The following is a 72,089-nucleotide window of genomic DNA, read 5'->3' on the forward strand; positions in this document are numbered from 1 at the left end:
TGAAGGATGAGGCAAGGATAGCAAATAACTTAGTTTTAATAACTCACGTTCTCAACAACATACATGTGTCTGTATGCAGTCTTGCTCAACCACCTTAAATAGCACGGTAAGCTGAATAACAACCAGTTCTGCCCCGTAGCGGTCATCCATGTAATAACGTCTGAATATAACATCCCCTTTTTTTCTAAGACAAATTGTATTGACATGACTTATCACATTGGCTAGGTCAGTTATTTTAACAACTTCTCATTCAGTCTAACTATTTATTATGACACTTTCACAACAATCAATATACATATTGTTCAACATATTTACCTTGCATATTGACTTTTCTTTTTTTTTTCTTTACAAGTTCAGTCTATGAGGCCTTCTGGTTCCTCTTGTGGACCTTCTTAACTCCGGTTCATTTGGAGTAGGTGTGTTACAGTCAGCGTTACAGTCCACAACAGGTTTGGGTATTACCTGAGTTTCACCAACAGTCCCTTGAGGAGTCTTGAACAGACTGCGACGATTGCGTCTGAGAATTTGTTCATCATCAGTTCTCACCGTGTACGATCGTGGAGCAACTTCTTGTATGACCGTTACTTTTGTACTGGATCTATCAGTATCCCTCAATCCTGACTGGTGTTGTTGGTAGTCAGTGGAGGAAGACGCTTTGTTGTTTTGTCGTAGAATGACTTTTGCATCATCTTCAGTAGTCGTAGTTTATGTTCAATCTTTGAGGGATTATTTTGCTTTATTTTGTTGTTTGAATGACTCTGCAAAGTTGTTCGTAGCTTCCTCTTCATCAGCAGTTCAGCTGGTGATAGACCGCACTGAAGAGGTGATGCTCTTTAGCTCATTAAAGACAGATACGGATACGAGTCACTGTCAGCTGCTTTATTTAGGAGTTGCTTGAGAATGTGAACTCCTTTTTCCGCTTGCCCGTTTGATTGTGCATAATGTGGGCTTGACGTCACATGCTGGAAATCATATTGCACTGCAATCTTCTGCCATTTTTTGCTGCTGAAGCATGGACTGTTGTCACTCACTAGTGTGCAATGCTATGCCTGGCGAAGATGGATTTAGAATGTGTTATTACACAAGTTGACATTAAGCTTGCTGGTAGCACCATCTCATGGAAGTTTGAGTAGTAATCTACTATCACTAAATAGTCTTTACCTCTGAGTAGAAACAAGTCCATTCCTACTTTGTGCCATGGTGCAGTTGGAACCTCCGCAACTACCATAGGCTCTTTGCTCTGCTTGTTCCTGTGTTTCTGGCATGTTTCACATTCATTTATGAGTGTTTCAATGTCTTTGTTCAGTCCGGGCCAGAAAACCGACTATCTCGCCCCCTTTTACATTTTTCGATGCCGAGATGGCCTTCATGTATCCTGTGCGAAATGTCCATTCTCAAAGCCTGTGGAATAACATTCCATGCACTCTCAAGGACCCTGCCGAGAGCATAGAGTTTGTCCACAGTTCCACGACCAGGACGAAAACCACACTGTTCCTCCTGAATCCGAGGTTCGACTATCCGGCGTAGCCTCCTCTCCAGTACACCTGAATAGACCTTACCAGGAAGGCTGAGGAGTGTGATCCCACGATAATTGGAACACACCCTCCGGTTCCCCTTCTTAAAGAGAGGCACCACCACCCCGGTCTGCCAATCCAGAGGTATCGCCCCCGATGTCCATGCGATGTTGCAGAGTGTTGTCAACCAAGACAGCCCCACAGCATCCAGAGCCTTAAGGTCTCATCCACCCCCGGGGCCTTGTCACAGATGAGCTTTTTAACTACCTCGGCAACCTCAGCCCCAGAAATAGGAGCGCCCACCACAGATTCCCCAGACACTGCTTCTTCACAGGAAGACGTGCTGGTAGGATTGAGGGGGTCTTCGAAGAACCCGATAGGACTCCTTCTTCAGCTTTAGCCATCCCCCACAGCTGGTGTCCACCAGCGGGTTCTAGGATTACTGCTACAACAGGCACCAACTACCTTGTGGCCACAGCTCCAATTGGCCGCCTCGACAATAGAGGTACGGAACATTGTCCACTCGGACTCAATGTCCAGCACCTCCCTCGTGACATGTTCAAAGTTCTTCCGCGGATGGGGATTGAAACTCTCTTTGACAGGAGACTCTACCAGGCGTTCCCAGCAAACCTTCACAATGCGTTTGGCCCTGCCAGGTCCGTCCGGCATCCTCCCTCACCATCACAACCAACTCACCACTAGGTGGTGATCGGTAGAAAGCTCCGCCCCTCTCTTCACCCGAGTGTCCAAAACATGAGACCGCAAATCCGATGACACAATTATAAAGTCGATCATGGAACTGCGGCCTAGGGTGTCCTGGTGCCAAGTGCACTTATGGACACCCTTATGTCCATAAGTGCACTAGGGCACAGATGATGTCTTTGTCCTCCGCTTCTGATGGTACCTCCCACGTTGGCGCCACTGTGACGGGTTTCCTACCCGGATCGTGTGGGTTGTAGTGCCGATTGACACAAGACGCATCATAGCAGGTTTGACTCGTGTTTGTTCTTTCAATAATCATCATTTCTTGCCAGTCTGTCGCGCCAATTTCTGGCTCGCTGGCTCTTCCTGCTTGTCGCGGCACACCTTTTGGTGTCCGGGGGCTGCGTCTGCTGCGGAGTCTCATCTGGATCTGTGTCTCGCTCGTCGTGCTCGTGGTCGTTGTTGTCGTGTGTTTCCTCTCTTACTTCTGCCACAAGTGTTTCTCCTTCACCCCTTTTATGCTGCAGCATAAAAGGAAGTAATGATTGAGCGCAGGTGTGTTGGGTACGCATCTGACGCTGATTGCTGCAGTGTCTCCAGGCGTGCCCCGCCTCTCCGCTCTGATGCATGCCCCGCCTCCTGGCCGCCATCTTGGTCAGGACAACCAATTGCCCTGTCCCGCTGTCGTCTCGTCAGCTCCGTCTCTCCACAATTCCAACAGAAAAAAATATATAAAGATAGAACAATAAGATCATATGGACTGCCATAAGTGTTTACATTTTGCTTTTTATTTATTATTTCACTTATTTTTTTGTCTGGTTTGTATTTGCTTTGTATCATTTCGTGAGGTGTATATTATTATTATTATTTCCTCTGTTTGGTTTATACTTTATGAAGTTTTGCACTTGTTGTGTTTCTCTTGTGTTTTTTGATTGTTTCATTACATTTGGATGTATTTGTTGGCTTAAATTATATCCATGACGTAAGACTATGTATTATGTCAAAGGGAGCAGGAAACTATAAGATTTTTCTTTATCCTGCTCCTTCCCAGGCATTGTTGTGTGAATTTAAAATTGTATAATTGAGGTATAATTGTCTATCGATCAAAGATGCACATCAAAGAAGGAGATAAATAAAAATGAAGAGAAGTGAATTATATAGCGCTTTTTTTCTCTAGTGACTCAAAGCACTTTATATAGTGAAACCCAATATCTAAGTTACATTCAAACCAGTGTGGGTGGCACTGGGAGCAGGTGGGTAAAGTGTCTTGCCCAAGAACTTATCGGCAGTGACTAGGATGGCGGAAGCGGGAATCGAACCCGCAACCCTCAAGTTGCTGGCACGGCCGCTCTACCATCCGAGCTAAACCACCCCCAAATGAAATGAAAATGAAATTAAAGTTATTACGGTGTTTCCTGGTCTCGTGAGTTTGCGCACAGGCCAAAATCTTCGCTTCTTGTCTGTGTGGACATCTTGTGTGCCGCTGTGGTATTAATATGAGTGTGTATTATTTCTTTCTTTATTCTTTAGTGGAGAAAGATCCTGTTGACTGTTGACTGTGTGTGACGTATTGTTATGAGTTTTTTGACATAGTTAATTGTAGAAAAAAATATAAAATGAGTTGATGTGAGTGGGAAAAATTAGGTATATTGCTGCACTTTTTAAGGATCCTTTTTCTTAATATATATACATTTGTTATTTGCTGATGTATATATTTTATTAATTGTTTTTATTAAATTAATTAGAGACTATTGTATGTTTTATTTACCTTTTATTATTATTATTATTATTATTATTATTGTTTCCACATGAAAGCATAAATAATTGAGTTGAGTGCACTGAGGCTCAGATGTGGAGAGAGATCTTGTTTACTGTGGACTGTGTGTGAGACGCCCTGGTTTGTTTCCATTCAAAATTTAAAAAAAAGGTGAATAAATCCTCCACGTTAACTCCTGTGTGTGCATCACTATAAAGACACAAGGCAGAACAGTGACTGTTACATATATAATGTATAATGTAAAGTGTCTATCTGCAATCTTTATAATTAAAATGAATGAATTATAAATTAATTATTTTAATCACTGTTTACATCGGTTCAGACAACTAATGTATTTTGCTCCTGTTCATAATTTCTTATGCTACTGTATGGAACTTGGTCACATCTTCTATTTTGTGTGTTTTGCAGCATCATCTATTGCCTGGATTTTTGCCTACAATTGCTCCTACTGCGTTCGCTTAATCAATAAAAGACTGAAATAAAGTAATACAAAATCACACAAGGTAGTGAAAACATTCCTGTTAACTATCTGAATAATGAAAATAACAAAAATCCTACCTTTCTGACAACATGCACTTTGCTGTGAGACTCCCTCCTTTTGATTCCTTTTGTCGCTGGCACTGTAAACGGCAATGACGATGGCTGCGATTCTCTCCGCCTCTAATTGAGTAGTTAATCGGACTTGTTCACGTCGCCTCGTGCGCTGCAACTGGCTACCTAACGTGATACGTTCGGAGCTGAAAAATTGTGTCCGACTTCTAAGCCGACGTCAGTGTCGCCACCATATCACGTGACCCATAACATCGCAGGAGCAAGTTTTCAGGAGGCGTTCCTTGTCTATGGTTCCTTTGTAGTGTGAGACAGCGCAGTCTGTGACTGCAACCGGCTTGCCAACTTCCCTTCACAGCGGCATGGTTCCTATTGGTTATAAGTTCAGTGACGTGTGTTTAGGTCCGCACTGGGCTTTTTATATGATGTGAGGTCTTGTTAATAGGCCTACACGAATACAAACATAGAATGATAGTACAAATATAATAAAAAAACAATGTCAACTTCCCAAAGTTGGGTTATGGATATTTATTAATTTTGAAAATAAGATAAACGGGTCCAAAATGCACCCGGGCCAGATGAGCCAGGGTTTTTATGAGTCTGTTGCTAGGCCGCAGCGGATGTATGTGCGGGTCCCAAGCGCACCCAACGCGGAGGTAAGGTTTTGATCATGGATGCGGAGCAGATCCAGCTCGGAGCCACGGCGGTTCCGCGACCCGCCTCCGTGGCGGATCCGTTCCTGAGGACCGGTGGACCCCGATACGGGTCTGTTTCGTGGGTCTGTTCCGGAAAGCGCGATACTTTTGCTGTGTGGGTAGCACCTACACAACTCACTGTTACGCTTCCTCACCTCTCTCGCCCACTCACTCACTGAAGTCACTCTCCTCACATGCTGTCATATCATAAAGGGCCATACACACACACACACACATACGCTCCTCACATAACAGAGTTAACCACGCAGTTTGATAGTTTATACATCAATGATGAAATCTTAACATTGCAACACATGGCAATACGGCCGGTTTAGTTTACTAAATTGCAATTTTAAATTTCCCGCGAGGTATTATGTTGAAAACATTGCGGAATGATGACGCTTATGTTGACCCGTCCTTGTGACGTTATTGGTTGGAGCGGACATTTTAGCCCAGCACCACTCACGGCTAAAAGTCGTCTGCTTTAATCGCATAATTACACAGTATTTTGGACATCTGTGTTGCTGAATGTTTTTCAACTTGTTCAATTAATAATGGAGACTATAAAGAAGAATGCTGTTGGAGGAAAGCGGTGGATTGCAGCTGCCTTTAGCAACCAAAACACAGCCGGTGTTTCTTTGTTGGTTGTGAAGCTTTAATATGAAACAGAGCGGTCAAGCAAACATATTTCTCTACCACATGTCAACCAGCAAGTTTTTGGATGAGAAAATTGTGATATTAAGTCTGCTCTTACCGGAGACTTGAGCGGAGTTTGCGTCCTCCTGCAGCAGTTGTCAAAAAGGCAGCTGTGACTTTCTTGGCTCCTCCATATGGCTTCCATCAGAGACACTGGTGGTCACAGCAGCCGTCCGACTTTCAGGTATGACTTTATAATCTCACTAAAACACTAGTAACACAATAAGCAGATAAGCGATTTTAGAGAATTATCCTAGTAAATGTGTCTAATAACATCTGAATCGCTCCCACCGCCGTCGCCTTTTTTTCTTCTTCTTCTTTCTAGTGCTTAACTCTAACTTTCCTCATCCAAAAATCGTTCATCCTTGCTCAAATTAATGGGGAAATCGTCGCTTTCTCGGTCCGAATCGCTCTTGCTGCTGGTGGCTATGATTATAAACAATGTGAGGATGTGGAGCCCTACAACCCGTGATGTCACGCGCACATCGTCTGCTACTTCCGGTACAGGCAAGGCTTTTTTATTAGCAACCAAAAGTTGCAAACTTTATTGTCGATGTTTTCTACTAAATCCTTTCTGCAAAAATATGGCAATATCGCGAAATGGTCAAGTACGACACATAGAATGGACCTGCTATTTAAATAAAAAAAGCTAATTTCAGTAGGCCTTTAAGAGCTGCATGAAACCAGCCAAAGAGCCGCGAGGATCGCGAGCTGCGGGTTGTCCAGATATGTTCTGGATAGGTGTTGGGTCAAGTAATGGATCTTTTAGGTTGTATTTCTCTTCATGTCAAGTCAGCAAAGTAGCAATTATAAAAAATAACCCCCAGCACCTGGCATTTCTAGAAGCCATGCCTTCCCTCTTGAGTTATGTATCCCCCGCATCCGCATCTGCATCTGTCAGGAAACCTGTTTTAAATGCTTTAACCGTTGTTTAACTGTTTCATTTATTTGTGCTTTCTTTGTGCACAGTTCTGATCGGTTGTTTTAAAAATAAGATTGAACATTTTTTTCAGAATAATTATATTTGTTGTACTTAATATAAGGTTGCTGTGACTTTGACGATCATGCCACAACATTAGTATTTTTTGCATTTCCTGTTTAATCATACAAAACTGAAATCATGACCAATCATGGCGATTTCAAAATGTTTCTTACTGTCATAATTGTTGTTTATTTTAATTCCGCTTGTACTGTACTTTTATATTTTGTTCAGGCACATGTTAGCCACCACTCGCGCGTCATTAAGGACCCTTAACAGCATAATGGCGGCCTCAGGCACAAAATCTGTTCTGTTTGTCTGTCTGGGTAAGATACGTAGTTTTTATTTCAACAAAGCAAAAAATGTTGACATTACTAGACAGTGGATGTCATGTATTAGTGTTTGATTAAATGGTACGGTCATTGTTCGCTAACGTGTTAACTAAAATTTGGTCAACTGAATGACTATTAGACCTGAGGGGAACTTTTGCTAGTATCAATATCTACTTTAATGTGTATACTCTTCTATTTAGTAATGGTGTAATTGGAGTATATATATATTTTTAAACAAGCGTAGCTACGTTTTATTGATTCATAATACGACCTGGAACCTGATAATGTCTGTAAAAGTTCAACGTCCACGATAGCAGCAGCAAGATAAGCCTTAAAAAGACGGCTATACCTTAAAAAACAGTGCAGTTTTGTGATGCACCAACAACACTGCATGACAATGTTGTAAGCACAATACCAATGGCGCGAATTTAATGTCAAATCAAATCAAATTATTATATTCATCACTATACAGTGTACATCCACAACTAAACTACTACCAAGTGTGGATTCAGGCCGGGTGGCCTATTTCAAGTTCCAGGTAAACCCACATTATTATATTTTATAAATAGTAAACCAAGTTGTGGTAGTAGTTTGGTCAGTAGTTTAGTCGTGGATTCACATTGTATAGTGATGAATCCAATAAATATTTTATTTTATTTTACTTTATTTGACATTACATTTGCAAAATGAGGTTGCGCATTTTGCAAATTGCGCGCCATTGGTATTGTGCTTACAACAATTCAACGTGTTGACAATGGGATTTTGGAAAGTGGTGTGTTTTGCTTTTGCTTTACAGTGACAGTGAGTGACATATGTTCAACTGTTTTCTTTTAATAGGGAACATTTGTAGATCGCCCATTGCAGAGGCCGTGTTCAGGAAGATGGCAACCGATGCAGGTGTTGTTGATAAGGTATGGTACTTAAATGTGTGATATGGTGCAGAATTACTGTAAAGGACACATTTAGGATACATTTCTGCTGTTAAAGTAAGTTAGCGCAGTGTTGGTGCTAGGAATTTTCAAAATGGGGTCCTGGGGACCCCATCAAGTCATTTAAAACGGCGTCTCACAGTAAATTTTTGGGGTCCCACTTTTTTGTAACAGTTATGAAAAACAATTATAAATGTATTCATTATCCTGTTATATCTTTATTTCATTTTATTCATTTTTTTCAGGCAATGACATAAAAAAATTACAAGGTAGACAACACTTAATTACATAAATTCCTCAACATCAGAGCTATCTGTCTAATCTGTTTTTTTAAATGTTGTTTTTTTGTTTATTTTCTGCCTTTTTCGTCAAAAAAACTGTGTTTTTATGGCCAACACCAAATATGCTAAATCTTCCACGAAAAAAATATTTTTCAAAGTGGAAAAAGTTGATGTGAAGTAATCGGTGCCTTGTATAGGTCAATAATTCAAAAGAACATTGATTTTGATTCAATATTATGTTTTGGGCAATGACAGTTTTAAAGTGAAAAACAGCTTTTTTTATTAGTAAACATTGCAGCTTTTTCTAAATTACTTTTCACCTGTAAGGTTTTTTATTCCACATTTGTTATTGTATTGTTTATTTTAGTAGTATTTTTACAATGTGCCGTGGGCAATTAAAACAATAGTTTCAATCAGCAAATGGCCTCCGGACCACACTTTTGACACCCCTGCCATAGATAATAAAATATTTAATCGGATAAGTCTGTAACGATAAAAAGCAGAGCCTGGCAAAGTGAAGTGTCCATGGACTCACAAAGACTGAAACAACTCATTTCCATATGAGTTGGTAAATTGTGTTAGATGTAAATATAAACGTAATACAATGATTTGTAAATCATTTTCAAACCATATTGAGTTGAATATGCTACAAAGTCAATATATTTGATGTTCAAACTGATAAACATTTTTTTTTTTACAAATAATCATTAACTTTAGAATTTGATGCCAGCAACAAGTGACGAAGAAGTTGGGAAAGGTGGCAATAAATACTGATAAAGTTGAGGAATGCTCATCAAACACTTATATGGAACATCCCACAGGTGTGCAGGCTAATTGGGAACAGGTGGGTGCCATGATTGGGTATAAAAGCAGCTTCCATGAAATGTTAAGTAATTCACAAACAAGGATGGGGCGAGGGTCACCATTTTGTAAGCAAATTGTCGAACAGTTTTAGAACATTTCTCAACAAGCTATTGCAAGGAATTTAGGGATTTTACCATTTACGGTCCGTAAAATCATCAAAAGGTTCAGAGAATCTGGAGAAATCACTGCACGTAAGCGAAGATATTACGGACCTTTGACCCCTCAGGCGGTACTGCATCAAAAACCGACATCAGTGTGTAAAGGATATCACCACATGGGCTCAGGAACACTTCATAAAACCACGGAATGCACTACAAAGACAAGATATTTGATGTTCAAACTCATAAACTTTATTTTATTTTTGCAAATATTATTTAACTTAGAATTTCATGTCTGCAACACGTGCCAAAGTTGTTGGGAAAGGACACTTTTCCACTTTGCATTAGTCCATCTTAGATGATCTCTGGCACAGAGAAGCCGGCGGCGTTTTTGGATGTTGTTGATAAATGGCTTTTGCTTTGCATTGTAGAGCTTTAACTTGTAGTTACAGATGTAGCGACAAACTGTATTTAGTGACAGGGGTTTTCTGAAGTGTTCCTGAGCCCACGTGGTGATATCCTTTAGAGATTGATGTCTGTTTTTGATACAGTGCCGTCTGAGGGATCGAAGGTCACGGTCATTCAATGTTAGTTTCCGGCCATGCCGCCGACGTGGAGTAGGGCTGGGCGATATTGCCTTTTTTTAATATTGCAATATTTTTAGGCCATATCGCGATATACGATATATATTACGATATTTTGCCTTGGCCTTGAATGAACACTTGATGCATATAATCACAGCAGTATGATGAATTTATGTATCTACATTAAAACATTCTTTTTCATACTGCATTCATATATGCTACTTTTAAACTAACATGCAGAGAGGGAAATCACAACTAAGTCAATTGAACAAAAGTGTATTTATTAAAGTTATGAAGCAATGGCACAAACATTCAAGTCATTTCCAAAACATAAATTGCTAGCTTGTCAGAGACATTTCAAGTGTCAAATAAAAATGAGTTGCATAACAGGAAATCAAATACGTCCTTCACTATGTGGTATATTACTAAGGTTATGAAATTCTCTTCATTCTCCAGCGAGTGACTTTACAAACGATGCTACATATTAGCAGTAATGCTACTTCTTATAGCAACGCTCCCCCCCCCCCCCCCCAACCCCCCACCCCACACACACACTTGACAAATTACGGTTGTCTGTTCGACATATTCCCACTTGAAACCGAAACACTGCCAGACGATGAAAACCCTGCTGTTGTTATTGGGAATTAAGTCTTCCTTCATTTGTTACCAGATCCGCACCATCTTTCTCTCGTACGGCTACGTTAGCAGCTAAAATTAGCCACATTGCTACCTCTCTGCCCTTTTTTTTTTTTTTACCTCTCTGCCCTGCGAGGGCGTGTATGTGACGTGTGACCTATGTAAGCCTGCTTGTCTGCAAGAAGGAGAGACAGGAAAGAGCGAAGAGAGCCTGAAGTGTACGCCCGCAGCTTAAAGTCCTGCGTGAGAACGTATATTCGAATATTACGATATAGTCATTTTCTATATCGCACAGACACAAACCCGCGATATATCGTATATATCGATATATCGCCCAGCCCTAACGTGGAGTGATTTCTCCAGATTCTCTGAACCTTTTGATGATATTATGGACCGTAGATGTTGAAATCCCAAAATTTCTTGCAATTGCACTTTGAGAAACGTTTCTAAACTGTTTGACTATTTGCTCATGCAGTTGTGGACAAAGGGGTGTACCTCGTCCCATCCTTTCTTGTGAAAGACTGAGCATTTTTTTTGGGAAGCTGTTTTTATACCCAATCATGGCACCCACCGGTTCCTAATTAGCCTGCACACCTGCGGGATGTTCCAAATAAGTATTTGATGAGCATTCCTCAACTTTATCGGTATGTATTGCCACCTTTTCCAACTTCTTTGTCACGTGTTGCTGGCATCAAATTCTAAAGATAATGATTATTTGCAAAAAAAAAATGTTTATCAGTTTGAACATCAAATATGTTGTCTTTGTAGCATATTCAATTGAATATGTGTTGAAAATTATTTGCAAATCATTGTATTCCGTTTATATTTACATCTAACACAATTTCCAAACTCATATGTAAACAGGGTTTGTAGAATGTAGCCAAACTCAGAAGTGTTTATGCGGCATGGGCACCATGTCGCTGTTTTACGTCCCAACACGCATTGCGTAATGACATTATTCCTGCCCATAGGAATTATTAAGGGAACCGTTTGAAAAAATGGCAAGCAAATCCAAGGAATTGATACAGTGGGAGCCAGTTCTGAACAAGAACCGGTTTTTCGATTTCCATCCTTAGTAATCGTACAGAAATATGTTAATTACAATAATCAACACATTGACTTAAAAGATGGTTCTCGAAGGGTTGTTGTAAGGTTAATATATTAAGTAAACAAATTTGTGTCATTTAATCAGATAAAGTATAGGTGTGTCTACTGAAGGGGTGGTGAATCAGAGCATCAGCAAAATGTTTGTCCAACTTTAGATAATTCAAAAGCTAATACATGGGTTTGAGCTATAAACAAAAACAAAAAAGGCTGCCCTATGTATCTTGATAAAATGTGTCTTTTGGAGTTATCAAACGAGAAAATATTATGAGAGAAGTCATCATTTGTTGTGTTGTTATTCTCCGTGCTTTACTCTGCCCAGTGGAGAATAGACAGTGCCGCCACCTCCACCTATGAGATAGGAAACCCCCCCGACGATCGCGGTCTGGCCTGCATGAAGAGGCACGGCGTGCCCATGAGGCATGTGGCCAGGCAGGTATGATCATCCACCTTTGTTCTGTGTTGTTTCAGTGGCTCATAGACAGTGGCGCCACATCCGACTGGAATATAGGCTGCTCGCCAGATGGCCGTGGGGTAGCCTGCCTAAAGGGGCATGGCATTGAGAGCAGTCATAGGGCCCGACAGGTACAACCACATGTTGTGTACATTGCCATTTGGTGTGTATGTGTTGGACACTAGTGCGAGGTCTTGTATGTAACATTTTGAGGATGCTCATCTCTACAACTTGCTTTTCTCCAGTTACTTTTATGTTCTCAATAAGTAAGAATTAATGACAGGTACACACTAAAAAATGTTGGGTTAAAAAATTAACCCAATTTTAACCCAATTGCTGGTTCAAAAAAGGACAAACCCCTATCCATATATATTTTAACTCAACATTTTGGGTTAATTTATTGAACCTCACTTTTGCCTTAAATTATTTAACCCAAAAGTTGAGTTATGCTAACTCAATGTTGGGTTATTAACAACCCATTTATTGGGTTTAATTTATTTAACACTAAAGCTGAGTTATGCTCACTACAATGTTGGGTTATTCCCAACACAACTATTGAGTTGCGCAATCTAGTGCTCCTTGACCCTCGTTGGTTAAAAATGACAAATGTTACTGCTGGTTTGTGTTACTCCTTCCTAAATACTGATCACAATAATTTTTATTCCATTAAAATATACTCAAAAGCAAGATATAAATGACATTTGTGTACAAGAATTGCCATGTATGGCCATAGCAGTCCGATACAGTATGCTCAAATATGTTCATGTACATAAAATGTGAGATTGTAAATAATGTTAATGAGATTAATCCAGAATAAAATTCCCTTCAAGAAAAATAAAATATTTGTAATAAAAAAAGCCCATTACCCCAAAATGCGTTACTCATTGAAAAACACCCCAAAAATGGTTCATAATTTTAAAAACCCAGAAATGTAGTTCAAATAATATTCTTATTACCGAAAAAATGGATTGCTCTTCATAAAAATTAATCCAATAGTCAACCCAACACTCCCAACTCATAAATTGCGTTATTAAAATATCCCAGCATTTTTTAGTGTGTACCGTATTGCCTCATAGTGGCCTTCAACCTGTGGATGCTGTGCACAAGTTTATAGCCAGGTATGCTGTCCAATCAAATTACTTTAAATAGAGGATTTATTTAAAAAAATGCTGTCTATAATGACCTTAACAATGTATACTGGCAGATATCTTTACCTAAGTACATATATGACAATTGTATAGTGCACATTTAAAAAAGCATTAGCTGCCAGATAGAGGAGAAACCATTAGATGATAGATAGATAGATAGATAGATAGATAGATAGTACTTTATTGATTCCTTCAGGAGAGTTCCTTCAGGAAAATTAAAATTCCAGCAGCAGTGTACAGAGTTGAGATCAATTTAAAAAAATAAAAAAAAGGTAAATAATGGGGGTTTAAATGGAAACAAAATAGAGAAATATTACAATAAGAATAAAAAAATGGAAAGCAAAAATGGGAATAAAAATATGACTGTAAAATAAGAATATAACAAGAGAAAGTAGGCAGTAGTGACCATGTTATGAAAACGTATTGCACTGTTATTTTTAAATAAATAAATAAATAAATAAAGTACTATCTAATCTAATTTTTTTGCATCGCCTGTCATCCTTGTACCCCCCGCCCCAGAGAGGACTTGTACAGTCTAATGGCGTATGGGACAAAGGAGTTTTTGAGTCTATTAGTCCTGCACTTGAGAAGAAGCAGTCTAATACTGAACAGGCTCTTCTGGCTACTGATAACTGTACGCAGAGGGTGACTGGCATCATCCAGGATGCTCACTAGTTTGTCAACAGTCCTCTTCTCTGCCACCGTTACCAGTGAGTCCAGTTTCATTCCGATTTCATTTTCATGCAACACATCTGCTAGACTCGAATCTTTTTTTTTAATTATGCATTGGAAAATTACAGAAAAATTTATATGGAATTAATATGTAAATGCATTTGTACATACACGGTTCTTCCCCTACAAATTGGTTGATGCCTGGTTCTCTCTGCAGTTGAGTAGATAAACAACTTGTGCCACCATTAGAGGAAATTCTGTATTTTGTGTCTTTAGTATGTCTCTAAATAATGATAATTCAATAAAGAACATGTCATCCTCCATTTCAAATACTTACACATTTTATTTTCAATATCCTGGTAAAGTAAATTATATTTTTTATGTGTCAGTCATAATTTAATGCCAGTACGTTAAGTTGACACATCCTTAATGCCATTTGATAATAACTTTCCGTTGACTCTAATCTATTTCCATCAGAAATGTCCTACTTGAACCGATAAATCAGTGTCTGGTGACTTTATTTTTGTATTTATAGGCTTATCAAAGTGGGAAACTGTTACAGGGAAGTCTTTGTTGAGCTTTAGGTTCCACTTGGCAGGATTTAGCTTCCTAAGGTAAATAGTGGTCCCTCATGATCCTGCTTATTCTGCTGCATAAAATGTGTGCCAAACAAAAGCATTGTCAGAGCAAATTATTATAAACAACCTGAAACAAGATTTCTGGCATGGTTTTCTATTTTTCCAAAACCTTTAAAAATGTATCAAATATTTTCGAGCAGTCAACCACTTTATCCCTTGGCTGCAGGCGATGAATCACAAGGCAGCAAAAAGGAACCGTCCATAATTTTGTATCCTCGTTGGGGTTGCAAAGGGGTTGAAAGTTTCCGGTAAATTTCCAGAAACGTTTTGGAAATTTACCAGGGGAAGTTAAGCAAGGGAAGTTTGGAAATATTGACAATTTTTAGATTATTCAAAGTTGGATACCGTCCATGGAAATTAATGGGAGTATATGGGAATTAACGGGGAATTACAATTATTACATATTATAGGGCACTTGTCTATATGCTGCTGCATCTCTGTGGCATTTTTGACGTAGCTCTTTGCACAGTATTTGCAAATGTACACAGCCTTTACACCTACATTGGTTGGGGTGAAATGTAGGGATGATGTTCGAAAATCGGTTCTCCCGATTGTTCGATAAGAAAAGAACCGATTCCATGGATTAGAATCCCTTTTTGAGAAATGTTTCCCGTTATCAAAGCCACTATAGCAAAGAAAAAGATTTGGTTCTTTATTCGAATCCCTGGGAACAAATCCCGTGTCACAAGAAATGACATAGCTCAGTCATTTGGAGGCAGATACAGAAGCAGCAATGACAATGGACCGGAATGATGACGCATATGATGACGCGTGTTTGTGACGTTTTTTGGTTGGAGGGGACATATTAGCCCAGCACCACTTGCAGCTAAAAGTGGTCTCTTTTCATCGCGCAATTACACAGTATTTTGGATCTCTGTGTTGCTGAATCTTTTGCAAGTTGTTCAATTAATAATGGAGAAGTCAAAGTAGAAAGATGGAGGTGGAAAGCTTTAGCCTTTAACCACACATACGCACTGTGTTGTTTCCTTGTTTAAAATTCCCGGAGGTGAAGCTTTACTATGGATCAGAGCGGTCAAGCGAACATGGTTCCCGACCACTTGTCAACCGGCAGGTTTCGGTGAGAAAATTGTGGTAAAAAGTCGCCTCTCACCGTAGATCAGCGGAGCTTCTGTCCTGCTGCAGCATCGTGACTTCCCTCAGAGACTTGCGTCAACACACCCGTGGACACACCCCTCCGACTAGCAACACAATAGAAAGATAAGGGATTTCCCAGAATTATCCTAGTAAATGTGTCTAAAAACATCTAAATCGCTCCGAATGGAATCGCCTTTTTTTTTTTAACTTTGTTTTTTTCCTTTTTTTTTTGTAGTCCTTTCTTCATCCACAAATCTTTCATCCTCGATCAAATTAATGGGGAAATTGTCGCTTTCTCGGTCCGAATAGATCTTGCTGCTGGAGGCTCACATTATAAACAATGTGAGGATGTGAGGAGCCCTCACACCGGTGAGGTCAGGCGCACATCGTCTGTTACTTCCGGTACAGGCAAGGCTTTTTTATTAGCGACCAAAAGTTGCAAACTTTATCTTTAATGTTCTCTACTAAATCCTTTCAGCAAAAATATGGCAATATCGCGAAATGATCAAGTATGACACATAGAATGGACCTGCTATCCCCGTTTGAATAAGAAAATCTCATTTCAGTAGGCCTTTAAATAGTTAGCTAAACAATTGGAGTTGTTTTGAAAAATATTTTACTAATGGACAAATGAATAGAAGTAGCCTAGATGAATAAATGAACGCTCAATCAGCATGCTAAATCAAACGTGGACCCTGATTAAAAACAAATTGAAAAGCTTATTTGGGTGGTCAATTGTACAGAATATGTACTGTACTGTGCAATCTACTTACAAAAGTCTCAATCAATCTATAACATACATTCTTGTATGACAACATAATGGCTAGCAGAACAGAAGGCAGAGGAAACTACATGTTTTGATTTAGTACTTGCTAGTTGAACTTTACAGATCACAAAAAAGATCAATTCGGATTGCTAACATTGTTAGCATAAATGAATGGGAGTTAACATGAGATCGGTAGGTCGTGAGTTCAAACCCCAGTCATACCAAAGACTGTAAAAATGGGACCCATTACCTCCCTTGCTTGACACTCGGCATCAAGGGTTGGAATTGGGGGTTAAATCACCAAAAATGATTACTGGGCGCGGCCACCGCTGCTGATCACTGCTCCTCTCACCTCAAAAAGAGTGATCAAGGGTGATGGGTCAAATGCAGACAATAGTTTTGCCACACCTCGTGTGTGCGTGTGACAATCATTGGTACTTTAACTTTAAATAGAGAAAATTAGCATCACAGCTAACAGAAATATTTTCGGTTCATTATGAGACTGGTAGTGGTACATAAACCTAGCTAGCTGGAGATATTGTCCCCAAAATCATTTAACAAGTACAGGAACAGCTCGCTTGCTTGCTCGAGTGGAATTCTGCTGGAGTAGCCTACAGTCATACGGTAACAAGCAATTACATCTCTATTAAACTTAAGTACCATAGATCAAATATATTTTCCACAGTAATATCATCAAAACTTGCCTGACTGGATGAAGTCCTTGGGCTCAAATACTAGTGTGGCCTCAATAGCCCTGCTGTAGTGTGTAGCATGTTGGGAATTAACTTTGCATGTGATAGAAGAATGCACTGGATATGTGCTGGAAAAATGCACAGTGATGGGATTCAATTCTCCTGAATTTGCAATAAATCAGGTTGTTTTAACTAATAATCATGCTGCAAGATCTAGCATGTTGCATTCAATGTTAATTCCCATGAAATTCCCGTTAATTCCAAAATATTCCAGTTAATTCCCATGGAAAGTTTCCAACTCTGAATATTCCCTGAATTTTGAAAACCTAATCCTCGTTATGTTCAAAATGCTCAAGCTAGCCTCTTAAATTTCAGAGTTGTTTGTCCATGTACGGTATTTTGTTCTCAGTTCAACTCATGCTTCCATGTGCCCTCAATTCCTCCCGCCCCCTACCCCACCTCCTAAAAGGGCATGGATTTTTCCCGGTTTCTCAGATCTTTGTCTTGCTACTTTGTCCCTCTGCAAACCTGTCCAGCTAGATTTTGGTCTAATCTCCTCAAAGCAGAACAGCAGAGTCTCAGTCTTTACCCCCAAAATGAGCTTTGACAAGCTTTTGAATTTTTAACGTTCCCTTTATAGCATCCTTCATTAACCATTACCACCTTTACCCTCTTGTCCCTTCTTTTTCTCTCCAGTCACTTTTTCCCCTCTCTCTTTTCTGCACACTGGTTGAATTGACACCACATTTATCAGAAAAAATAACCAACACTCTTGATTTGTTAATCTGTTTTGGATTATATTTGTAGCCTGTTTTCCCTTCATCAAAAATCAACCAACATTTTACAACTTGCTTTTCGGGAGTTGGCGTTTTTTTTTTTTTTTTGTACTTGAGCATGACATTGGGCCAAAACTTATCATCCTCAAAATTTGGCCTTTTATCATTTAGCTTTTGACAAATGCATGTTTCCAACTCTAGCAAAGCACCTTTTGCCCTCAAAAACATTAAAATAAATAATACAACTCCTATTTATTATTCTTAAGGCATGGTTAGAGAAAAAAAAGTTGAGATAAATCGGATTACTTGTCATTCCTCTTAAACTGACAAAGTTTGACAAGAGTTTGGTATATGCTTTTACTATGCACACAAGAAGGTATTATCAAACTTTGCCAAGCCGTTCATTTTTGACAAAAGTGGTAATGGGGAGGGACTGTTAGGCAAAAACTTTTTCCTCATGCTACCACTGCACTTTTCATCAGTGATCCTGGCAGGACCAAAACAAATGGCAAAATTGGTAAGGATGGGTCCCTTCCCCATCTCATTATGGGGCAAAAAGGTTTCTCTCAATTATTTTGAATTAATTAATAAATTTCCCCACTTGGATATTATCAATCTTTTGCTTGTTTAACATGCACAAATCAAAGTGAATATATGATAGGAAGTTAAGTATATTTATTTAAAGACATAACTGCTCTGTGTTTTATAGGTGAAAAAGCAACTAATTATTAGTAAGCATTAGTGTGACCTTTTGTAACATTCGGCATTTTAACTTTTTCTCATAAATTGTTTGTACTTTTATTTCTTTTTCACTTCTCTGTGCGGCCGTAATTGTTCTTCTGATGTGGCACATTAAAAAGTATGTTTTTATTTGATTTTATAAATATTATATCTATTTTTACATAAATTAATTAGTGCTGTCCAGTGATACATTTCTTAAATTAGATTAATTACACTCAATTTTGTATAATCATGCTTAATCACAGGTTCTTACCGTCATGCATGATTTAAATCAACTTACAGATCCCAATATTTGGACACAAAATATCATAGAATGTCATCCTAAAGCATGTTTAAAATGTTTCACTTAAATACTCATCATGTATTTGTTCAAAACTTGGTAATAGTTTTATCAAAAGTTCTGTTAGGGTACCAAGTATTTATCAAGCATAAAAAAAAGTTGATGACCTTCAAAATACGGATTTTAAGATTATGAAAACCCTAGAGACATGAATTAATATAACATATAACAACAGAATATCACATTTACGTTCTTTTAATGCAATATAATAATGCTGCCTTTGGCTAAGCCAATCAGTTCCCTCTGATTGGTTTGGTCTCATCAAGTGACCAATATTACTGTAGTACTGATCTTTCTCATTTTAGTTAGTCATCTCTATGCTTGAAAATTGTTAATTTAGACCAAAAAAAAAACAGAATATTCCCTAAAAAATAAAAATCTACAATAGAGCAAACTTTGAAACACGGTGTGGTGAGGGACGATTTCAATTGTGGAGCCAAAAATCCAATTGAATTGGAGTCAAAATAAAAAATATGTTCAGCGGGAAAAGTTATCTATCTCAGGGTGGACACTCTAACCGCCCTGAGATCGGTAGTTTTTGAGTTGTATATCCGGCCGAGTCATACCAAAGACTATAAAAAATGGGACCCATTACCTCCCTGCTTGGCACTCAGCATCAAGGGTTGGAATTGGTGGTTGAATCACCAAAAATTATTGCCGGGCGCGGCCACTGGTGCTGCTCACTGCTCCCCTCACCTCCCAGGGTGTGATCAAGTGTGATGGGTCAAAAGCAGAGAATAATTTTGCCACACCTAGTGTGTGTGTGACAATCATTGGTACGTTAACTTTTTTTAAACACATGATGTCCTTTTAAAGGTATAGTTTAAGTAGTTTTACTTTGTCCTTTGTACTTTTTCCGTGATATAGTGTTAACAGGCCTGTAGGCCGTATCTTCCTAATCCTTGGAATGACATTATTCTATTAGCTTTTCATTGGTGTCCTATTCATTTTGATTCAAAATACATATTTACTTTTCAAGCATTTCGGGGTCCTCTCTTTGACTTGGCAAAATGTTGACTTCAAATGTATTATATTTTCTCATAATGCTATATCATCTACGTAGGAAGAAACATAAATGTAGTTGATACGTCCCTTAATAATTTGTTTAGCACTGATGAAGGTAAGGCAGTATGCTTGCCCTTTCCAACTTTACTCTGGGTCAAATATTTCCCAAACCAAGTTTTCTGTCCGCCTCTTCTGGTTTAACTTGAGGGATTACCGGTGTTTCATGAGTGTGAGAATGAAGGGTAGCGAGGAACATCCAAGTTCAAACCAGGATTACCATCAATGTGGGAGTCAGGTTGTGCTCAGGTAGGGACTACTTGACAATGGGCAGCCTGGGGGAAAAATTGTATTATCTTTCTTTCTGTGTGGTTTGCATGTTCTCCCCGTGACTGTGTGGGTTCTCCCCGGGTACTCTGGCTTCCTCACACCTCCAAAGACATGCACCTGGGGATAGGTTGATAGGCAACACTAAATTGGCCCTAATGTGTGAATGTGAGTGTGAATGTTGTCTATCTGTTTTGGCCCTGTGATGAGGTGGTGACTTGTCCACCCGCCCGAATGCAGCTGAGATAAACTCCAGCACCCCCCCAACCCCAAAAGGGACAAGCGGTAGAAAATGGATGGATGGCATGGATAACTTACACAGCTGTGAAGGCGCCATTAATCCTGAAAGGTACATAAACGTTTTGGAGCAACATATGTTGCCATCCAAACAATGTCTTTTTCATGGACACTGTTGGTTATTTCAGCAAGACAATGCCAAGCGACATTCTGCATGTGATGCAACAGCGTGGTTTTGTTGTAAAAGAGTGCGGGTACTAGACTGGCCTGGCTATAGTCCAGACCTGTCTCCCATTGAAAATGTGTGGCGCATTATGAAGCGTAAAATATGACGGAGACCCCGGACTGTTGAATGACTTAAGCTGTAAATCAAGCAAGAATGGGAAATAATTCCACCTGAAAAGCTTTAAAAATGTGTCTCCTCAGTTCCCAAACGTTTACTGAGTGTTTTTAAAAGGAAAGGCTGTATAACACAGTGATAAAAATTCCCCTGTGCCAACTTTTTAGCAATATGTTGCTGCCATTAAATTTCTAAGTAAAGATTATTTGCTAAAAACAATAGGTTAGTTAGTTTGAACATTAAATATCTTGTTTTTGCAGTCTATTCAATTGAATTCAAGTTAAAAAGGATTTGTAAATCTGTGTATTCTGTTTATATTTACCATTACCAACTTCCATGGTTTTCGGTTTTGTAATCTGTATCGTAAAAATTGTGCAGACTTAATTTTGCTATCAGTGCCAGACCTTTATGCTTGCATTCCTGTTTTTTATTTATCTAAATATTGTTTCACTCTTTCTTCTTGTCTCACCTTTTTGGAATTGTTGCAAATAGATTTTCTGACTTCTTTAAAATTACTCAAGGTACTTAACAATTCCATGAAATTATCAACAAACACAAGGCATAAACACTGTGTAAATCAGCTGTCTTTAGCTGTGCTAATTGTATGAGCGTTTTCCCGAATTGTTTATAAAGTTCTAATCCTTAACATCTATCCGTCCATTTTCTACTGCTTATTCCCTTTGGAGCAGTGTTTGTGGTTACTTGTGGTCTTTACCACAAACCATCTGGCAGCCATCATAGGAGGTAACATCTGAACGACGTCTGCATTTAAATATTTAAAACAGACTTGTCCAAGGTTATATTCAACAGGGACTGATTGGTTTTAAGTTTTATCCCCTTGCAATTATAGTAACAGTCCAGACTTTTAATGGAAGGTTTACTGTGTTCAAGAGAGACAGAATGTAAAAGAACATCCAGAAAACATAATGGTTAATAAAGGTTACATGATCATTTTTGTACAGCTGGGATAGGCCCCAGCACCCCAGTGAACACAAAAGGGACGAGCTATAGAAAATGGATGGATGGATCCATTTGTGTTTTGTTGAGGGAAGTAGACATTTGATCCCAAACAAAATGTGGCTGGCTTGGTGGTAGGATCCATGTTAGAAAACACAATGGTCAAATGTATCGTGGTTGGTCACAAAAGTTGCACACATCTCAGGAGACATTTTGGTCAGAGAAACAGCCTCAAAGCAGATATTTTTCCATCTCCAAGTTAGAAAGAAGGGGTGGTGGTGTTGGGGTCATAGTCAGCATTTGTCCGCCTCCAAACATGCCAATTAGATGACAGAGAGCTCAATTTTGACGTTACCTGACCACTTCTCAATCTCCCAAAACTTGTTGGCGTTATTCGGGTGTTCTATTACAATATTTCCACGGGACTGTACATGTTCCTTCTTGAGTAGGGTGACCAGTTGTGTGCTGCACGATTACAAATAATTGGGTTATCTAATCTAACAAATGGTGTTATTTGTGACTCCAGTCACGTCAACTTCCTTCTCCGTTGTTATTCTCTTAAGGTCCTTTACCTTTCTCAGAATCATTTTTAACCCAAGAGGTGATATATTAGGTGGAGGTTCAGAGCAAGGGTAGTTGATTATCTTGCATTTCATCAATATTGTTCAAATGTTGGTGAAGATACGTAACTGGTAAGTGGCGTTTAGAATGGCTACTCTTCCAGCCCTCCCAATCAAATAGAAATTAAAGTATAATCTTTTATTTAATGTTTTTCTCTGAATATTTTTACAGGACAAAGTCAGAAAGGGATTAAATACCAATCACCGTGTGCTTTACATTTTCCTTATTACATTATACAAACCCAGATAAATCCATGGTGCATTTTAAATCATATTATTTTTCCCTATTGGGCTGTATGAAAGCAACTACTATGATCCCAAGTTATGTATCAGTTATGCATTTTAGACAGATTTCAGGTGTGGAGACAAAACTATGTATTGTGATTTGAAGTCTGTAAGTCAGCTGGTTCTGTATCTTGGGGTCTTCAGTGGTATCGGGGATGGAATGACTTTCGGCATTGGTAGAAGTTTGACCCAATCCCAAGGATGGAATGACTTTTTGCATTGGTAGAAGTTTGACCAAATCCCAAGTGTAGCTTGGGTGAGTTCGGCGCTTAGTCAGTTTCCCTGCATGTCTTCATGTTTGGTTTTCTGTTAAGTGGCGCTGTTTAGCGTGGGAATGATGGCATCAGCCACAAAGGTTTTCAACGACATCAGGGTTAAAAGCTTTTGCATACAGATCCAAAATTTAAACTCTTCTTTTGCGTTTGCCTTCCACTTGCAGGTGACTAAGGACGATTTCATGAGCTTTGAATTCATTCTCTGCATGGACGAGAGCAATCTGAGGTGAGTGTTCCTTTTCATGCGAATTTGAATAATGCTTTCCGGTGTTGAGTGTCCTTGACCTCCTTATTAATAATTACTTCAGGTTAAAAAGAATAATGGGATCAGACTAGGGCATCCACATAAAATTAATAACAATTATAATGTGTCACAGGTTGACAAATGCTTCTCCAACACAAATTCCCAGTAACATTTAGCTCTAACTAACATGTAGATGAATGCCTCCTTTTAATGGGCAATATCTTTCCTTAAGCTCTTTCGAAAGGTCGGGGGAGGGATATTTCTTGCTACTTTGAACGTTTAGGGATCATTTTGAGATCACATGCCCACGGCAGATCTGATCTGTAAGCAGCTTACTGAGTTCTTTGGATGCCTCGACTATGCTCTTTGGGCACTTTCCCCCACCCTTTCTATCCCACATATTTTTCTCAGCAAATGTTAATCTGACCAGACTGAAAATAGAGCAATTTATATTGGAGCAAAAGGTGTAGTTTTTAAGGCTGCGAATCTTTGGGTGTCCCACGATTTGATTCTATATCGATTCTTGATGTCACGATTCGATTCAAAATCTTTTTTTTTTTTTTTCAACACGGTTCTCGATTCAAAAAAGATTTTTTCCCGATTTAAAAGTATTCTCTATACATTCCATACATAGGATTTCAGCAGGATCTACCCCAGTCTGCTGACATGCAAGCAGAGTAGTAGATTTTTGTAAAAAGCTTTTATAATTGTAAAGGACAATGTTTTATCAACTGATTGCAGTAATGTAAATTTGTTCTAACTATTAAAGGCCTACTGAAATGAGATGTTCTTATTTAAACGGGAATAGCAGGTCCATTCTATGTGTCATACTTGATCATTTCGCGATATTGCCATATTTTTGCTGAAAGGATTTAGTAGAGAAAATCAACGATAAAGTTCGCCACTTTTGGTACTTCCTGAAAAAGCCTCGCCTTTACTGGAAGTTGCAGACGATGACGTCGCAAGTGTGGGGGCTCCTCACACATTGATTTTAATGGGAGCCTCCAACAAAAACAGTGATTCAGACCGAGAAAACAACAATTTCCCCATTAATTTGAGCGAGGATGAAAGATTCGTGTTTGAGGATATTGATAGCGACGGACTAGAAGAAAAAAAAAAAAAAGTTTAAAAAAAAAAAAAACGCAATAGCATTGGGACGTATTCCGATGTTTTTAAACACATTTACTAGAATAATTCTGGGAAATCCCATATCTTTCTATTGCTAGTGTTTTAGTGAGTTTAATATTACCTGATAGTCAAAGGGGTTTGTCCACGGGTGTCTTAACGCCAATGTCTCACGGGTGTCGACGGCAGCTGTACGGACGACACAAGCTCAGCTGATATCCGGAAAGTGGCGACTTTTTAACCACAATTTTCTCACCGAAACCTGCTGTTTGACATTTGGTAGGATCCATGTTGGCTTGACCGCGCTCTGATCCATAGTAAAGTTTCAGCTCCGGGAAGTTTAAACAAGGAATCACCGTGTGTTTGTGTGGCTAAAGGCTAAAGCTTCCCAACTCCATCTTTCTACTGTGACTTTTCCAATATTAATTGAACAAATTGCAAAAGATTCAGCAGCACAGATCTCCAAAATACTGTGTAATTATGCCGTTAAAGCAGACGACTTTTACCTGTGTGTGTGCGTAGCTCTCATACTTCCTAAAAACCCGTGACGTCCTGCGTATACGTCATCATTACACAACGTTTCCAAAACGAAACTCCCGGGAAATTTAAAATTGTAATTTAGTAAACTAAAAAAGTCGTATTGGCATGTGTTGCGATGTTAATATTTCATCATTGATGTATAAACTATCCGACTGCGTGGTGGGTAGTAGTGGGTTTCAGTAGGCCTTTAAATTAACTGAAAAATATGACCTATTTTATCTTTGTGAAAATATTGGACCCAGTGTATTGTCAAGCTTATGAGATGCGATGCAAGTGTAAGCCACTGGGACACTATTGTTCTTTATTTTTATTTTTATTTTTATAAATGTCTAATGATAATGTCAATGAGGGATTTTTAATCAGTACTATGCAGAAATTATAACTAATATTGATACTGTTGTTGATAATATTCATTTTTGTTTCACTACTTTTGGTTTGTTCTGTGTTGGTTTGTGTCTTCTCTCAATTGCTCTTATTTCAGTTCTGAGTGTTGGTTTTGGAATTGGATTGCATTGTTATGGTATTTCTGTGTATTGTTTTGTTGGATTGATAAAAAAATAAAAAATAGATAAAAATGAGAATCGATTCTGAAACTCACAATGTGAGAATTGCGATTTAAAATCGAATAGATTTTTTCCCACACTCCTAGTAGTTTTCCTTCAAAAAAATCACTATATGGCAGGGGTGCCCACACTGTATGGCAGGGGTGCCCACACCTTTTCTGCAGGTGAGCTACTTTTCAATTGACCAAATCAAGGGGGATCTACCTCATTCATATATGATTTATATTTATTAATTTATGAAAGAGACGTTTTTGTTAACAAGTTAAATGTGTTTAATGATAATAAAAGCATGTGTAACACATATAGATGTTTCTTTCACGAAGACAAGAATAGAAGTTGGTGTATTACCTGATTCTGATGACTTGCATTGATTGGAATCAGATAGTAGTGATGATAACGCCCACACTTCTGAATGGAGGAGAAAAAAAGTCCTCCTTTCTCTAAAATACCACATGAAAGTGGTTGGGTTTTGTCACCTTATTTATCCAGCTTCCATACACTTTACAAGAAAAACATTGGCGGCAAATTCCGTAGCTTGCTTGCTTGTGCACGCCAGCTTTCCGAGACTCTTATTTTGTTAGCGGGCAGCATAAATCAGGGCTTTTATTGTGAAGATAGCAAATGTGCAGTTGGCCTTTAGAGTTTTGACGGAAGGTATGGCGCGAGACTCTGTTGAAATAAAAAGTGTTTTTCGCTTTTCTGTCGGTCATTTTTTCTTAGTAATGATCTCGCAGCAGCCAGCGTCATCTCACAAGACCTTCGGAAGCCGTGAATTTCAATTAAGTGACGTCTTGGTGAAGATTGATGATCACTAATTCTTAGGTCTATTTTTTTTTAAAGATCGACTGACACACCCTCCGCGGTAGACCGGTAGCTCGCGATCGACGTAATGGGCACCCCTGCTGTATGGTATTTATTAAAAATAAAGGTTACTTGTGGCGATCATAAATACTACCGCTGAAAAAAAAAGATAAAATAACCACATTTTCAAAAAAGTTACTAGAATCTTTAGAAATAAATTGTGCACAATCTTGTTTAAAAAAATTGCCATCATATTTACAAATTTTCATCAATTGTAGTTAAAAATGTGTTTATAAATGTATGTATTTAAAAATACTCCAAAAATATATCAATACAGGGACCATAATTGTTCAATCTCTATAAATGACAAAAAAGTTACAAAAATAAAGTATTATTAGCAGATAATAGGACCACATTTTGCTCAGGAAAGAACATACCTAATACAAGTAATAAAAGAAGAAATTAATAAAGAGATGGTTTGACAAAAAACAACTATCCTCGAATGCTATACAGTAATAGTAGAAAAAATGGTCAAACACAAATGTAGACGGTGTAGACATTGACATGATAAAATAAATCACATTTTTATGTGTAATATCCATCCATTTCTACCGTTTATTCCCTTTTGGGGTCGCGCGGGGCGCTGGCGCTAGCGCCTATCTCCGCTAGTGGCAACTTGTCCAGGGTGTACCTCGCCTTCCGCCCGATTTATGTGTAATAATGAATGATAAATCAACTGTAAATCTCATATGAATATACAACAAATTGTACTTCAATAATGGACAAGGCTACTTATTGATGTATAATATAATAAGGCCACTTGTCAAATAAGGTGATAAATGTATTTATCTCTTTAAGTGAATTACAGCTATAAATTAAAGAGAAATGTATTTATTTTTATATTTGTATCAAAGATTGAGAACAGAAAGTGAACAAATCCATGTGTTAGCAATTGCTATGAAACGGAAAATGGGTAGGATTAATTAAGCTCTTCTTCTTCCTACTCCTTTTCGGACGTTTTGTGAAGAGAAACTGGTTATACTTGATGTACCATATTGTAATCGTATGCATGTTTGAAATAAACTACTACCAATACCAATAAACCATGTTTTCTACTCTTGTCTCTACAGCGAGTTGAACCGGAAAGCAAATTTGGTTAAAAATCACAAAGCAAAGATTGAACTTCTTGGTTCGTATGACCCACAGAAGCAGCTGATCATTAAAGACCCGTATTACGTAAGTGGCATAGGATTTTGCTTATTAATTGTGTAAATATACCTGAAACTGTTAAGTGTTTGGGTTTACTGGTTATAGCCTAAGTGTGGATGGATCCACTCAAAACTATTATGAACACAACAGGTGAAACTTCAAAATGGGTTGGCAGTTCAAAAAGCAGTACCTTATCAATCAATCAATCAATGTTTACTTATATAGCCCTAAATCACAAGTGTCTCAAAGGGCTGCACAAACCACTACGACATCCTCGGTAGGCCCACATAAGGGCAAGGAAAACTCACACCCAGTGGGACATCGGTGACAATAATGACCCAGTGGGACGTCGGTGACAATGATGACTATGAGAACATGATACTGTGATACTGATGATACTGATGACTATGAGAACATATGAGAACATGATACTGTGAAAGATCAATCCATAATGGATCCAACACAGTCGCGAGAGTCCAGTCCATAATGGATCCAACACAGTCGCTAGAGTCCAGTCCAAAGCGGATCCAACACAGCAGCGAGAGTCCCGTTCACAGCGGAGCCAGTAGGAAACCATCCCAAGCGGAGGCTGATCAGCAGCGCAGAGATGTCCCCAGCCGATACAAAGGCGAGCAGTACATGGCCACCGGATCGGACCGGACTCCCTCCACAAAGGAGAGTGGGACATAGAAGAAAAAGAAGAGAAACGGCAGATCAACTGGTCTAAAAAGGGAGTCTATTTAAAGGCTAGAGTATACAAATGAGTTTTAAGGTGAGACTTAAATGCTTCTACTGAGGTGGCATCTCGAACTGTTACCGGGAGGGCATTCCAGAGTACTGGAGCCTGAAATGAAAAAGCTCTACAGCCTGCAGACTTTTTTTGGGCTTTGGGGATCACTAATAAGCCGGAGTCCTTTGAACGCAGATTTCTTGCCGGGACATATGGTACAATACAATCGGCAAGATAGGATGGAGCTAGACCGTGTAGTATTTTATACGTAAGTAGTAAAACCTTAAAGTCACATCTTAAGTGCACAGGAAGCCAGTGCACGTGAGCCAGTACAGGCGTAATGTGATCAAACTTTCTTGTTCTTGTCAAAAGTCTAGCAGCCGCATTTTGTACCAACTGTAATCTTTTAATGCTAGACATGGGGAGACCCGAAAATAATACGTTACAGTAGTCGAGGCGAGACGTAACAAACGCATGGATAATGATCTCAGCGTCTCTAGTGGACAGAATGGAGCGAATTTTAGCGATATTGCGGAGATGAAAGAAGGCCGTTTTAGTAACGCTTTTAATGTGTGCCTCAAAGGAGAGAGTTGGGTCGAAGATAATACCCAGATTCTTTACCGTGTCGCCTTGTTTAATTGTTTGGTTGTCAAATGTTAGAGTTGTATTATTAAATAGAGTTCGGTGTCTAGCAGGACCGATAATCAGCATTTCCGTTTTTTTGGCGTTGAGTTGCAAAAAGTTAGCGGACATCCATTGTTTAATTTCATTAAGACACGCCTCTAGCTGACTACAATCCGGCATGTTGGTCAGCTTTAGGGGCATGTAGAGTTGGGTGTCATCAGCATAACAGTGAAAGCTAACACCGTATTTGCGTATGATGTCACCTAGCGGCAGCATGTAGATGCTGAAGAGTGCAGGGCCAAGGACCGAACCCTGGGGAACTCCACACGTTACCTTAACGTAGTCCGAGGTCACATTGTTATGGGAGACACACTGCATCCTATCAGTAAGATAAGAGTTAAACCAAGACAGGGCTAAGTCTGACATACCAATTCGTGTTTTGATACGTTCTAATAAAATATTATGATCGACAGTATCGAAAGCAGCGCTAAGATCAAGGAGCAGCAACATAGATGACGCATCAGAATCCATCGTTAGCAATAGATCATTAGTCATTTTTGCGAGGGCTGTCTCCGTGGAGTGATTTGCCCTGAAACCGGATTGAAAGGTTTCACATAGATTGTTAGACGCTAAGTGTTCATTTAACTGCTCCGCAACAATTTTTTCGAGGATTTTTGAAATAAAGGGAAGGTGAGACACCGGTCGGTAGTTTACCATGAGGTCAGGATCGAGGTTAGGTCTTTTAAGAAGAGGATGAATAACCGCTTTTTTGAATGCTAGGGGAACAGTGCCCGAGGAAAGTGATAAGTTTATAATATTTAGCACTGATGGACCTAATAATACAAAGAGCTCCTTGATCAGTTTCCCAGGAAGAGGGTCAAGTAAACATGTTGTTTGTTTTATTCCATTTACACGTTGTAACAATTCCTCTAATGTTATTTCCTCAAAACGAGAGAAACTATTTTGGAGGGCAGTATCCGCCGTATATACAATCGTGTCAGTGTTAATAGAACCCCGTTGTAGCTGGGACGCATTGTCTTTAATCTCCTTTCTAATGACTTCAATTTTCTTACTAAAGAATTGCATAAAGTCATCAGCTGAGTGGGTGGAGCTACTGGAAGGAGTCCCTTGTTGGGTCAGCGATGCTACCGTACTAAACAAAAATTTAGGATCGTTTTTATTACGGTGGATGAGATTTGAGTAATAATTAGCTTTAGCTAAGGTAAGCATGCGTTTATAAGTTATTAAACCATCACTCCATGCTTGATGGTGCACCTCAAGTTTAGTCGTGCGCCATTTGCGTTCCAGCTTTCTGCATAATAATTTCTGAGCTCTAGTTTCTTCTGTAAACCACGGGGTGCGCTTTTTTGGAGCCTTTTTTAACTTTAGCGGTGCTATGTTATCAATGGTTTCGCGCAGGGCGTCGTTAAAGTTGCTAGTGAGGTTATCAATAGAGCCCACATATTTTGGGAATGGTGCCATTACCGAGGGCAGTAGGTCAGCAAGAGTTGTCGTTGTGGCCGTATTAATGTTGCGGCTGCTATAGCAGTTATTATTATTATTAGTTTGACGAACATGCGTCTGAACCTCGAATTTTATAAGGTAATGATCGGACAATACTTTAGTACACGGGAGTATCGTAACTTTGGAAGCGGTGATACCCCTGACAAGCACTAGGTCTATCGTATTACCGTTGCGATGCGTGGGTTCATTTATTATTTGTGTGAGACCACAGCTATCAATTATAGTCTGGAGCGCTACGCACGGTGGGTCCGATGGGGTATTCATATGGATATTCAAGTCCCCCATTATGATTATATTATCGGCGTGTGTCACTAGATCAGCAACGAACTCTGAGAATTCATTGATAAAGTCCGAATAGGGCCCTGGGGGGCGGTAGATAACAGCCAGGTGTAGAGGCAGCGGTGTGACAGACCTCATAGTAAGCACCTCAAACGATTTATATTTATTATTTATGTTAGGACTAAGGTTAAAGTTTTCGTTGTATATTAGTGCGACCCCCCCACCCCTTTTAAGCGGACGGGCAATATGCGCATGTGTAAAGTTAGGAGGACATGCCTCGTTTAGCGCAAAAAAGTCGTTTGGTTCAAGCCAGGTTTCACTGAGACCGATGACGTTAAGATTGTTGTCTCTGATGATATCATTAACTAACAACGTTTTGGGAGACAATGATCTTATGTTTAAAAAACCTATATTATAGGTAGTGGGCTGTTTTAGAGAATTTTTGATCAAATTATCCGTAGTAGCAATATTAATAATGTTGTGTTTATTATGCCCAGTGCATTCAGTATAATTACGACCATATCTAGGAATTGATACGACGGGAATGTTCCGATTGTTTGATTGTTGCTTTGATAAACTGCACGCATCATGGTTAGCCTCCTCAGTAACGGGGATTTTCCGATTGTTTGTTTGTTGCTTTGATAAACTGCACGCATCATAGTTAGCCACCTCAGTAACGGGGATTTTTCGATTGTTTGTTTGTTGCTTTGATAAACTGCACGCATCATAGTTAGCCACCTCGGTAAAACACATGTCCAACTCTGAAACACTCAAAGCAGAAAAAACTTGTACTAATTTAACAGACTCCTTACCCAGACCAGTAGTCTCGCATCTTTCATCTAAATCCGTCTTCGGGATGGAGGGAAGTGGTGTTCTGTGGGGATTAGCCTTCTGCTTTGTTTTTAGCCCCGCTCGGCATCCGCGTTTCCGATCACACCGCTGGCGTCTGCTCCGTAGACGGCCCCCGCTGCTAATAGACTCCCCTGCTTCCCAGGCCGCTGGATGTAGCCGCCGACGTATTCCCATGCTAGTTAGCATGTTTAGCACGCACGTGTCTATCAGTCCAAAACGGCCCGATATGTCCATATCCAGAAGTGTCTGGTGGTCGTACGTGATCACGGAGTGACCACGATGCGAGCCAGCCATGAAGTCTGCAGAACTGTCCGGCATTTCCGCCAAATGCTCCATCTTTAGCAAGAGCACCGCAGTGTCGCAGCCCGTCCGGGCGCCGCCATCTTGCTAATTATTATCTTGGATCCAAGTCTTTAACATTTTTACACTACACTTTTAGTTCATTAGACTTTCTCTAAAGTTTTGAATTACCAACTGTTTAATTTTTCTGTACTTTTTGCAAAAAATGCTGTTCTCTAACAAGAAGTGGAACGACAAAATTCACAACATGCGTAGGATCCATGGCTCAACCAATTTTTCACAATTTGGTACAGCCTGGTTATCAATCAACTATTTATTTATTCCACTGGGACTGGACTGACGGTGTCGCATAGTCCTTCTTAAGTTGGTTTTTCTATTGCCTAAGAGCAACACTAACATTAAATATTGTTTTTGTATTGTCCGTAGAGAGGATAAGAGGGACGGAGCAACACACCTATATATACATGTTGATGTAAAAACAATAACTGGAGAATTAAATTGTTATCAACTGGTCTCTGATTCAATCATTCAGATGTGTTTTGTGGTTTAACAAAAATAACTATTCATCATGAAAAATGAATGCTTCACTTGCACGGTATTCTGTAAAAACATTTTTGATCCTGTGAATAATGAAGACATGATTGATTTACCACATGCTCTTAATTTCTACAATTTGACTCTCATCCTCTTCACATCTTTTTTCATACTAATCTCAGAGCGTGCGAAATCAACAGAATAAAAGGAACATTGTATTCTATTCATTTATGGAAACAAATTGGTTTCTGTCATTAGAAGTGTTGCTTTTGGGTGAAGATTGCTAAATTTGTATAAACCGAAATAGTGTTGACTTTTGAAATGAAAGCCAGTTGGCATCTGGAAGCTGTTTCCTCCTAGGGCAACTCGACAATGACCTAAAAGTATTGAAACTCCCATTAAACATTTGTTTGGGTCCTTGCTTTATCGGCACTTAGTTTGAAACCTCTTTTCACTTGTTATGTTGTTTGAATATGTTTGCCACTTCACTGCAGCGTGACATTTCTCATTCTTTTTTGTTTGCTGCAGGGCAGCGATGCAGACTTTGAAAAGGTGTACGAGCAGTGCCAACGATGCTGCAAAGCATTTCTGGAGGTGAACTTCTAAAATTGTAATAACAAGCCTGTCATCATGTAACTAATTGTGGTCAATGTCATGACTGGACCACCACACGTTTCTTTGTCGCATTTTAAACAACGTTGAGGAGCGTAGCAATACATGTGTTGTAATAAAATATACAACTCCCTCAAGTCATGTCAGTTTTTGTGGAGGTTTTGAGAGAGTTTAGTAAAATTTCAACCATCAATCAATCAATCAAAATTTAGTTTGTATTCAGTCACATGACTTTTGAACAGAAGTAAACAAAGTGGTGAATCACCAAACCAATATGGCTACTTCGCAGCAAACAGAGTGCAAATTATTGGAGTACGCAAGGGGCCGAGATCTTACGACTAAAAGCAGATACGAGCAAAAAAATCTACCTATGCAATGGGATAAATTCATATACGTTATCAAAAAACGATTTGTCAAATGATCTCAAGGATCATCCATCGGTTGAGTTACCAGACATGTCGAACTATCTGGTGCTCCAAATGTCATTCTACATGACGAAAAAGATTACAACCTGGAAAAGCATTGAGGGCTACAACTTGTTTTTGTGTGGCTCGATCAAGGAAATTGGTATCAAGACTCCCTGATAAATAATCGTTTTTACTTAAATAAGTTTGCATTTCCTAATTTACCGCGGCGTTAACAAGTATGCACGTCACTGGACTCTCAAGCAGTGGAGACATTCTATGGAGTGATGAATCACGCTTTTCCATCTGGCAATCTGATGGAATAGTCTGTGGTTTGAAGGTTGCCAGGACAATGTTAAATTTCGGACTGCATTGTGCCCAGTGTGAAATTTGGTGGAGGAGGAATTATGGTGTGGGATTGTTTTTTCAAAAGTTGGGCTTGGCCCCTTAGTTCCAGTGAAAGAAACTTTGAATGCTCCAGGATGCCAAAACATTTTGGACAATTCCCTGCTCCTAACATTGTGGGAGCTGTTTAGTTCCTCTTCCAGCATGGCTGTGCATCAGTGCACAAAGCAAAGTCCTTAAAGACATGGATAACAGAGTCTGGTGTGGATTAACTTGACTGGCTTGCTCAGAGTCCTGACCTTTACCCGATAGAACACCTTCGGGATGAATTACAACGGAGACAGAGCCAGGCCTTCTTGACCAACATCAGTGTGTGACCTCACCAATGCGCTTTTGGAAGAATGGTGGAAAATTCCTCTAAACACTTCACAAGCTGTAATAGCTGGAACAGGTGGACTGACATCATATTGAAGCCTATGGGTTAGGAATGGAATGGCACTTCAAGTTCATATGTGAGTTAAAAGCCTACTGAAATGAGATTTTCTTATTTAAACGGGGATAGCAGGTCCATTCTATGTGTCATACTTGATCATTTCGCGATATTGGCATATTTTTGCTGAAAGGATTTAGTAGAGAACATCCACGATAAAGTTCGCAACTTTCGGTGCTAAGACAAAAGCCCTGCCTCTACCTGAACTCACAGACTCCTCACATATTCTCATTGTTTATAATGGGAGCCTCCAACAAAAAAGTGCTATTCGGACCGAGAAAACGACAATTTCCCTATTAATTTGAGCGACGATGAAAGATTCGTGTTTGAGGATATTGATAGCGACGGACTAAGAAAAAAAAAAGTTAAAAAAAAAAAACGCGATTGGGACGTATTCTGATGTTTTTAGACACATTTAATAGAATAATTCTGGGAAATCCCTTATCTTTCTATTGTGTTGCTAGTGTTTTAGTGAGTTAAATAGTACCTGATAGTCGGAAGGTTGTCTCCACGGGTGTGTTGACGCGCAGTGTCTCAGGGGAGTAGACGGCAGCTATGGACGGCACAAGCTGAGCTTTTCTCCGGTAAGAAGCGACTTTTTAACCACAATTTTCTCACCAAAACCTGCTGGTTGACATTACGTCTTGATTCATGTTCGCTCGACGTGCCATAACTGATAAACCCCAAGTCGTGGATGTGGCAAACAGAGGAAGCAAACGTTACTACTGATCCATTGTAACGTTTCACCTCCAGGAATTTTAAACAAGGAATCACCGCATGTTTGTGTGGCTAAAGGCTAAAGCTTCCCAACTCCATCTTTCTACTGTGACTTCTCCAATATTAATTGAACAAATTGCAAAAGATTCAGCAACACAGATCTCCAAAATACTGTGTAATTATGCCGTTTAAGCAGACGACATTTAGCTGTGTCTAAAAACCCATGACATTTTGCGTACACGTCATCATTACACAACGTTTCCAGGACAAAACTCCCGGGAAATTTAAAATTGTAATTTAGTAAACTACTAAAAAGACCATATTGGCATGTGTTGCAATGTTAATATTTCATCATTGATATATAAACTATCAGACTGCGTGGTGGGTAGTAGTGGGTTTCAGTAGGCGTTTAAGGCAGGTGGCCAAAAGCTTTTGGCAATATAGTGTAACTATAGAGCTCAATGTGTATGTGCTGCAAGTTTTGTTTAGGATTGTTGGCCTTTGTGAAAGGTTAACTCTTAGGATTTGCTCACATTTGTCTTTGTTAGGTCGCCGAGTTGGTTGTTGAAAAATCACGTGTAGTAGAATGTGTTTTAAGGACTCCAAAACAACATCAAATATCAATATAATACTTTAATGGGAAATTCTAAACCTTAAGAGTATATAAAACAAACTTTTATCAAAGTGATCACGATGCGTTCTTCCACACTGCTGGCATTCGACTGGAGCGTGTGTCACTTTTGTAAATTCTTGCACCCTTTCACCTTTCTTTTTTACCTCTTGAGGAAACCTAGTAAAATTATCCTTTTTGCTATTTGAATGGTTCCAACCGCCTAAAACAACGCAAGTCTAGGGCAAGCTTTGACAACAGACAGCCTACCACTTCGAGCCTTGCATAGTTCATGAGCCGAACGTAAGGTCAGGTGAATACAACCTAAAGCCCTTAATCACAAGTGTCTGAAAGAGCTTCACAAACTCACAGCATCCCCTTATCTAAACCCATATCCGGGCAAGAAAAAAAAAACAGACCCCACCTGTGGAGAAAGAAGAAAACCTGGAGAAGCGACCGCAGATGTTGGGATCCCATTTCCAGGGTGATCAACTGCAATGGATGAATATACAAACGGCAAGATGGTGCTGTAGTTGAGTATTTTGTGCATAAGTAGCTAAACCTTAAAACCGCACCTTTAAGTGTACCAAGAGCCAGTACGGGTTGGCCAGTGTAGGCGTAATATGATCCAACTTTCGTATCCTGGTCAAAAGTCTAGGAGCGGCATTTTGTACTAATTGCAGTCTTTTAATGCGTGACATGTGGAGACCAGAAAATAATATGTTACATTAATCAAGACAAGATAAAACAAGCGCATGTGCAATGATTAGAGCATCGCTAGTGGACAAAATGGGAGTAATTTTTGAGATATTACGGTGATAAAAGGAGCCTGTTTTAGTAACACCCTGAGGCACTTATTAATGTTGATACGCCGTCTGTGATTCAAACACTCATTTTTGGTGGATTTTTTGACATTAAATGTTACAAATCTGTCTGGAGGGGGTTCAGCTCTGTTAGATCAATGAAGGGTCTATCAGATGAATTAAAGAGTGTGTAATTTTTCCACTCAACTGACGGTCTGGAGGCAGAATCCCGCCTGGAAATTACATCAACCTGGCCCCTGAGTTTAGTTCAAAACTTGGGAGACAAACACTTGGACGACTGTAACCACATTGACGGATCCTTGCATTGACATTTTAACACCGGGGTCTCAATATGTGATCTATATGAATGAGGTGTTCTTTAGGACACCTCTGTAAGTCAGTTTCATTTTTGGAAGTTACACATTTTTTTCGTAATGTGATTTATATAACTAAGGTGTTGCTGTAGCTTGTTTACTTCGGATGTAGTCAGTCACTCATTAGTTCAAATTCCTTCGTTATAGTAGTGGTGTTCCTCAAAATTCCAATTTAGGTCCTCTCTCTTTCATCATTTGGACTATTCGACTGGTGGCCCTCCGGTTCAGTTGAAAAAACTTGCGAGATACTCTATTTTTTGCCCCAGATTCTTAAAAAAAAAAAAATTATTCTTAAAAAAAACGAGAGTGCTGTCATAGAAATTATGTTTGATTAACCCTCAAAACAATTAATCTTTTGAATGTCTACGGTACAGGACACCTGTTCTCCGGATTATACAAGACTAATGGTAAATAGAGAAGTGTGACCCCACGGTCCTGAACTTTCTGGAAATATGTCCCCAAAACAATTTAGTTGAATATCACTGTTGCTTGACAGTCTTGCCAAAGCCAGCCGAGAAATACATTGACATCCTCTAAATCAAGAAAAGACTTCATTGTGTTGTCTTTTATTAAAGACTTGTCCAGTTCTGTTACATTTGCTATCATCTAGCACAGGGGTGTCAAACTCACTTTCAGTGAGGGTCACATTGCAGTTATGGCTGCTCTGATGAGGGGCATTTACGAATATTGTATAAGAATTCCTTCACCTCATGAGATTATTATACAATTGCCTATATTTTGATAGTGTTTTTCTATATACACTATATTGCCCAAAGTATTTGGCCACCTGCCTTGACTCACCTATGAACTTAAAGTGCCATCCCATTCCTAACCTATAAGATGGGTCCACCTTTTGCTGCTATTGCAGCTTCAACTCTTCTGGGAAGGCTGTCCACAAGGTTGCGGAGTGTGTTTATAGGAATTTCCCACCATTCTTTCAAAAGCGCATTGGTGAGGTCACACACTGGTGTTAGTCGAGAAGACCTAGCTCTCAGTCTCCGTTCTAATTCATCCCAAAGGTGTTCTATCGGGTACAGATCAGGACTCTGTGCAGGCCAGTCAAGTTCATCCAGACCAGACTGTCATGCAAGGCTTTATGGACCTTGCTTTGTGCACTAGTGTTCTCACAAGGTGGAAATTGTCCAAATTGTTTTGGTATCCTGGAGCACTCAGTTATTTTTACTGGAACTAGGGGGCCAAGCCAACAACCCCACAACATAATTCCTCCTCCACCAAATTTCACACCGAAATGTACCTGGTAACCTCCAAACCCAGACTGGTCCATCAGATTGCAAGATGGAAAAACGTGATTCATCGCTCCAGAGAACGCGACTCCACTGCTCCACTTTGCATTGGACTTGCTGATGTATGGCTTAGATACAGCTGCTTGGCCATAGAAACCCATTCCATGAAGCTCTTTGCTTACTGTACGTGGGCTAATTGGAAGGTCACATGAAGTTTGAAGCTCTGTAGCTACTGACTGTGCAGAAAGTCGGCGCCCTCTTTTCACTAAGTGCTTCAGAATCCGCTGACCTCTCTGTCAGTTTACAGGGCCTACCACTTTGTGACTGAGTCGCTGTCGTTCAACGTTCCCTCTAAGGTGCGCGCCTGTGCAATTGCGCACTGCTCACGAGTCCTCTGCCCACAGCAAGTCTATGCCGCGCAGAAAATCCAATAAATAAAAAAAATAAAGCAATTTTCAAAGTAACTGACGACAAGAGGCCACAAGAGACAACAGTTTTCGTTATCACTGTTCAATTATTGTAACGTCTGTCAAGACGCTTTGAGGAGGACATACCGTAAATTCCATCGATCACTTTATTGTGCAAAACTCTTTATAAACACATGACCAAAAACATTGCTAAACAATTTATATCTCGCAAAGCTGGTCATTTTCTGCCGTACAAAGCAGACCAAAACCCAACTTTGCCATCTGTCATATCAGCAGCAGCCGCTCGCTCTTTCTCACTTGTGCCAGCACATATGGCACTGAGCCAGTGTTTACAGCCACACAAAAAGCCGGACATTTCCAACACCGCAAGTTATGTGTCATTCCAGGTCGTTACACTATGATTTACCAATCAAATATGTGCTCATTCCACTGTCATTTATTAAGAATCTTAATTTATAAATATTAATCATGAAATGCTGTTGTTATATTAAAGAAATACTAATAAAAAAATATATTTTACAAACGGAAAGTTACAGCAATGTTCACATGATCCAGCGCTTACATCTCATTGTGCAACATGTGAATGTTTTAATGGGAACTAAATGCGATATCTGAAAGGGGTACACGTTATTTCCAAAGTAGGACCCCCACCCAGACAAACAATATCATGAGTGTCAAACTCTGGCCCATGGGCCAAATTTGGCCCGCCGTGTGATTTCATTTGGCCCTTGAGGTAATATCAAATTAAGATTAAAGCTGGCCCGCCGGTATTATACAGGGGCGGTGCCGCTGTAACAACGCATTTCCCAACCCTCCCGAATTTCACTGCCCCTCCCGTAAATCTCCCGGGGCAATAATTCTTCCGAATTTCTCCCGATTTCCACTCGGACAACAATATTGGAGACGTGCCTCGAAGCCACTGCCATTAGCGTCCTCTACCTGTTGTCACGTACGCTTTTCCGCCATAGAAACAACGTGCCGGCCCAGTCACATAATATCTGCGGCCTTAACACACACGAATGAATGCAAGCCATACTTGGTCAACAGCCATACAGGTCACACTGGGGGTGGCCGTATAAACGACTTTAACACTGTTACAAATATGCGCCACACTGCGAAGCCACACCAAACAAGAATTACAAACACATTTTGGGAGAACATCTGCACCGTAAAACACGTAATACCTAGAAGCCCTTGCAGCACTAACTCTTCCGGGATGCTATAATATACACCACCGCTACCACCAAACCTGCCCCCCCCCCTCCAATTTTTATTTACATTTTATTTGATATGCTATTGATATTTTTAAATCATTATTGATAGGTTGATTGGAAACACTAAATTGGCCCTGGTGTGCATGTTGTCTCTCTATCTGTGTTGGCCCTGTGATGAGGTGGCGACTTGTCCAGGGTGTACGCTGCCTTCCGCCCGAATGCAGCTGAGATAGGCTGCAGCGACCCCAGAAGGGACAAGCGGTAGAAAATGGATGGCTGGATGGATAATTTGAAACTCGACTTTGCATGTCACTATAAAGTTATATAAGCCTTACTTGTTCAATATTCAATGCAAAACTTTTTTGGATCCCTCTTAAAAGGTTTATTTGTTCAACCTTGGCCCGCGACTTTGTTCCATTTAAAATTTTGGCCCACTCTGTATTTGAGTTTGACACCCCTGCACAATATAGTACACAGTTCATTGAAAAAGAATATTTGTTGTTCTTGTCGTTGTAAATGTGCCAAAACACTTACATTAGAAAATGATCATATGGAAGTGACTGCTGTCATTTGATTAGAATAATAAGAAATTTACCTCGTTACTGTATTTAGTCAGGTTTGGGACAGGTGTGAGGGCTTCACGGTGGCAGAGGGGTTAGTGCGTCTGCCTCACAATACGAAGGTCCTGCAGTCCTGGGCTCAAATCCAGGCTCGGGATCTTTCTGTGTGGAGTTTGCATGTTCTCCCCGTGAATGCGTGGGTTCCCTCCGGGTACTCCGGCTTCCTCCCACTTCCAAAGACATGCACCTGGGGATAGGTTGATTGTCAACACTAAATTGGCCCTAGTTTGTGAATGTGAGTGTGAATGTTGTCTGTCTATCTGTGTTGGCCCTGCGATGAGGTGGCGACTTGTCCAGGGTGTACCCCGCCTTCCGCCCGATTGTAGCTGAGATAGGCGCCAGCGCCCCCCGCGACCCCGAAAGGGAATAAGCGGTAGAAAATGGATGGATGGGACAGGTGTGGCCTCAATGTGCACGTCTGATGTTGCTCACATGTGCTCCACTGGATGCTCAAGGAGTTTTTGCGTTTGCTCACACACAAGAAAAATTAGAGGGAACATTGCTGTCGTTCACAAACTCTTCCATTTTCTTATGATAAAGCAGACAGTTGACTTTGGAATATTTAGGAGCGAGGACATTTCACGACTGGATTTGTTGCACAGGTGACATCGTATGACAGTTCCAAGCTGTAAATCACTGAGCTCCTGAGAGCGGCCCATTCTTTCACAAATGTTTGTTGAAGGAGTCTCCATGCCTAGGTGCTTGATTGTATACAGCTGTGGCCGGAACAAGTGTTTAGGACACCTGATTCTGATCATTTGGATGGGTGGCCAAATACTTTCGGCAATATAGTGTAATACTGTAAAAAACGTTTGATTTTGCGGTTGAAAAAAACTCCCGAAAAAAAAGCCAGCTCAGTTGTAACAATTTTACTGTCAAATAAACATAGATTTTACTGCATATTACTGTAAATGGAAAAACTGTACCATAGTGTGCAATTTGAATAACCTGCTTTGAAATTATGAGTCAAGGAGATGTTTATCTTTATTTTAACAAAAAAAAAGTTTGAAATGTATGATAGTATAATATTTGTTGCATAAATACATAATATTGAAGTTAAAAAGATATACAGTTGCATGAAATACCTGTATTGTTTTTTTCAAAATGGAAATTACGAATACGTTAAGTAAGAAACAACGCATCATTTTTAAAATACTTTTGTGGGCCACATTAAATGATGTGAATTGACACCATGTCCGAGTTTGACATCTGAGATCTAGCATCTACTAATATTCATTAACTTATGGTTCTTCAAACCAAAACTAAAACTCAAGTTTTTATTTGAGGGTCAAACTGTTGCCACTTAAAACCTGTACATTTGTTTTCCTACGCTCCACTATTGGTATGATTTGTTTTTTAATAAAAGTTCAGTAATTTTTTTCCCCCATTTTTCGTATCACTGTCCATGTCAACTGCCCTGCATAATATTCCCCGATAACAAAATAATCTGTCTTTCTGCATATGACAGGAATCAAATGCCCGAGCAAAGAAGCCCATAGATTGGGTACTCGCTCTCTGTATTTTTTTTATTTATTTGTTTATTAACCCATCAGGAAGCAGAAAATGTCATGATCTATTGTGGCTGGCCTTCCAGGATGCATAAACAAAGGTGACGTACAGGGAAAAACTAATTTTTACAAGGCGCTCCCTCCCAACTTATGGCCTTGTTTGGCCATAAGAGTCTTAAATATATATAATCCATCCATCCATCCATCTTCTTCCTCTTATCCGAGGTCAGGTCGCGGGGGCAGCAGCTTAAGCAGGGAAGCCCAGACTTACCTCTCCCCAGCCACTTCGTCTAGCTCTTCCCGGGGGATCCCGAGGCGTTCCCAGGCCAGCCGGGACACATAGTCTTCCCAACGTGTGCTGGGGCTTCCCCGTGGCCTCCTACCGGTTGGACGTGCCCTAAACACCTCCCTAGGGAGGCGTTCGGGTGGCATCCTGACCAGATGTCCGAACCACCTCATCTGGCTCCTCTCGATGTGGAGGAGCAGCGGCTTTACTTTGAGTTCCTCCCGGATGGCAGAGCTTCTCACCCTATCTCTAAGGAAGAGCCCCGCCACACGGCGGGGGAAACTCATTTCGGCCGCTTGTACCCGTGATCTTATCCTTTCGGTCATGACCCAAAGCTCATGACCATAGGTGAGGATGGGAACGTAGATCGACCGGTAAATTGGGAGCTTTGCCTTCCGGGTCAGCTCCTTCTTCACCACAACGGATCGGTACAATGTCCGCATTACTGAAAACGCCGCACCAATCTGCCTGTCGATCTCACGATCCACTCTTCCCTCATTCGTGAACAAGACTCCGAGGTACTTGAACTCCTCCACTTGAGGCAGGGTCTCCTCCCCAACCCGGAGATGGCACTCCACCCTTTTCCGGGCGAGAACCATGGACTCGGACTTTGAGGTGCTGATTCTCATTCCGGTCGCTTCACACTCGGCTGCGAACCGATCCAGTGAGAGCTGAAGATCTCGGTCAGATGAAGCCATCAGGACCACATCATCTGCAAAAAGCAGAGACCTAATCCCGCGGCCACCAAACCGGAACCCCTCAACGCCTTGACTGCGCCTAGAAATTCTGTCCATAAAAGTTTTGAACAGAATCGGTGATAAAGGACAGCCTTGGCGGAGTCCAACCTTCACTGGAAATGTGTTCGACTTACTGCCGGCAATGCGGACCAAGCTCTGACACTGATCGTACAGGGAGCGGACCGCCACAAAAAGACAGTCCGATACCCCATACTTTGAGCACTCCCCACAGGAATTCCCGAGGGACACGGTCAAGTGCCTTCTCCAAGTACACAAAGCACATGTAGACTGGTTGGGCAAACTCCCATGCACCCTCAAGAACCATGCCGAGAGTATAGAGCTGGTCCACAGTTCCACGACCAGGACGAAAACCTCACTGTTCCTCCTGAATTCGAGGTTCGACTATCCGGCGTAGCCTCCTCTCCAGTACACCTGAATAAACCTTACCGGGAAGGCTGAGGAGTGTGATCCCACGATGGTTGTAACGGACCCTCCGGTCCCCCTTCTTAAAGAGAGGGACCACCACCACCCCGGTCTGCCAATCCAGAGGTACCGCCCCCGATGTCCACGCGATGCTGCAGAGTCTTGTCAACCAAGACAGCCCCACAGCATCCAGAGCCTTAATGAACTTCTGGCGGCTTTCATCCAACCCTGGGGCCTTGCCACCGAGGAGCTTTTTAACTACCTCAGCAACCCCAGCCCCAGAAATAGGAGAGCGCACCACAGATTTCCCAGGCTCTGCTTCCTCAGGAAGACGTGTTGGTGGGATTGAGGAGGTCTTCGAAGTGTTCCTTCCACCTTTCCACAACATCTGCAGTTGAGGTCAGCAGAACTCCATCCGCACAATACACGGTGTTGATAGTGCACTGCTTCCCCTTCCTAAGGCGGCGGATGGTGGTCCAGAATCTCTTCGAAGCCGTCCGGAAGACGTTTTCCATGGGTTCCCCAAAATCCTCCCATGTCCGAGTTTTTGCCTCCGTGACCGCTGAAGCTGCACACCGCTTGGCCTGTCGGTACCTGTCCACTTCCTCCGGAGTCCTATGAGCCAAAAGAACCCGATAGGACTCCTTCAGCTTGACGGGATCCCTCACCACTGGTGTCCACCAACAGGTTTTAGGATTACCGCACCGACAGGCACCAACTACCTTGCGGCCACAGCTCGACAATAGAGGTGCGGAACATAGTCCACTCGGACGCAATGTCCGGCACCTCCCTCGTGAAATGTTCAAAGTTCTTCCCAGCAGCCCCTCACAATGCGTTTGGGCCTGCCAGGTCTGTCCGGCATCCTCCCTCACCATCGCAGCCAACTCACCACCAGGTGATGATCGGTAGAAAGATCCGCCCCTCTCTTTACCCGAGTGTCCAAAACATGAGGCCACAAATCCGATGACTCAACTCCAAAGTCGATCATGGAACTGCGGCCTAGGGTGTCCTGGTGCCAAGTGCACATATGGACACCCTTATGTTTGAACATGGTGTTTGTTATGGACGAGCACAAAAGTCCAATACCAAAACATCACTCGGGTTCAGATCCGGGCGGCCATTCTTCCCAATCACACCTCTCTAGGTTTCACTGTCGTTGCCAACATGAGCGTTGAAGTCCCCCAGTAGGACAAGGGAGTCACCTGGGAAAGCACTTTCCAGTCCTCTTTCGAGTGTACCCAAAAAGTGTGGGTATTCTGAACTGCTGCTTGGTGCGTAAGCACAAACAAGAGTCAGGACCCGTCCCCCCACCCGAAGGCGGAGGAAGGCTACCCTTCCGTCCACTGGGTTGAACTCACACGTGCAGGCTTTGAGCCGGGGGGAAACAAGAATTGCCACCCCAGCTCCAATCGCCATTCCAGTGGAAGAGAGTCCAGCCCCTCTCGAGAGAAGTGGTTCCAGAGCCCTTGCTGTGCCCAATTGCCATTCCAGTGGAAGAGAGTCCAGCCCATCTCTAGAGAGAAGTGGTTCCAGAGCCCTTGCTGTGCGTCGAAATGAGTCCGACTATATCCATCCACTTCGCGCACTAGCTCGGGATCCTTCGCCCCACAGTGAGGTGACGTTCCATGTCCCAAGAGCTAGATTCCGTAGTCGAGGATCGGACCACCAAGTGCCCTGCCTTCGGCTGCCGCCCAGCTCACATGACAGTGGCCCCTGCTATGGGTGGTGAGCCTATTGGAGGGGTGACTCACGTTGCCTCTTCGGGCTGTGCCCGGCCGGGCCCCATTGGAACAGGCGCTCGCCATCTTGCCCCACCTCCAGGCCTGGCTCCAGAGGGGGGCCCTGGTGACCCGCGTCCGGTCGAGGGAAATCTGGGTCCATGATTCTTCCAAGATGGCGGCGCCCGGACGGGCTGCGTCCTCGCGGAGCTCCTGCTAAAGATGAAACATTTGGCAGAAATACCGGACAATTCCACAGACTTTATGGCTGGCTCACATCGTGGTCACTCCGTGATCACGTACGACCGCCAGACACTTCTGGATGTGGACATATCGGGCCGTTTTGGACTGATAGACGCGTGCGTGCTAAACATGCTAACTAGCATGGGAATACGTCGGCGGCTACATCCAGCGGCCTGTGAAGCAGGGGAGTCTAGTAGCAGCGGGGGCCGTCTACGGAGCAGACGCCAGCGGTGTGATCGGAAACGCGGATGTCGAGCGGGGCTAAAAACAAAGCAGAAGGCTAATCCCCACAGAACACCACTTCCCTCCATCCTGCAGACGGATTTAAATGGAAAATGCGAGACTACTGGTCTGGGTAAGGAGTCAGTTAAATTAGAACAAGTTTTTCCTGCTTTGAGTGTTTCAGAGTTGGACATGTGTGTTACTGAGGTGGCTAACTATGATGCGTGCAGTTTATCAAAGCAACAAACAATCGAAAAATTCCCGTTACTGAGGTGGCTAACCATGATGCGTGCAGTTTATCAAAGCAACAAACAAACAATCGGAAAATCCCCGTTACTGAGGTGGCTAACTATGATGCGTGCAGTTTATCAAAGCAACAAACAAACAATCGGAAAATCCCCGTTACTGAGGTGGCTAACCATGATGCGTGCAGTTTATCAAAGCAACAAACAAACAATCGGAAAATTCCTGTCGTATCAATTCCTAGATATGGTCGTAACTATACTAAATGCACTGGGCATAATAAACACAACATTATTAATATTGCTACTACGGATAATTTGATCAAAAACTCCCTAAAACAGCCCACTACCTATAATATAGGTTTTTTAAACATAAGATCATTGTCTCCCAAAACGTTATTAGTTAATGATATTATCAGAGACAACAATCTTAACGTCATCGGTCTCAGCGAAACCTGGCTTAAACCAAACTACTTTTTTGCGCTAAATGAGGCATGTCCTCCTAACTTTACACATGCGCATATTGCCCGTCCGCTTAAAAGGGGTGGGGGGGTCGCACTAATATACAACGAAAACTTTAACCTTAGTCCTAACATAAATAATAAATATAAATCGTTTGAGGTGCTTACTATGAAGTCTGTCACACCGCTGCCTCTACACCTGGCTGTTATCTACCGCCCCCCAGGGCCCTATTCGGACTTTATCAATGAATTCTCAGAGTTCGTTGCTGATCTAGTGACACACGCCGATAATATAATCATAATGGGGGACTTTAATATCCATATGAATACCCCATCGGACCCACCGTGCGTAGCGCTCCAGACTGTAATTGATAGCTGTGGTCTCACACAAATAATAAATGAACCCACGCATCGCAACGGTAATACGATAGACCTAGTGCTTGTCAGGGGTATCACCGTCTCCAAAGTTACGATACTCCCGTATACTAAAGTATTGTCCGATCATTACCTTATAAAATTCGAGGTTCAGACGCATGTTCGTCAAACTAATAATAATAATAACTGCTATAGCAGCCGCAACATTAATACGGCCACAACGACAACTCTTGCTGACCTACTGCCCTCGGTTATGGCACCATTCCCAAAGTATGTGGGCTCTATTGATAACCTCACTAACAACTTTAACGACACCCTGCGCGAAACCATTGATAACATAGCACCGCTAAAGTTAAAAAAGGCTCCAAAAAAGCGCACCCCGTGGTTTACAGAAGAAACTAGAGCTCAGAAATTATTATGTAGAAAGCTGGAACGCAAATGGCGCACGACTAAACTTGAGGTGCACCATCAAGCATGGAGTGATGGTTTAATAACTTATAAACGCATGCTTACCTTAGCTAAAGCTAAATATTACTCAAATCTCATCCACCGTAATAAAAACGATCCTAAATTTTTGTTTAGTACGGTAGCATCGCTAACCCAACAAGGGACCCCTTCCAGTAGCTCAACCCACTCAGCTGATGACTTTATGCAATTCTTTAGTAAGAAAATTGAAGTCATTAGAAAGGAGATTAAAGACAATGCGTCCCAGCTACAACGGGGTTCTATTAACACTGACACGATGGCATATACGGCGGATACTGCCCTCCAAAATAGTTTCTCTCGTTTTGAGGAAATAACATTAGAGGAATTGTTACAACGTGTAAATGGAATAAAACAGACAACATGCTTACTTGACCCTCTTCCTGGGAAACTGATCAAGGAGCTCTTTGTATTATTAGATCCATCAGTGCTAAATATTATAAACTTATCACTCTCCTCGGGCACTGTTCCCTTAGCATTCAAAAAAGCGGTTAGTCATCCTCTTCTTAAAAGACCTAACCTCGATCCTGACCTCATGGTAAACTACCGACCGGTGTCTCACCTTCCCTTTATTTCAAAAATCCTTGAAAAAATTTGTTGCGGAGCAGTTAAATGAACACTTAGCGTCTAACAATCTATGTGAAACTTTTCAATCCGGTTTCAGAGCAAATCACTCCACGGAGACAGCCCTCGCAAAAATGACTAATGATCTATTGCTAACGATGGATTCTGATGCGTCATCTATGTTGCTGCTCCTCGATCTTAGCGCTGCTTTCGATACCGTCGATCATAATATTTTATTAGAACGTATCAAAACACGAATTGGTATGTCAGACTTAGCCCTGTCTTGGTTTAACTCTTATCTTACTGATAGGATGCAGTGTGTCTCCCATAACAATGTGACCTCGGACTACGTTAAGGTAACGTGTGGAGTTCCCCAGGGTTCGGTCCTTGGCCCTGCACTCTTCAGCATCTACATGCTGCCGCTAGGTGACATCATACGCAAATACGGTGTTAGCTTTCACTGTTATGCTGATGACACCCAACTCTACATGCCCCTAAAGCTGACCAACACGCCGGATTGTAGTCAGCTGGAGGCGTGTCTTAATGAAATCAAACAATGGATGTCCGCTAACTTTTTGCAACTCAACGCCAAAAAAACGGAAATGCTGATTATCGGTCCTGCTAGACACCGAACTCTATTTAATAATACAACTCTAACATTTGACAACCAAACAATTAAACAAGGCGACACGGTAAAGAATCTGGGTATTATCTTCGACCCAACTCTCTCCTTTGAGGCACACATTAAAAGCGTTACTAAAACGGCCTTCTTTCATCTCCGTAATATCGCTAAAATTCGCTCCTTTCTGTCCACTAAAGACGCTGAGATCATTATCCATGCGTTTGTTACGTCTCGCCTCGACTACTGTAACGTATTATTTTCGGGTCTCCCCATGTCTAGCATTAAAAGATTACAGTTGGTACAAAATGCGGCTGCTAGACTTTTGACAAGAACAAGAAAGTTTGATCACATTACGCCTGTACTGGCTCACCTGCACTGGCTTCCTATGCACTTAAGATGTGACTTTAAGGTTTTACTACTTACGTATAAAATACTACACGGTCTAGCTCCATCCTATCTTGCCGATTGTATTGTACCATATGTCCCGGCAAGAAATCTGCGTTCAAAGGACTCCGGCTTGTTAGTGATTCCCAAAGCCCAAAAAAAGTCTGCGGGCTATAGAGCGTTTTCCGTTCGGGCTCCAGTACTCTGGAATGCCCTCCCGGTAACAGTTCGAGATGCCACCTCAGTAGAAGCATTTAAGTCTCACCTTAAAAGTCATTTGTATACTCTAGCCTTTAAATAGACTCCCTTTTTAGACCAGTTGATCTGCTGTTTCTTTTCTTTTTCTTCTATGTCCCACTCTCCCCTGTGGAGGGGGTCCGGTCCGATCCGGTGGCCATGTACTGCTTGCCTATGTATCGGCTGGGGACATCTCTGCGCTGCTGATCCGCCTCCGCTTGGGATGGTTTCCTGCTGGCTCCGCTGTGAACGGGACTCTCGCTGCTGTGTTGGATCCGCTTTGGACTGGACTCTCGCGACTGTGTTGGATCCATTGTGGATTGAACTTTCACAGTATCATGTTAGACCCGCTCGACATCCATTGCTTTCCTCCTCTCTAAGGTTCTCATAGTCATCATTGTCAGCGATGTCCCACTGGGTGTGAGTTTTCCTTGCCCTTATGTGGGCCTACCGAGGATGTCGTGGTGGTTTGTGCAGCCCTTTGAGACACTAGTGATTTAGGGCTATATAAGTAAACATTGATTGATTGATTCTTCATAGATGTCTTCGAGCTGCTCTTTGTTTGGTCCCTCACCTAGGACCTGTTTGCCTTGGGAGACCCTACTAGGGGGCATAAAGCCCCCGGACAACATAGCTCCTAGGATCATTGGGGCACGCAAACTCCTCTACCACAATAAGGTGGCAGCTCAGAGAGGAGCAAAATAACTAGATAAATTCATGTTAAATGTCAATTAATCCATTTCATTAGTCAGTTTGTGTTAATACTGCACAAACGGTAAACACTTTACTGATTTTACAACTGTGGAAAGTTTGGATTTTGTGGTGGAAACTTTAAAGTTTTCCACAGTTTTAGGTGCCATGTCATCTGCAGCTGTTGGTGCACTGTGTTTTCTTAGGATTAAAGTTGCTACAGCTGGCCAACTTTATGTAGATGGAGATTTAATTTTTTCGACAGGACTTGGCACCTGCACACAGTGCCAAAACTACCAATACCTGGTTTAAGGACCATAAATCCCTTTCCCTGTGCTGCGCTCCATGTAGTTGTGAGCGTTCCAGTTACGAGGTCGGAAATCAAGGTGACCACGTCCGCGAAAGCTAATTTTGTGTTTGCCTTGTCTGTATATAAACGACTTGTGGGAAAATATGCACTATTTCTGCAACTTTCAAGTATGGTGGATGAAGAGGAAACACAGATGCTATTGCTAGCGATGTAGAGCGTGTGACACATGAAATAAATGTAGTGATGTTACCATATATAAATGTACAGCAATGGACTTTATATGGCTGACTTACTACGACAAAAAATATTTAGAAGTGCTAATAACGGATATTATAGAAGTTTACATCCAGAGCAGCCATCTATTAAAACATACTCGGGGTGGGTGAGAATGCTCTGACTTTCAGATTCGGCAATTGAAATTCTGACTGGGAACTCAGAAATTCCGATTTTCCAGTACAAATGAAACATGTTACGCCAAATTGCTGCAGTAAATCAGGCAAAAGTGCTAAACATGTTCTTTTGTTGGCCAGCATTTCTCAAATAATTTTTTCTTATTAGTTATGAGTAATATTAAAATTTTCTGAAACACTAAATACTGGATTTTAGTTTTCAGATGTAATCATCCACATTTAAATATATATAAACATGTAACATGTATCATTATGTATGTATGATGTATAAAATGTACAAAACCCAAAACCAGTGAAGTTGGCACATTGTGTAAGTCGTGAATAAAAACAGAATACAATGATTTGCAAATACTTTTCAACTTATATTCAATTGAATAGACTGTAAAGACAAGATATTTAGAGGTGGCGACTTGTCCAGGGTGTACCCCGCCTTCCGCCCGATTGTAGCTGAGATAGGCGCCAGCGCCCCCCCCCCCCCCCCGCGACCCCAAAAGGGAATAAGCGGTAGAAAATGGATGGATGGATGGAACTGAGAAACATTTTTTTATTGCAAATAATCATCAACTTAGAATTTATTGGCAGCAACACATTGCAAAAAATGTTGGCACATTTTTACCTCTGTGTTACATGGCCTTTTCTTTTAACAACACTCAGTAAACGTTTAGGAACTGAGAAGGATTTTTAAAGCTTTTCGGGTGAAATTCCTTCCCATTCTTGCTTGATGTACAGTTTAGGTTTCCAAAACGGGGTCTCAGTTGTGGTATTTTAGGCTTCATATTGCGCCAAACATTTACAATGGGAGACAGCTCTGGAATACAGGCATGCCAGTCTAGTACCCGCACTCTTTTACTATGAAGCCATGCTTTTGTAACACGTGCTGAAATAAGCAAGGACGTCAATGTCACACGGTAACGAAGGGTCCTAAGGCGAGCTCATATGTTACTCCAAAACCTGTATGTACCTTTCAGCATTAATGGTGCCTTCACAGATGTGTAAGTTACCCATGGCTTGGCCACTAAAACACCCCATACCATCACAGATACTGTCTTTTCAACTTTGCGCCTAGAACAGTTCAGATGTTTCTTTTCCTCTTTGATCCGGCGGACACGATGTCCAGAGTTTCCAAAAACTATTTGAAATGTGGACTCGTCATACCACAGAACACTTTTCCACTTTGCATCAGTCCATCTTAGATAAGATCGGGCCCAGCGAAGCCGCTGGCGTTTCTAGGTGTTGTTGATAAATGGTTTTCGCTTTCCAAAGTAGAGTTTTAACTTGCACAGTGGTTTTCTGAAGTGTTCCTGAGCCTGTGTGGTGATATCCTTTACACACTGATATCGGTTTTTGATGCAGTACTGCCTGAGGAATCCAAGGTCACAGGCATTCAATGTTGCGTGCAGTGATTTCTCCAGATTCTCTGAACCTTTTGATGATAATACAGACCGTGGATGGTGAAGTCCCTAAATTTCTTACAATTGCTTATTAGGAAATCTTCTTAAACTGTTCGAAAATTTGCTCACGCATTTGTTCACAAAGTGGTGACTGTCGCCCTATCCTTGTTTGTGAATGACTGAGCCTTTCATGGAAGCTCCTTTTAAACCCAATCATGGCACCTACATGTTCCCAATTACCCTGTTCACCAGTGTGATGTTTCAAATAAGCATTTAATTAGTATTCCTCCACTTTGTCAGTCTTTGTTGCCACTTGTGCCAGCTTTTTCTGAACATGTTGCAGGCGTCAAATTCCAAATGAGCTAATATGTGCAAAAAATGACAGTTTTCCAGTTCCAATGTTAAGTATCTTGTCATTGCAGTCTTGTCCAGTGGTTCTCAAACTTTTTTCAGTGATATACCCCCTGTGAACATTTTTTTAATTCAAGGACCCCCTAATCAGAGCAAATCATTTTTGGTTGAAATAAAGAGATAAAGAAATAAAATACAGCACTGTATAACAATGCAAATATTGCTCATTTGTTGTGGTCTTTCTTGAACTGTTTGGAAAAAAAAGATATAAAAATAACTAAAAACTTGTTGAAAAATAAACAAGTGATTCAATTATAAATAAAGATTTCTACACATAGAAGTAATCATCAACTTAAAGTGCCCTCTTTGGGGATTGTAATAGAGATCCATTTGGATTCATGAACTTAATTCTAAACATCCATTTTTTTTACCGCTATCTCAGCTGCAATCGGGCGCATTTCTTTACAAAAAAAGAAATCTTTATGGAAAATGTCAAGAAAAAATCTAGCTGTCAACACTGAATATTGCATTGTTGCATTTCTTTTCACAGTTTATGAACTTACATTCATATTTTGTTGAAGTATTGTTCAATAAATATATTTATAAAGGATTTTTGAATTGTTTTTTTTTTAGAATCTTTAAAAAAAAAATCACGTACCCTTTGGCATACCTTCAAGTACCCCCAGGTGTACGCGTACCCCCATTTGAGAACCACTGGTGTAGTCTATTGAATATAGGTTGTAAAAGATTTGCAAATCATTGCATTCTGTTTTTATTTACGAGTTACACAACGTGCCAACTTCACTGGTTTTTGGGGTTTGTAAACACGTTTCACTTTTTGAATGAAATTACCAAGATCAATCAACACTGATGTCATGTTCTAATTTATTGAGCTGCAATTGTAAGTTTAACACAAAAATTAACCATTTTAATATTAATGCACGTGGTGACATTTTTTCCCTCTTTTAACAATAATGGATTTATCAGCCAGAGAGTAAGATACATGTTTGATTGATGTTCCCATGGTTGTCATTAACCATGTTTTCCCTCTTCTCCATTACTAATAATACCCTTGTGTAGTGCAAAATACAAACAAAAAAGCTGTACGTCAATAAAGAGGTATTTCTTTTCCCAGAAAATGTTAATCTAATCCAGATTTGAATGATTAAAGATTTCAGGGTTTTCGAAGTTTTAACAAATATCCAACGGTGTTAGTGGAAAAATGCTTAATTCCTTATTCCTGTAACTGAATGATTGATTTTGGATGTGGTCTAAAAATATGGTGTTATATTTTATCTAAAAAACAAACAAAGTACTAATTTATCCTAATACAACACACATCCTCACTGTCTTGATGTTTTATCCCAGGTACCTAAATAAGGAACAGTTAACACAAAGATTCCTGTTGAGGCTGGGAAGTTTTTACCAGCACAATCCATCGAATCTGTATAATAATGTTTTTAAATGAAAGGTCTGAGATAATGTTATGTATTTAAAAGTCAATTTTGAAAGATGCTGGAAAGGCTGCAAGTCATTAGATAAAGGTGTAGCCAAAGTTTAGAAGAAACTGGCCTCTGGAGGGTTGCCAGTTGTTTCATATCAGGGCGGCGTCCATGTATGCTCTTCAATATTTGCGATAGTGAAGATTGATTTAATTAATTTTTCAAGTGAATCCAAAATACCTAACATTATCTCGACTGGGAAAGTATTCGGGGCAGGTCAAAGATTAGATAAAGATAACAAAATACCATTCTATGAGTTATTTTGAATAGACAACAAAGTTAGGGAGTAGAGGGCCCACGCTGAAAAAAATCTAACTAAATGCTGTAATTAAAAAATGGAATAAAGTTATGTGAAAGTCTTAGTCAGGGATGCAAGTGGGGCCCCCGACCCCAATTTGGCCCAACGTGTCTTTTAGACTGGCCTGCCAAAGGATGGCCCCCAAATGAATTACATATTTATACTGACCAATTTCAAGCTAAACAATCATTGATGGCATGTTCGCAAGCTATACTGTAAAAATAAATAAAAAACAAGTCTGGTAAAATCATCACTGGTAGCATTTTTCCATTTACAGTATTGCACTGTAAAAAAAAATGGATGTAGGTTTTACAGCAAAAAAGTAGCTGCTCAGTCACCAGTATTTTACGATAACATTAACAGTGGTACTGTTTTTTGGTAAGGCACTGTAAAGAAAAAAGGTCCTGGATTTTGTATAAAAAAACTGGCACCTGAGTCACCAAACGTTTACAGTAAAAAGAACAGTGGTACAGTTTTTTCTTATTTATTCTATAATTTTTTTTATAAATTTTACTGACCTCTCTGAAGGTAAACAATCATTGATGGCATGTTTGCAAGGTATACTGTAAAAATGAAAGAAAGAAAAAACGTCCGGTAAAATCATCACTGGTAGCATTTTTCCATTTACTGTATTTCCCTGATAAAAAAAGTAAGTGCTCAGTCAGCAGAATTTTACAATAAAATTAACAGAGGTACTGTTTTTCAGTAAAGCGCTGTAAAAAAAAAAAAAATTGTTTCTGGATTTTCTGTAAAAAACTTGCAGCTGAGTTGCCAAACTTTTACAGTAAAAAGAACTGTTGTACATTTTTTTTATTTGAACTATAACACTGATTTTATTTTTTCTTCTAAATTTGATGATAAAAAGCTAGCATTTCACTCACTTTAATTTAAAACATATATAACGTTTTTCGATCTACAGTAATTTGGTGTAAAACCCCTGAAAATTCCACTGTAAAATTCTGGTGACTGAGCTGCCAGTTTACTGTAAAATGTATCGATTTTTCTTTTACAGGCTAACTAGTTGCTATTCATTGAACCTGGCAATCTTTACTAATTTATTCTTACTGTATTTCCATCCATCCATTTGCTGCCGCTTATTCCCTTTGGGGTCGCGGGAGGCGCTGGTGCTTATCTCGGCTACAATTGGGCGGAAGGCGGGATACACCCTGGACAAGTCGCCACCTCATCACAAGGCCAACACAGTTAGACAACATTCACACTCACATTCACACACTAGGGACAATTTAGTGTTGCCAATCAACTTATCCCCAGGTGCATTTCTTTGGAGGTGGGAGGAAGCCGGAGTACCCGGAGGGAACCCACGCAGAACATGCAAACTCCACAAAGAAAAATCCCGAGCCCGGGATTGAACCCAGGAATACTCAGGACCTTCGTATTGTGAGGCAGACACACTAACCCCTCTTCCACCATGAAGCCCTTTTCCTGTATTTATGAGGCTAAATTCCTCACTCCTGGTACTGTTGCATAGTAAAAAATCGCTTTTTGATTCTTGGACCATTAGCACCAGTCGATGGTGTTCTACAAATCCCCAAACTAGTGAAGTTGGCAAGTTGAATAAATCGTAAATAAAAATAGAATACAATGTTTGGCAAATCCCTTTCAACTTATATTCAATTGAATAGACTGCAAAGACAAGATATTTCCATGTTTGAACTGAGAAACTTGATTTTTTTTTTTTTTTGCAAATAATCGTTAACTTAGTATTTAACGGCAGCAACACATTGCAAAAATGTTAGGACAGGGGCATTTTTACCACTGTTACATGGCCTTTCCTTTTAACAACACTCACTAAACGTTTGGGAACTGAGGAGGCCAATTTTTGAAGCTCTCCAGGTGGAATTATTTCCCATTCTTGCTTGATGTACAGCTTAAGTTGTTTAGCAGTCCGGGGTCTCTGTTGTCATATGTAACGCTTCATATTGCGCCCCACTTTTCAATGGGAGATAGGTCTGGACTACATGCAGGCCAGTCTAGTACCCATACTCTTATACTAGGAAGCCACGCTGTTGTAACACGTGGCTTGGCATTGTCTTGCTGATATAAGCAGGGGCGTCCATGATAACATTGCTCGGATGGCAACATATGTTGCTCCAAAACCTGTACTCGTCAGACCACAGAACACTTTTCCACTTTACATCAGTCCATCTTCAATGAGCTCGGGCCCACCAAAGCCAGCGGCGTTTCTGGGTGTTGTTGATGAATGCCTTTTGCTTTGCATAAGAAAGTTTTAACTTGCACTTACAGATGTAGCGACCAACTGTAGTTCTTGACAGTGGTTTTCTGAAGTGTTCCTGAGCCCATGTGGTGTTATTCTTTACACACTGATGTCCGTTTTTGATGCAGTACCATCTGAGGGATCGAAGGTCACAGGCTTAGCCGCTTACATGCAGTGATTTCTCAAGATTCTCTTTGTGAATGACTGAGCATTTCTTGGAAGCTGCTTTTATACCCAATCATGGCACCCACCTGTTCACCTGTGGGATGTTCCAAATTAGTGTTTAATGAGCGTTCCTCAACTTTCTCAGTCTTTTTTGCCACTTGGCCAAAAATAGAACAAACACATTCTGAAAATTCTACAATAGAAAAAAAACCCAACAGTGGTAAAGTTTCGATCAGCGGTCTCCCAACATCACATGGACCAAGATGAGACCTTCTGGGGAAAGGTTCTGTGGTCAGATGAAACAAAATTGGACCTTTTTGACCACAATACCCAGCAATATGTTTGGAGGAAAAAAGGTGAGGCGTTTAGTCCCAGGAACACCACTTCCTACCGTCAAGCATGGTGGTGGTAGTATTTTACTCTGGGCCTGTTTTGCTGCCAATGGAACTGGTGCTTTACCTAGAGTAAAAGGGACGATGAAAAAGGAGGATTACCACCATATCCTTCAGGACAACCTAAAATAATCAGCCCGGAGGTTGGGTCTTGCGCAAGGTTGGGTGTTCCAACCGGACAATGACCCCAAACACACGTCAAAAGTGGTAAAGGAATGGCTAAATCAGGCTAAAATTAAAGTTTTAGAAAGTCCTGACTTAAACATGTGGGCAATGCTGAAGAAGCAAGTCCATGTCAGAAAACCAACAAATTTAGCTGAACTGCACCATTTTGTCAAGAGAAGTGGTCAACAATTCAACCAAAAGCTTGTGGATGGCTACCAAAAGCGCCTTATTGCACTACAACTTGCCAAGGGACATGTAACCAAATATTAACATTGCTGTATGTATATTTTATTATATTCATCCTGGGTATGACGTTAAACTACATCCAGGCATGAGATGGGAGGTTGTGTGTGTGGGGTTAGTGAGTCCCAACTAACGTCTATAAAATGCACACAAAGAACCGTTTGCACCTTTTCTTGTGACTGGCGGGCGGTCAGCGCCATAAAGCTGAGCGGGTCTCTGGGTAAATGGGGCGCAGACAACCAACAGGACAGACTAAGTTCAACAGCCCAGTAAGGCAATTAGTCTAGGAGAAGGATCTCTGATACAAAATACCCCTTCCAACCCGCACCAAGCCAGCGTGGAAGGTGTAGGCTAATAACAAGCATGAAATGTACGCCAAATGGCAGAAACATGCTGAGGCTTTCGTCCAGCAGCGGACTGACAACGGCTGATGATGATGATGTATATTTTTGACTCAGCAGATTTGGTCACATTTTTAGTAGACTCATAATAAATGCATAAAAGAGCCAAACTTCCTGAATGTTTTTTGTGAATATGTGCTCCAATCACTCTATCACAAAAAAATAAGAGTTGTAGAAATTATTGGAAACTCACGACAGCCATGACATTATATTCTTTACAAGTGTATGTACACTTTTGACCACGACTGTATACACACACACACACACAGCTTGGCCCCCGGCCATATTTTTTTTAACCCAATGCGGCCCCCGAGTCAAAAAATTTGGTGAAGCCCTCACCTAAGACAATCCACACTTAATAAATCTATGACTCTGCCTTCATAGTTTCGTATTCTGCCCGTCCAGAAGTGAGAAAATAACCCAAAACAATGGTAAAAGAACTTAACAGTTACATAGCTTCAGCATCTGCTAACATAAAAAAAAAAACTGTTGCATTAACAAGCATAGCAATTAAACTAAACAATTTTAGTGCAATAACAGGGTGACTGCAACATCCTTCCAAAGTAAACAAATGGAGTCCCACGTACAGTGTAGCCTGCACAAGTACTGTATATTCCCACCAAAGCCTTTTGAGGACCTAAATCTCAAATGACCCCAATGAATAAACATTTGGGTTGTCATTTTGTGTGTGTGTGTGTGTGTAATGTTTTTCATACACCCCCAAAAGCAGTGCTTGGTTGACTTGCCCTGACATGGCGTTCTCGTATTAAGAGGCTACCACCACCATGCTTGGCCTGGCATGCCTCGGCCTGTCATGTGCTCCTCAACATTCCACTCCTTGAGACGGCAAAGCAGCACAGAGAGCATTACTTTTGTGTACCAATTGTATCATTTATTTAAATATAGTTTGTTTTATCTTATATAGTACAAGCTGTATAACGCTGTGCCTCACACTTTTAATTTCTCATAGATCTTATGGTTTTACACTATGTACAGACACATGGTCGCAGTCTACTGAGGAGTGATGATTCAAATACATAAATAAAGGCTTTCTCGTGAGTGTCTGGGACTTCCCGCCGTCGTCGTCTCCGTGTCGCCGATAAAAAGGCTCACTAGGCGATCAATAGTTTAGGCACAGTTGTCCATTTGCAACCCGAGCAGCGGACTCATTTGACATTTAGAGTTTGAGGGGGCAGGGGGGGTCCTTGCACCATCCATTATGATCCATGTCAAGAGTAGAGCCAACTTCCGTAGAAGAACGCCTGTGTGCTTGATCTCAATCAGAGCTGGTCTCAGTGTTTTAGGCCGCTTTTCCAAGAAGTCCAAGCCACTTTTTTCCCCCTTTTGAAAAACATTTTGGATAGCGGATGTTGAGGCGTCAACCTTTAACAGAAAGAACACAGACAAATTCACTGCTTTTTTTCTTTGACTTGGCAGTGGATTTCAGGAAATTATTTGGTTTCCTTAGATCATTAAAAAGAACAAAAAACATTTTCCAGGGATGTGCGATGCTGCGCCTCTAGACACATTGCTGCTTGGAAATATGTTATGCTTTATTTATTTATTTATTTATTTTTTGGGTCCTTCCCAGCTACTTAGGCAAATCATACTGTTGATTTAGATGCCCATATCGGCTGTACAAATGTACTTTACAAAAGAGAAGTGTGGGATACTTCTCCTGTTGCCTTATTTTCGTTTGACTATATTAAAGGGATTTATATTATTTGGTGCAGCTGAGGGGATAGAAAGAGGGGGGGAAAGGAAGACGGGGGGAAATTGCAGGGATAAGACAAAGAGACAACAACAATAACTACAACAACAACAGAACAACGTCAGGATATGTACAAATATTATGGTAAAAGTGATAGCAAAGAAGCAGTTAGTGAAATAAATAATAATACAGAAATGACAATGAACATTATTACACTGCAAATGGACCAATACATATACCAATAGAAATAGCGCTATTGTTAATGAATAATATACATAATTACCTCTATTATCAACAATACAATTGTTTCAAATGCAACAATACATATTTAATGAAAACTTGAAATGTGGGTGGGATATTTTATGTCTCTTTGTCATCCTTTGCAATTTGTTTGCAGTGCCTCATAGTGTAAAGCAGGGGTCACCAACCTTTTTGAAACCAAGAGCTACTTCTTGGGTACTGATTCAAGCGAAGGGCTACCAGTTTGATACACACTTAAATAAATTGCCATAAATAGCCAATTTGGTCAATTTACCTTTACCTCTATGTTATTATTAATAATTAATTATATTTATCTTTATGCAAACACTGATCATCTTAATGATTTCTCACAAATATATATAGAAACAGATAAATATCAATGTGCAACACTTTATTCTTATATTTTCTCTAAGTGCAAATTTTTCAAATTGAACATTTTCAAATGATCACTTCTAAGACAGTCTTGTGAAATCACAATATCCCATTTTAACTAGCTAGCCACTAACATTTTTTAACAATTCATGAATTAATTTGCACCATGTTTGTACAAATAATAACTCAAGTAAAATACAAAAGTCAACCCTCAATTTTTTTAAATAAATCATGTCACACTTTGAACTGGACACCAAATCTGTTATCTGTTTCTTTGTCAGTTAGTGGGAAGCCTGGCATTGCATGCTGTTAACTAGTGTGTTGTACTCTGGTGTGTAACTTGACACTGCAACTCTGAGTGAGTCTTGCGGATGTGCATCAGTGAGGCGTGTTCTGTGTTTGTTCTTGATAATGTTCATGTCAGAAAAGACTCATTCACAAAGATAAGTTGAACCAAACAGGCTTGCAACCTTCATAGCTGCTGCGCATACACCACTTTACTTTTCTGTGTCAACAAGGCACCAAAAGTTTGGTGCAGCCTGGTGGCCTTTAAATTTTAAATTGTCAGGAAAGAAAAGGAAGGAATCTAAAAGGTAAAAAGGTATATGTGTTTAAAAATCCTAAAATCATTTTTAAGGTTGTATTTTTTCTCTAAAATTGTCTTTCTGAAAGTTATAAGAAGCAAAGTAAAACAATAAATGAATTTATTTGAGTCTTTAAAATATTTCTTGGATTTTCAAATTCTATTTGAGTTTTGTCTTTCTTAGAATTAAAAATGTCGAGCAAAGCAAGACCAGCTTGCTAGTAAATAAATACAATTTAAAAAATAGAGGCAGCTCACTGGTAAGTGGTGTTATTTCAGCTATTTTTAGAACGGGCCAGCGGGCTACTCATCTGGTCCTTACGGGCCACCTGGTGCCCGCGGGCACCGCGTTGGTGACCCCTGGTTTTAAAGCTTGTCAAAATTGTAAAGTGGCACCAACATTACATGTTGCAATATGGAAATATTAGCTTCCACATATCTATATTAGCCTACCGGACATTGTAAACATTTCATTATCAGGGTTATCACCACCAAAATGATCACAGGTATCATTATTGTCGAGGTATTGTTGAACATGCTCAAAGATTACTAATACATACACTGAAATTGTAGACCAGATTATCTTTCTTAATTAATACAAATAAAAAGACAATGTTAGAAAACCCACTATTTTGTATTTTTTTGTGTTTCTTATGTTTAATGATAATGTTTTAGTCTTGTTAAGTTATTGGTTTTTTTCATCACTTAACACTTTTAGGATTTACTTAATTGAAAACTGTCATTATTTCTGGCGGGCGTTTAGTTGTCCTACCCTGTCCAGCGGTCCTTGAACGCAGTGTATGCACTTCTGTGCCGTTTTCCTCTAACTACAGATCGATCTGTTCTAAGAAAACATTATTTTAGGTTCAATTTCCACATTTTAATATAATCGTTAGCGATGTGCGATACCACTGATTTTTTCTCGATCCGATACCGAGTAAGATTCAGACTGATCTCAGTAATACCGATCAGATACCGATATTTTGTGCAAATATACCTAATGTGTCTGTTAAGATTGAAAAAGTTGCATATTTCAATTAATTAACATCTCATAGCATAAAAAATACAATACGGAGCTATTCATTTATTTTAAACTATATTGAGGTAGTGGCGTGAATAACAATATAACCAAGATCCTACAACATAAAAAACAGGACAAGTACATGCAAATGGTGTTTCAAACCATAAGCATAGGAAATAAGTAAAATAATGAAGGCATTAAAATAAGTTTATTATTAATAACTACTATTAGAATAAAGTCAGTTTATTCATAATTCTGTTATTGTACATGAACATGTTAATGTGAAAATACTGAACATGTAAACAACACTCAACAAAAGCGGGCATTCAACATTGACACATTGCCGGGTTTCCTTATTTTTTTACATTGTTTCTGTTAGTCTGATACGTGATCTCAAATAACTCAAGTATCAGAAGTATTGCTACTTGGATTTGAGAATCAAAATAAGAGCCTAAAATCTGGTACCGATATTTCTGTATCGATCCACACTTCACTTAAATCAGATGCTCAGACAGCAAAATGTTTATTAAACTTTAGATTGGAGTTATGTTGTTTCTTAATGGGGAAATATGTCGCTTGTATTTATTCATGTTAGCATTGTAAGCTCGCGAGCTAGCACCACTCAGTCTGTGAGTTTGTTAAAGTGCAGTTATCAATTACGGTGTTTCAATCCTTTTAATCATAGATGCATTGGTTTTCCGTATTGTGACCATGATTTATGTCCTAACTTGTTCATCGGTCCTCATATGGAAGGTACTTTTCCTTGTTGGTGTCTCAAGAAGGGAAGAAATACAAAAACACACACACACACCGAGCAGGATGACACAAGAAGTTAATCGCTAAATGTTAAAGTACCAATGATTGTCACACACAAACTAGGTGTGGCGAAATTACTCTCTGCATTTTACCCATCACCCTTGATAACCAACCCCCTGGGAGGCGAGGAGAGCAGTGGGCAGCAGCGGTGGCAGCGCCCGGGAATCATTTTTGGTGATTCAACCCCCAATTCCAACTCTTGATGCGGAGTTCCAAGCAGGGAGGTAATGGGTCCCGTTTTTCTAGTCTTTGGTATGGCTCGGCAGGGGTTTGAATTCACGACCTACCGATCTCAGGGCGGACACTCTAACCACTAGGCCAACCGCTAAATGTAAGTACCGATGATCGATTCAAATGTCAATACTATCGATACTAAGTATAGTTTCGTGTATGAACGGAAATTAAAGAGATTAGATCACTTTTTTTACATAATCTTGTTGTTATTAGTAGAAAAAAAAATGGGTAGTTTTTTTGTTTTTCTTTACTAAATCAGGGAGTAAGACTGGTTACAGAAAGTAATTAGAGGAAAAACTAAATGATTTAAATGGGAGCCAGTGATAGTTTAGTTATTGTGCATTAGCCACTTTATTTTGTTAAAAAAATCATTCAATTGACAAATCATGTCTTCAAAATGTGTTATTGTGTTTACTTTAGTTACTTACTATGAAAACATTTTCAGTTCTATAATCTTTTGTCAAGTATCGAATCAGGACGCGAAATCGGATCAGATCTGGGGCTAAAACATTGGATCGGGATCATACTTGCCAACCTTGAGACCTCCGATTTTGGGAGCTGGGGGGTGGGGGTCGTGGTCGGGGGTGGGGGCGTGGGTAAGAGGGGAGTATAATTCACCAACTCGAGTATTTCATGTATGTATGTATGTATGTATATATATATATATACGTATGAAATACTTGACTTTCAGTGAATTCTTGCTATATATTTATTTTATTATATATATAAATAAAAGGAATAGTTGAATTTCAGACGGTACCCATCAAATACACAGTAATAAAAACACAGTTGTTCTACTAATTTTTTGTTGTAGCACGTGTAAACTGACTTTGGCCATACTTACGCAGGAAAATCGGACAGTCTATTCCAACTGTTAATTTTTTACAAATTCCTAATAATTTCTCACACATGGTCATATTTCTCCTGATGGAAAAAAAAGCATGTCTATTCTCACGTCATCATTCAATATTGAAAGTTGAGGATATATCAGTAGTACCTGTCAGGATGTGTTAGCCTCCCGTGCACTGCGGGCTCCCCGCTAGCCGCGTGAGAAGCCGTGCGCATCTTTTGAAATCTGGAATGAAGGGGAAAAAAAAGAACAAAACAGGATCGGCATTAATGACTTTTCATTGAGATAGAGATGGGTTCTTCCGAGAATGTCGTAGTCGTAGTGGTTTGTACAGTCCTTTGAGACATTTGTGATTTAGGGCTACGTAAATAAACATTGATTGATCACTGCATCATTTACCACTTGACTCCCTCTCTTCCTCCCATTCCTTCTGGTTACTGTTTCCTTTGTTAATTGCTTTATCATGCTGGGTCCTTGAATACATTTTTATTTCTTTAACTTTAATAGATTCCAAGATATTTCTGTCCGTGGTTCTTGGGAATGGTAGTATGCGTCGAACGCTGAGAAGACATTGTTGGCGAGCTTACATGCCGGTATTGTGCAGTCTCTCTGGTGGTACAGTCTGTGCACGTGCTCCCTACACCTGGGACTGAAGTAGAGCGGACCTGTAAGACAACATGCAAGACACATATTTCAAATATCTGTTTCAGATCTCAGAGCCAATATTTCTTAGCGCTCAACCGCCCGCCATCAATACTGCGTCTTTATAAAAGCCCACTCAGACATCATCAGAAATCTTACCTGTTCTGTGTTTCAGGTATTTTTCCTTTTTTCTAAGATCTTGGGGGAGTAGGGCTGTCGAAGAAGACATAAAAGGATTGTCAGCTACACATTACAATACAATAAGAAAACTTACTGGTTAAAATGGTACTTTTAAGGGTGACACTTTATACACCTGACAATAAACGGTACAGGGCAACCGTTGGGACAAACCTTCTCATTTAATGTGTTTTCTTTATTTTCATGACTACTTACATTGTAGATTGTTACTGAAGTCATTAAAACTACGAATGAAAAAAGGTGAAATACCTGAAAACAAGTTTTATATTCTAGTGTCTTCAAAATAGCCACCCTTTGCTCTGATTGCTTTTTCGCATTCTCTCGACAAGCTTCAAGAGTTGGTCACCTGACATGGTCTTCACTTCACAGGTGTGCCTGAAGCTCATCGAGACAATGCCAAGTGTGTTGCAAAACAGTAATCAGAGGAAAGGGGTGGCTATTTTGAAGAAACCAGAATATAAAACGTGTTTTCTGTTCTTTCACCTTTTTTGTTGTTGTTGTATGTGCTCATTCATAGTTTTGATGCCTTCAGTGACAATCTACAATGTAAATAGTCATGAAAATAAAGAAATTGCATTGAATGAGGAGGTGTGTCCAAACTTTCAGCCTGTACTGTACCTGTACACTAGTCGTAGTAAGAAGAATAATGTACTGTATATAATATACATAAATGGCACAAACAACATAGAGACCAATCATTTGCTTCAATGATTACATTTGGTGTAAATAGTCGAGGTGTCCCGATCTGATATCACCAAAAAAAACATGTATCTGAATTTATCGGCATATTTCAGGCTATGCTCAAGAATTTCTATTTAGTAGTAACAGCAGCCAGCCACCAAAATGGTCCTAAAAGTCTTCAATTTGACTTGTTGAAACCTGCAAAGACCTTGATTACAAAATAAACATGATATGTATGGACTGATAGCATATTGGATTGATATCGGTATTGGTCAATACTCAAGGCTGCAGTATCGGTATCGTCTCGGAAGTGAAAACGTTTTGAAAGTTAAAGCGCTCACCAGTGAGCTGAAACAACAAAACTGTCAACATTGGTTCTGGTATAATTCTGTTTGTGTCCCACTTTTTGGAACAGATCACTAACAACTGAGGAACCTCTGTAGTTGAATGTTCTGAACTCCTGTTTCTATGCCAGTGTCGTGTTGGTCGGAATAAAGCTGCATGAAGTTGGTACACAGTAGCGTCCATGTAGCTCGTCTTCTTATACAGCTAACATCATGTTCTTGTAGTTCCTTACACAGCAAAAGCGTTACTGCTTTTAATCAACAGTGCCTCTGCTGACCACAGCCAGTAAATGCAGGGCATCTATTCCTAATTGCATTCAAGACAGCGCTGATCGATCATTTCCACTCAGTCGGCTGAATTGGTTACAATTGAATATATTTTTTTTTACAGAAAAATTCCAAATTACTAATATATATCATTTTCTGTTTTCTCAAATTACTTTCAAATTGATGTAAAATTACAGTAATTAACTTTCATTTAATATGTAGCCTGTTATATAAAAGTATATGTCCATACTAACAATCTAACAGTTTTATATGTACTTTTAAGTAAAATCTTATTTTTTTAAATATTTATGTGTATATTCAAGTTGAACAATATTTGTAGCCTGTTATATAAAGGTTTATGCTCATACTAACAATTGAACATTTTTCTCTGTAATATGACACAAGTTGGTGACTCCAAGACATACTTGATCAACAGCCAACAGCCATACAAGTCACACTGACGGTGGCCGTACAAACAAATTTAACACTGTAACAAATATGCGCCACATTGTGAACCCACATCAAACAAGAATGACAAACACATTTCGGGAGAACAATTCACCTTAACACAAAATAAACACAAAAGAACAAAGACCCAGAATGCCATGCAGCGCTACTCTTCCGGGCTACACCCCCGCAACCACCAAAACCCGCCCACCTCAACCGACGCACGGAGGGGGGCGGTGATCTGGGGCGGTGATAAGTAGCGCTGCATGGCATTCTGGGTATTTGTTCTTTTGTGTTTATTTTGTGTTACGGTGAAGATGTTCTCCCGAAATGTGTTTGTCATTCTTGTTTGATGTGGGCTCACAATGTGGCGCATATTTGTAACAGTGTTAAATTTGTTTGTACAGCCACCGTCAGTGTGATCTGTATGGCCGTTGATCAAGTATGTCTTGCAGTCAACATTGTATGATCAACGAAGCCTTGCACAACATACCTATTAGTAGGCACGCTGCTTGTATGCTAAATGAGCGAACGCGACGAAAGGTTACCGAGGACGATGAAGGCAGTGCTGTCACGGCAACCCCCAAAAAATAATTGGCCGGTCGATATCGGGACAATCTTTTGCGAGGTTCATGGGAAGTCTCTCGTTAAAATCGGGAGGTTTGGCAAGTATGTTGCTAGGTCGGGATAGCCATTCAAAGAAGGTGAATCCACTTTTCACGTAGTTTCGGCATCCAGTGGCCCTCAGGTAAATTGAGTTTGAAATCCCTGATCTTAACAATTCAGAAAAAATCGGTTAAATAATGGTATTTTTCTGTGGAACTGCCAGCATGGTCACTTCATTAAAGTTGGTTGATCGTAATAATTTGGAAAAACTCTATAGAATAAAGGTATTTTTCTGCAGAACCGTTTGCATCGTCACTTTATTAAAGGTGGTTGATCTTAATAATTTAGTAAAATTCTGTAAAATTACGATATTTTTCCGCAAAACGTTTCATGAAAATTTATGTAAATATGTTTTTGATCATTATTTGGTTTACAGTGTTTTACTTTAATTTTATGGTTTTCGTTTGGCAGCCGTAGCTGCCAGTAGATGACCGTTTTTTTACAGAATTTTTTTTTACAATGTAAGATGTTTTTTTCAAATAAAGCCAATAATGCCATTTTTTGTGGTCCCCTTTATTTACAAAAGTCCCGAAATAATTTTGGTACCGGTACCAAAATATTGGTATCGGGACAACAATAATTGGGACAGCCCTTATTTTTAATTGCTTGTTGGATGCCCCATGCCATGTCCTTTTTGTTCAAAGGGCACACAAGCATTTTGGATTCTTTTTTTTTTTGTTGTTGTTCAAATCTCCCAATCAACATCATATAAAAATACCAAGCGTAGCTTGGTTGGTAGAGTGGCCTTGCCAACAACTTGAGGGTTGCAGGTTCGATTCCCGCTTGTGCCATCCTAGTCACTGCCATTGTGTCCTTGGGCAAGACACTTTACCCACCTGCTCCCAGTGCCACCCACACTGGTTTAAATGTAACTTAGATATTGTGTTTCACTCTGTAAAGCGCTTTGAGTCACTAGAGAAAAGCGCTATTTAAATATAATTCACTTCACTAATGTCTTTTGGTTGTTTTTTGTTTTTTTTGCTTATTTCTTATTCAACCCTTTGAAGGCATTTTGTATAAATATATATACATTTGAATTAGTTTTTTGTTGTTGTTTTTTTACCAATTTAAACGAAGTTTATTTATATAGCCCTTAATCACAAGTGTCTCAAAGGGCTGCACAAGCCACAACGATTCCCAAACTGTGGTTCTTGTCTAGTGATACGCCAAAGAATACCTAGGTAAAATTAGTGTTTTACGTTAAGTTAAAGTACCAATGATTGTCACACACACACGAGGTGCGGCAAAATTATTCTCTGCATTTGATCCATCACCCTTGAGGTGAGGGGAGCAGTGAGCAGCAGTGGTGGGCGTGCCCGGGATTAATTTTTGGTGATTTAACCCCCAATTATGACCCTTGATGATGAGTTTCAAGCAGGGAAGTAGTGGGTCCCATTTTTATAGTCTTTGGTATGACTCGGCCGGAGTTTGAACTCACAACCTACTGTCTGCCCTGAAATTTATTTTCCTGTATTCGAACACAGTGTTACTGTTCAAATTGTATGTAATAAATAATACAGTGGCCAAAAATGTTAAATATACGTGTTAAAAAAAAAACTCTGGCTTGTTTTCAATGAATACTTAGGCCTACTGCGTTACTGTGTTTTAATGTCGGTAAGGGGCGCCAAAAAGGAGGGTAAAGGAGATGGATTTTAGCGACCCATGATGGAGGGGGGCCCAGAGAGGCCCCTAATGATGATGAAATTATGTGTTGGGGGCCCTGTAAAGATTCTTTTCATGGGGCCCAAAATGCCTAGCGGCGCCCCTGATGTCGGTCATTATAGTGGTATGAAAAGCCAAGTGTTTTCTGAGGTGATACATTTTTGAGAACCACAGTCTTAACTAAAATGTACACTAATAAAAAAAAATGTGAGCCTGCAAAAAAATTATTCATGTAATTTCCTTTTGGAAAATGTATTTTCAAATTAGAACTTGAAAGTCAACTCGTGTCACAGAACACAATAAGGAGTTTTCACTGTACATGAAATAAATGTTCATTGAATATTAACGGCGGCAGAATCAAAAATTGATGTAGGTGTATATATATTATCGGATAAAAAGGCCGTCAATTTGAACAAAAGTAAAAAAATAAAATAAAAAATAAAAAGTGGAAGCGTTAACTTCCCAAACAACGTGACCACTATGCAGACACAACACGTAAGAGACTTAACAGCTTTGCAAGCCCGCCTGCACTCACCGACAACCTGATCCCCTTTGTCTGTTTTCAATCTGTGGAAATCCCTCTGGACCACGAGGGACGTCCTCCCCCGGCGGCTCCACGGGGCCTCGCGTCTCGCCGGCTCCGACGCTCTCCTCGAGGGGCGGCTCGCGTTCCTCCCGGGCGCGGAGGTCTGGGTACGGGTGGGCGTCGCCGTGATGAGCGTGCACCACAGGAGCACCAGTCCCACGGTGGCGTGCATGTGCAGTCCCTTCATAGCTTTCACAGAAAAAAATAAAATAAAAATGCACCTCTTCTCCCTTTCTCTTTTTTTTTTTTTGGTAGTTGCAAGACTTTCACTTTCTTTACTTTTCCAACACAAAGTTTAAACTTGTTGAATTTGCTCTAACTTTACAGGGCTTTTAATCCTCTTTGGTGAATAAGTCCACTGCGTCCGTTATGATAAATAACTTTCCCATACGCACAGAAAAGGGCCCTGTTTAAAGTATCCACGCATGGAAAGTAGCGAAAGTCATAAACTGGACATCATGTGATCCGACACAAGTGGACTCGAGTCTCCCGTGCTCCATGTCCAGATCCGAACACTCCAACAGCCCGTGTCGAGTTGAGCCCCCTCTTTATTCTGCCACGCAGCGCCTTGTCCCGCCGTGGATGACTCACTCCGCGCTGTCCGCGATCCCATTAAGACGCACAGTGGATTGGCACTTGAGGTTTGCTGACCATCACTCGAACCGAGTCCTCCTCCTCCTTTTCTCTTATGTATTTTTCACCGGAAGCCCATTCCCATACTGATATTTCCACGGAAAGTCGGTCTAATTTCCTCATCTGGGTCGTCGAGGAACTGAAATTATGGGTAAAGCACTGTTCGCTAAACTTGATTACGCACGGTGGGCGCGTCTTTGGACTTTTCCTGTCATTATTGAGACTGCCCCTCCAGCCCATTCCCCTTAAAAAAAAGGGTGTGCATGCAGTGCTCGTGAGAACGACACGACAACAATACCAAATACATATATAATTGTTTTCCCAAGTATTTTATGTAGCATTTAGTTTTTCAAATGCGTAAAAGCTGTGGGACCGGGTCCCTTCCGCTGATATGTAAGCATAGGGCCGTGCGTAAAAAGCCTTGGTGCTGAAAGGACAGCGCGCTCTTGTCGCTCCCTTGCAATGCGAGCGTGCGTAACGGCGGATGGTGAACATGTACTTCATGAGGTGTAAGAATGCTCAGAGGCAAGTAAGGGGGGAAGGATATAGCTAATCCAGGGGTGTCAAACGTAAGGCCCACGGGCCGGATCAGGCCCACGGAACAGGTTTTAACTGGCCCGCGGGATGACTTTGTTAAATATTAAGTTAGGTTAAAGGCCTACTGAAATGAGATTTTCTTATTTAAACGGGGATAGCAGGTCCATTTTTATGTGTCAAAATTGATCATTTCGCGATATTGCCATATTTTTGCTGAAAGGATTTAGTAGAAAACATCGATGATAAAGTTCGTAACTTTTAGTCGCTAATAAAAAAAAGCCTTGCCTTTACCGGAAGTAGCAGACGATGTGCGTATGACGTCACGGATTGTAGAGCTCCTAACATCCTCATATTGTTTCCAATCATGGCCACCAGCAGCGACGATTTCCCCATTAATTTGAGCGAGGATGAAAGATTTGTGGAAGAGTATAGTGAGAGTGAAGGACTAGAAAGAAAAAAAGGCGAGGGCAGTGGGAGCGATTCAGATGTTATTAGACACATTTACTAGGATAATTCTGGAAAATCCCTTATCTGCTTATTGGGTTACTAGTATTTTAGTGAGATTATATAGTCATACCTGAAAGTCGGAGGGGGTGGCCACGGGTGTGGTGACCGCCAGTGTCTCTGAGTGAAGCCACGTTTCTCGACGAGGCGAAGCGAAGGCAGCCGGTTGGGCCGGGCTGATCTTTTTTTCCCCCTCCTCCTCGGTAGAAGCATCCCACGTTCGGGGGCGGCCAGTCGGAGGAGGCAAGAGAGTCGCCGCAACTGCCTCTTTGACAGGTGCATGAGGAACGACGCAAGCTCCGCTCATGTCTTTAGTAAGAGCCGACTTATTACCACAATTTCCTCACCGAAACCTGCCGGTTGACATGTGGTAGAGAACCATGATCGCTTGATCGCTCTGTTCCATAGTAAAGCTTCAACTTCGGGAATTTAATCAAGGAAACACCGGCTGTGTTTGTGTTGCTAAAGGCAGCCGAAATACACCGCTTCCCACCTACATATTTCTTCTTTGATGTCTCCATTATTAATTGAACACATTTCAAAAGATCCAGCAACACAGATGTCCAGAATACTGTATAATTATGCGATTAAATTAACTGGGATCCGGCTGGGACAAATTGTGCGCTACAATCCGTGACGTCACGCGCACACGTCATCATACGCGTCATCATACCGCGGCGTTTTCAACAGGATACTTCGCACGAAATTTAAAATTGCAATTTAGTGAACTAAAAAGGCCGTATTGGCATGTGTTGCAATGTTAATATTTCATCATTGATATTTAAACTATCAGACTGCGTAATCGGTAGTAGTGGGGTTTCAGTAGGCCTTTAACCCTCAATTCCAACCTTTGTTCAAGTTAAATTAAAGTTAAAGTACCAATGATTGTCACACAAACACTGGGTGTGGTGAAATTTGTCCTCTGCATTTGACCCATCCCCTTGTTCACCCCATGGGAGGTGAGGGGAGCAGTGGGCAGCAGCGGTGCCGCGCCCGGCAATCATTTTTGTTGATCTAACCCCCGATTCCAACCCCTGATGTTGAGTGCCAAGCAGGGAGGTAATGGGTCCCATTTTTTATAGTCGTTTGGTATGAGCCGGCCAGGATTTGAACTCACAACCTACCGATCTCAGGGCGGAAATGTAAAAAGTAGCAAAAAAAGTGTCTGTAAATGTGTCCAGTAGATGTCGCGATAGCAATTTTTTGTATCCATGTAGATTATGCTATATACAGTTGCGGTTTACATGCACTTGTAAAGAACATAATGTCATGGCTGTCTTGAGTTTTCAATCATTTCTACAACTCTTATTTGTTTGTGATAGAGCTGGAGCACATACTTGTTGGTCACAAAAAACATTCATGAATTCTGGTTCTTTTTATGAATTTATTATGGGTCTACTGAAAATGTGACCAAATCTGCTGGGTCAAAAGTATACATACAGCAAATGGTAAATGGTAAATGGGTTTTACTTGTGTAGCGCTTTTCTACCCCTTTTTAAGGATCCCAAAGCGCTTTGATAGTATTTCCACTGACGGTGGGAGCTGCCATGCAAGGCGCTCACCAGGACCCATCAGGAGCAAGGGTCAAGTGTCTTGCCCAAGGACACAACGGACGCGACTAGGATGGTAGAAGGTGGGGATTAAACCAATAACCCTCAGATTTCTGGTACAGCCACTCTACCAACTTCGCCACGCCGGATGAAAACCAAATGAAAAAATATGGT

The 72,089-nt window shown here is 40.5% G+C and overlaps 2 protein-coding genes across 3 annotated transcripts; one reads left to right on the top strand and one right to left on the bottom strand.

Moving 5' to 3' along the window:
- Positions 1–7,131: 7,131 nt before the first annotated feature.
- acp1 (acid phosphatase 1) lies at positions 7,132–33,179 on the top strand. Of its 2 annotated transcripts, none has more exons than XM_061885796.1 (6): positions 7,132–7,238; positions 8,082–8,155; positions 12,063–12,176; positions 23,270–23,331; positions 27,509–27,614; positions 32,959–33,179. In XM_061885796.1, exons 1-6 carry the CDS (start codon positions 7,151–7,153, stop codon positions 33,034–33,036), a joined length of 522 nt encoding a protein of 173 aa, XP_061741780.1. In that variant the 5' UTR covers positions 7,132–7,150; the 3' UTR covers positions 33,037–33,179. The 2 variants fall into 2 exon arrangements, with proteins under 2 accessions (XP_061741780.1, XP_061741779.1); XM_061885795.1 differs by lacking the exon at positions 12,063–12,176 and adding an exon at positions 12,212–12,325.
- Positions 33,180–58,220: 25,041 nt separating this feature from the next.
- LOC133542186 (ALK and LTK ligand 2-like) lies at positions 58,221–69,503 on the bottom strand. The gene is made up of 5 exons (XM_061886077.1): positions 68,641–69,503; positions 64,000–64,053; positions 63,786–63,863; positions 63,346–63,423; positions 58,221–58,733 (listed from the first exon to the last, which is right to left on the bottom strand). The coding sequence occupies exons 1-4, from the start codon at positions 68,876–68,878 to the stop codon at positions 63,359–63,361; spliced, it is 435 nt and encodes a 144-aa protein (XP_061742061.1). The 5' UTR covers positions 68,879–69,503; the 3' UTR covers positions 58,221–58,733; positions 63,346–63,358.
- Between the last annotated feature and the right edge of the window lie 2,586 nt (positions 69,504–72,089).

This window comes from Nerophis ophidion, linkage group LG24 (assembly GCF_033978795.1).
Source record: "Nerophis ophidion isolate RoL-2023_Sa linkage group LG24, RoL_Noph_v1.0, whole genome shotgun sequence".
NCBI classification, from domain to species: domain Eukaryota; kingdom Metazoa; phylum Chordata; class Actinopteri; order Syngnathiformes; family Syngnathidae; genus Nerophis; species Nerophis ophidion.

Coding starts and splice junctions, on each gene's coding strand:
- acp1 (XM_061885796.1), top strand. CDS start 7,151: ATGTTAGCCACCACTCGCGCGTCATTAAGGACCCTTAACAGCATAATG. Junction 23,332..27,508: donor ATGGACGAGAGCAATCTGAG/GTGAGTGTTCCT, acceptor TTGTCTCTACAG/CGAGTTGAACCGGAAAGCAA. Junction 27,615..32,958: donor TCATTAAAGACCCGTATTAC/GTAAGTGGCATA, acceptor TGTTTGCTGCAG/GGCAGCGATGCAGACTTTGA.
- LOC133542186 (XM_061886077.1), bottom strand. CDS start 68,878: ATGAAGGGACTGCACATGCACGCCACCGTGGGACTGGTGCTCCTGTGG. Junction 64,054..68,640: donor CAAAGGGGATCAGGTTGTCG/GTGAGTGCAGGC, acceptor CTTCTTCGACAG/CCCTACTCCCCCAAGATCTT. Junction 63,424..63,785: donor AGACTGCACAATACCGGCAT/GTAAGCTCGCCA, acceptor CCTTCATTCCAG/ATTTCAAAAGATGCGCACGG.